This window comes from Pongo abelii, chromosome 1, assembly GCF_028885655.2.
Source record: "Pongo abelii isolate AG06213 chromosome 1, NHGRI_mPonAbe1-v2.0_pri, whole genome shotgun sequence".
Classification (NCBI taxonomy): domain Eukaryota; kingdom Metazoa; phylum Chordata; class Mammalia; order Primates; family Hominidae; genus Pongo; species Pongo abelii.
This window is the reverse complement of record NC_071985.2, coordinates 198425772-198497709: the sequence shown is the minus strand read 5'-3', so window position 1 is coordinate 198497709 and position 71938 is coordinate 198425772. Positions and strand designations below refer to the sequence as shown.

Here is a 71938-nt window from a genome sequence, read left to right as displayed (position 1 = left end):
GCTCAGAGGAGGCCAAGGTGCAACTTGCTTTTTTTTTTTTTTTTTGAGACGGAGTCTCACTCTATTGCCCGGGCTGGAGTGCAGTGGCACAATCTTGGCTCACTGCAACCTCCGCTTCCTGAGTTCAAGCGATTCTCCTCCCTCTACCTCCTGAGTAGCTGGGCTTACAGGCATGTGCCACCACGCCTGGCTAATTTTTTGTTTTAGTAGAGACAGGGTTTCACCATGTTAGTCAGGCTGGTCTTGAACTCCTGACCTTCTGATCCACCCGCCTCAGCCTCCCAAAGTGCTGAGATTACAGGCATGAGCCACCATGCCTGGCCTAAGTTGCAACTTTCTTCCGTCATCTCACATCTGGGTACATCTGACACCAGCCACCTCCACCGTACTGCCTAAGTTCAACCCCAACAAGATTAATGTCGCAAACCTGAGGTGCACCGATGGGGAAGTCAGTGCCATTTCTGCCCCGGCTCCTAAGATCAAGCCCCTGGGTCCATCTCCAAAAGTGGTTGGCAATGACATCACCAAGTTAATGGGTGACTAGAAGGGTTTCAGGATTACAGTGACATTGACCCTTCGGAATAGACAGACTCAGGTTGAACTGGGACCTTTTGCCTCTGTCCTGATGTTACAGTAGGTAGCTAGTCTGGTATGAGCAGAGCAAGAAAGGGCTCACACACACACCAGGAGTGCTGGGCAACTATCAGGTGATGGTCAGGCAGTTGTTAACTGTTTCTCTAAATAATTGGTCACAGCCAGCGCCAGGGAAAGGCAGTCTCCTAATAGATAGAAAACGCCTGAAAATTGATCATCAGCTTCCCAATAAGATCTCAGGGGTGGGGAGAAGTAAGGCACGATCCCAGAAGCATGCCAATGTATAAAACCCCAAGTCAAGAAGTCAATCTGCACACTTGATTTCTCAAGTCACCTGTTTGCCCTATTCCAAGTTGTACTTTCCTTCTTTCCTTTCCTTTTGTTAGATATGAGTTCTAAATTTCTTTTCAAAGAATTAATATGTCAGTATGTTCAATTCTTTGCCTTCTACTTTTATTTTTTTCTTTTTATTTATTTATTTACTTATTTTACTTTAAGTTCTAGGGTACATGTGCACAACGTGCAGGTTTGTTACATATGTATACATGTGCCATGTTGGTGTGCTGCACCCGTTAACTCGTCATTTACTTTAGGTATATCTCCTAATGCTATCCCTCTCCCCTCCCCCCACCCCCCAGCAGGCTCCAGTGTGTGATGTTCCCCACCCTGTGTCCATGTGTTCTCATTGTTCAATTCCCACCTATGAGTGAGAACATGCGGTGTTTGGTTTTCTGTCCTTGAGATAGTTTGCTCAGAATGATGGTTTCCAGCTTCATCCATGTCCCTATAAAGGACATGAACTCATCATTTTTTTATGGCTGCATAGTATTCCATGGTGTATATGTGACACATTTTCTTAATCCAGTCTATTATTGATGGACATTTAGGTTGGTTCCAAGTCTGCTATTGTGAATAGTGCCACAATAAATATATGTGTGCATGTGTCTTTATAGCAGCATGATTTATAGTCCTTTGGGTATATGCCCAGTAATGGGATGGCTGGGTCAAACGGTATTTCTAGTTCTAGATCCTTGAGGAATCGCCACACTGTCTTCCACAATGGTTGAACTAGTTTACAGTCCCACCAACAGTGTAAAAGCATTCCTATTTCTCCACATCCTCTCCAGCACCTGTTGTTTCCTGACTTTTTAATGATCGCCATTCTAACTGGTGTGAGATGGTATCTCGTTGAGGTTTTGATTTGCATTTCTCTGATGGCCGGTGATGATGAGCATTTTTTCATGTGTCTGTTGGCTGCATAAATGTCTTCTTTTGAGAAGTGTCTGTTCATATCCTTCACCCACTTTTTGATGGGGTTGATTTTTTCTTGTAAATTTGTTTGTTCTTTGTAGATTCTGGAGATTAGCCCTTTGTCAGATGGGTAGATTGTAAAAATTTTCTCCCATTCTGTAGGTTGCCTGTTCACTCTGATGGTAGTTTCTTTTGCTGTGCAGAAGCTCTTTAGTTTAATTAGATCCCATTTGTCAATTTTGGTTTTTGTTGCTATTGCTTTTGGTGTTTTAGTCATGAAGTCCTTGCCCATGCCTGTGGCCTGAGTGATATTGCCTAGGTTTTCTTCTAGGGTTTTTATGGTTTTAGGTCTAACGTTTAAGTCTTTAATCCATCTTGAATTAATTTTTGTATAAGGTATAAGGAAGGGATCCAGTTTCAGCTTTCTACATTTGGCTGGCCAGTTTTCCCAGCACCATTTATTAAATAGGGAATCCTTTCCCCATTTTTTGTTTTTGTCAGGTTTGTCAAAGATCAGGTGGTTGTAGATATGTGGTATTATTTCCAAGGGCTCTATTCTGTTCCATTGGTCTATATCTCTGTTTTGGTACCAGTACCATGCTGTTTTGGTTACTGTAGCCTTGTAGTATAGTTTGAAGTCAAGTAGCACGATGCCTCCAGCTTTGTTCTTTTGGCTTAGGATTGACTTGGCCATGCGGGCTCTTTTTTGGTTCCATATGAACTTTAAAGTAGTTTTTTCCTATTCTGTGAAGAAAGTCATTGGTAGCTTGATGGGGATGGCATTGAATCTATAAATTACCTTGAGCAGTATGGCCATTTTCACAATATTGATTCTTCCTATCCATGAGCATGGAATGTTCTTCCATTTGTTTGTGTCCTCTTTTATTTTGCTGAACAGTGGTTTGTAGTTCTCCTTAAAGAGGTCCTTCACGTCCCTTGTAAGTTGGATTCCTAGGTATTTTATCCTCTTTGAAGCAATTGTGAATGGGAGTTCACTCATGATTTGGCTCTCTGTTTGTCTGTTATTGGTGTATAGGAATGCTTCTGATTTTTGCATATTGATTTTGTATCCTGAGACTTTGCTGAAGTTGCTTATCAGTTTAAGGAGATTTTTGGGCTGAGACGATGGGGTTTTCTAAATATACAATCATGTCATCTGCAAACAGGGACAATTTGACTTCCTCTTTTCCTAATTGAATACCCTTTATTTCTTTCTCCTGCCTGATTGCCCTGGCCAGAACTTCCAACACTATGTTGAATAGGAGTGGTGAGAGAGGGCATCCCTGTCTTGTGCCAGTTTTCAAAGGGAATGCTTCCAGTTTTTGCCCATTCAGTATGATATTGGCTGTGGGTTTGTCATAAATAGCTCTTATTATTTTGAGATACGTCCCATCAATACCTAGTGTATTGAGAGTTTTTAGCATGAAGGGCTGTTGAATTTTGTCAAAGGTCTTTTCTGCACCTATTGAGATAATCATGTGGTTTTTGTCTTTGGTTCTGTTTATATGATGGATTATGTTTATTGATTTATGTATGTTGAACCAGCCTTGCATCCCAGGGATGAAGCCAACTTGATTGTGGTGGATAAGCTTTTTGATGTGCTGCTGGATTCGGTTTGCCAGTATATTATTGAGGATTTTTGCATCAATGTTCATCAGGGATATTGGTCTAAAATTATCTTTTTTTGGTTGTGTCTCTGCCAGGCTTTGGTATCAGGATGATGTTGGCCTCATAAAATGAATTAGGGAGGATTCCCTCTTTTTCTATTGATTGGAATAGTTTCAGAAGGAATGGAACCAGCTCCTCTTTGTACCTCTGGTAGAATTCGGCTATGAATCCGTCTGGTCCTAGACTTTTTTTGGTTGGTAGGCTATTAATTATTGCCTCAATTTCAGAACCTGTTATTGGTCTATTCAGGGATTCAACTTCTTCCTTGTTTAGTCTTGGGAGGGTGTATGTGTCCGGGAATTTATCCATTTCTTCTAGATTTTCTAGTTTATTTGCATAGAGGTGTTTATAGTATTCTCTGATGGTAGTTTGTATTTCTGTGGGATTGGTGGTGACATCCCCTTTATCATTTTTTATTGCATCTATTTGATTCTTCTCTCTTTTCTTCTTTATTAGTCTTGCTAGCGGTCTATCAATTTGTTGATCTTTTCAAAAAACCAGCTCCCGGATTCATTGATTTTTTGAAGGGTTTTTTATGTCTCTATCTCCTTCATTTCTGCTCTGATCTTAGTTATTTCTTGCCTTCTGCTAGCTTTTGAATGTGTTTGCTCTTGCGTCTCTAGTTCTTTTAACTGTGATGTTAGGGTGTCAATTTTAGATCTCTCCTGCTTTCTCTTGTGGGCATTTAGTGCTATAAATTTCCCTCTACACACTGCTTTAAACGTGACCCTCTGAGCCAGGCGCAGGATATAATCTCCTGGTGTGCCATTTGCTAAGGCCATTGGAAAAGCGCAGTATTAGGGTGGCAGTGTCCCGATTTTCCAGGTGACGTCTGTCACGGCTTCCCTTTGCTAGGAAAGGGAATTCCCCAACCCCTTGCGCTTCCCGGGTGAGTCGATGCCCTGCCCTGCTCCGTGGGCTGCACCCACTTGTCTGGCAAGCCGCACTGAGATGAACCCGGTACCTCAGTTAGAAATGCAGAAATCACCCGTCTTCTGCGTCGTTCACGCTGGGAGCCACAGACTGGAGCTGTTCCTATTCGGCCATCTTGGCGCCACCCCCCTGCCTTCTACTTTTAAACTTAACTTCCTTGTAAAGCAACCTTTTTTGATTACCTACTCCACCCTGACTCATTCCGATCACCTGCTCCTCCGTGCATTCCAATCACCTGCTCCACCCGCACTCATTACCTGCTACCTGCTCTGCCCTGACTCCTGCCAAAGCACTCACAGCGTCATTCTCTTTAAATTAGCCAATCAGAATTAGGTTAGCCTGTGCAGTCTAACCCTAGCCAATAGGGGAATGATACAGCAGCAGGGGCCACATGTGTCAGGGATGAGAACCCCTTCCGCTCCGTTGTCCAGGTGTGCACTCACCATTGTTCCATCTGTAAGGGCGCACCCTTCTATATAGAAGTAACTTGACTTGCTGAGAATTAAAAAGAAATTTTTATATTCGAGTGCTATTTCTTTTGCAGCACCAAAACTTTATAACACTTTTCTTCCTTTCATTGCTGTTCCAAAGCTTTCTAAGAAAGTTTCACTCCTGCTCTGAAACCTTGTCTCAGTCTCTCCTTCTGCCTTATGCCCCTCAGTTGAATTCTTTCTTCTGAGGAGGCAAGGACTGAAATTGCTGCAGACCTGTATGGATTTGCTGCCGGCATAACTCGGATACCTGCCACCAGTAACACTGATCCTCTAAGCTCTCAAGGAACCTCCAAGAGATAGAAACAAAAATACTAAACACAGTGGAAATGTCACTTTTGATGAGATAATCAACATTGCCCAACAGGTGTGGCACCAGTCTTTGGCCAGAACCATTAAAGAGATCTTGGGGATTGCCCAGTCTGTGGGCTGCAATGTTGATTGTCACCCGCCCTCACGACATCATAGATGACATCAACAATGGTGCAGCAGAATGTTCCACTAGTTAAAATGTACAAAAAAGATGTTCAGTATAAGATAATTTGACAGCCCAAAAAATTTACTGCAACATGTATGTACAGGCAGGTGATTATGTAAGTTTTACATGACTTTTTTTTTTTTTTTTAGAGACTTAAAGACTTTAGAGACTTTAGAGTCCTACTATGTTGCCCAGGCTGGTCTTGAACTCCTGGCCTCAAGCAATCCTCACACCTTGGCCTCCCAAAGTACTGGAATTACAAGCATGAGCCACTATACCCAGCCAGTTTTTTGTTATTTAAATTGTTGTGAATATGTATTTGCATGCAAGGGATAGAAGGAGTAGAGGCTGATTAGCCTGTGACATTATCCTGAGTGTCCTCCCGACAACCTTAACCTTGACAAGACAGATATGTAATCTTCTGAGTCTTTGCATCTCTGGGACTAGTCTTGTATTCTTCCAAACTCTTAGATTTCAGAGTTGCAATGCACCTTGGTGGTTACATGATCTCAGGTTTGTGTCGTACTTGAATCCCCACGGCAGCATTCTTATAGGAGTCTCCAGCCTCTCTTTGCAGTTTTCAAGACAGGAAGTTGACTTCTTCCTTGCAGCTCCTTCCACAGTGAACAACTTGGCTGTCAGAGAGGTTCTGATTACAAAACCTGGTCCAGCCACAAAAAGGTATTTCCTTTCTCTCTCTTGCCCTCACCCTTACTTATATAATTCAGTTGTAGGGTGCCACCTTTCCTTTTCTAGATCACTGAGTCTCAAGTCATTGAGTATCATTGAGCCAGAGCCAGTGCTGAGCACTAGATACATATAGATGGATGAAATAAATGTTAGCCTTTAAAGGTTACACCCTAGTAGAGAGACAAACATGGGGGAAATACTATTTGTTATTATTATTATTATTTTTCTTTTTTGAGACGGAGTTTTGCTCTTGTTGCCCAGGCTGGAATGCAATAGCGCAATCTCGGCTCACTGCAACTTCTATCTCCCCAGTTCTCCTGCCTCAGTCTCCCGAGCAGCTGGGATTACATGCATGCACCACCATGCCCGGCTAATTTTCTATTTTTAGTAGAGATGGGGTTTCTCCATGTTGGTCAGGCTGGTCTTGAACTCCTGACCTCCAGTGATCCACCCACCTCAGCCTCCCAAAGTGCTGGGATTACAGGCATGAGCCACCGTGCCCAGCTGGAAAAAATACTATTAACAAGAATAGAGGAGGGATTGATTAACTTGGCCTAGGGGAAAGAGAGGTGGCTTTCAGGAGAAATTCCTGGAGGAAGGAAGACCTCTGAACTAAGTCGGAGGGCAAAGGCAGGCAGAGGTAGCTCTCAGTCTGTGCTGCCTCCTTCGCCCCTCCTCTCCTGCTGTGTCCTCAGCTCCCACATCTCTTTTCTCCTGCTAAGTCCAGAAATCTACAAAGGAGGGCAGGGGCTTGGACATCCCTGAGGCTGGAGCAAGATCAGGCAGAGTTTCAGGCAGAGCTGAGGTGGCACCACGTGAACCCAGCAGTCAGCCAACCAGCCAGCCTTTGTGGGACCTCATAGGGCCCAGCCCTATGCCTGACTGTCCTATGAGAGAGGCCCAGAAGAAGACTGGCCCTGGTGCTTGAAACTCCTGTCCTAGCTCACACAGAGAGCTTACGGGACAGTGTGCTAACCCAGGAGGCAGTCCCAAGCTCTGGGCCCACCTGGAACAGAGGGTAGGAAAGGCCATGGGCCTGGCTAGGCTTAACAGCTCCTGCCCAATGGACACCTGCCACGGCCTTGAGCCCCTAACTACTGTTCTCTGGCAGTCCTGCCAGGCCTAAGTCTGTCAGCACCCCCAAAAGCCAGGGCACACCTTGGATTCTATGGTCACATCAGCCTAGTCTAACACCAGTCATGGATTCTTAGACTACAGAAGGCTCTGGGACACTAGAAAGGAAGAAAGGAAGCAAGTGAGTTCCTCCTGTACCAGGCACCACGCTGGGTGCTTCACACAGATTAATCTTTTAATCCTCACCATAACTCAACTTCAGCATGTTCATAAAGAAGGACACATACTACTAAACTGTTAATAACATTTAAATGTGATGGGGAGAATATTAGGGGATTTTGTTTTAATGTTTCACCCAATCATGTATCATCAGAAATAAAATAAAGTATTTCTAGCAGCCAAATATCTGTCAATCAAGATAGATAGATATAGATAGATAGATACATAGAGAGATAGAAATATAGATATCTTAGCCGGGCGCAGTGGCTCACATCTGTAATCCCAGAACTTTGGAAGGCCGAGGCGGGCAGATCACGAGGTCAGGAGATCGAGACCATCCTGGCTAACACGGTGAAACCCCGTCTCCAGTAAAAATACAAAATATTAGCCGGGCGTGGTGGCGGGTGCCTGTAGTCCCAGCTACTTGGGAGGCTGAGGCAGGAGAATGGCGTGAACCCAGGAGGCAGAGCTTGCAGTGAGCCGAGATTGCACCACTGCACTCCAGCCTGGGTGACAGAGCAAGACTCCATGTCAAAATAAAAAAAAACCAAAAAAAGAAAAGAAAAGAAATATAGACATCTTATTTCCCTTTTATATTTATTTATTTATTTATTTATTTATTTATTTATTTATTTATTTTGAGATGGAGTCTCACTCTGTCACCCAGGCTGGAGTGCAGTGGCACGATCTCAGCTCACTGCAACCTCCACCTCCCAGGTTCAAGTGATCCTCCTGCCTTAGCCTCCCGAGTAGCTGGGACTACAAGCACGCGTCACCATGCCTGGCTAATTTTTTTGTATTTTTAATAGAGATAGGGTTTCACCATGTTGGCCAGGCTGGCCTCGAAGTCTTGACCTCGTGATCTGCCCGTCTCGGCCTCCCAAAGTGCTGGGATTACAGGAATGAGCCACTGCGCCCAGACTTATTTCTCATTTTTTTTTATGTAAAGCGTCAATTATTCGCATTCTAGTCTTGACTCCTGTCCACCCTCTCATTTTTACCCAGTTGAGGTAGTGACTTCTCTAAATGGAAACTTTGGAAGGAGAAACTCATTGTGTGCAGTCCAGCCTCTTCCTCTTTTCTTTCTACTTAGAAGCAAGTTGTCAACAGAGGACATTAGTTATTCTTTGCTCTTTTCTGCCTTAAATCTCACAGGAGCAGACCTGTCATGTAAGGAGGTTCTACCCTCCAACCTAGCTTTTTCCAGTAATGAAGGTGATACTATCTTTTATTTGCCATTTCTATTGACTCTTATTTCTCAATTGGTTTAGAAGTGAGTAGGGAAGAGGAGTGTTAATTATTGGGCTCCCTTTGAACTCCCAGTAGTACAGTAGAAAGTACACTGAAGCAGGAGCTACCAGGCACAGGTTTGTAATCCTAAATCTGCCACTTAACCAGTTGTGCCCTTGAGCAAATCACTTGCCATTTAAGGCCTTAAATTCTTATCTAATAAATACATCTAAATTATTGGTTATAGCAACAGAAACTGGGTCTGGTTACTTTAAGCCAAAAAGGGGAAATGTATAATAAGGATACTAATGGCTTGCAAAACGATGAGAAGCTAAGATAAAAGGTTTAGACAATAGACAGAACCAGGGACCTCCCAAGATCTGTCAGTAAGAACAGCTTGATCCACATCACTGCTAATGCTAAAATAAACCTTATGCCAAACATCCTGTCTTTTAATCTGGGTAAGAACAAATGCTAAAATAACCTTCCAAATCACAGAGGTTTTACACAATGGAAGTTTATTTCTGCCTCACACAATAGTCCAGCATGGGTGCTTCTGGTCTAGCGGCTTTCTTGGCAGCTCTCCTCCAGGCAGTGACTCAGGGACCCAGACTCCTTCCATCTTCTCTTGGAGAGGAAAAGAGAGGGCAAAGATCAAATGTGGGAGGTTTTAATAGGTCAGGCCTTTTTTTTTTTTTTTTTTTTTTTAAGAGACAGGGCCTCACTTTATCACCCAGGTTGGAGTGCAGTGGTGCCATCATAGCTCACTGCAGCCTCAGATTCCTGGGCTCCAGTGGTTCTTCAGCCTCAGCCTCTAGAGTAGCTGGGACTACAGGAATGTGCCACCACATTCAGCTAAGTTTTGTTGTGTTTTCTTTTGTTTTGTTTTAAGAGACAGGGTCTTGCTCTGTCACCCAGGCTAGAGTGCGGTGGCGTGATCCTGGCTCACCACAGCCTCAGACTCCTGAGTTCAAGCAATCCTCCCACTTTAGCCTCCTGAGTATCTGGAACCATGAGCACAAATCAATGGCTAATTTTTAAATATTTTTTTAGAGATGGGGTCTCACCATGTTGCCCAGGCTGGTTCTAGAACTCCTGGCCTCAAGCAATCCTTCCATCACAGCCTCCTGAGTAACTGGGATTACAGGCACAAGCCACTGAACCTAGCTTCTATCTAAACTCTATTGTCCGGAACTCAAGACAGAAGGCCACAGCTAACAACAACAACAAAAAAAATGTAGTCCATTGGTATGCCCAAGAAGATAAGGAAATAGGGTTTGCTGAACATTTGACGGTCTCTGTCACAATATTACGTGAACAAGGTTCAAAGTACAGTATTACGTGAACAAGAGAAGGATCACCTGATTGGACAAGTTTAGGTCACATGCTAACCTACTAGTTGTATCAGGAAAGAAATATAGGAAGGATCTGTCCCTCTTTACTTCCACTGTGAGAGGTGGCACTAAGAGGGAAGGCAGAATTGCCCTCACTCATAATGGAGAATTTCCCTAAAAGGGAGATCAAGGTGTTTACAGATAGGTGGAGAGATGGATGCTAGATAGCCCGAAATGACAGATATCCAGTACATCTGTAATCTGCATGGATTTAAAAAAAGAAAGTTTCAGCCGGGCGCGGTGGCTCACGCCTGTTACCCCAGCACTTTGGGAGGCCAAGGCGGGTGGATCACGAGGTCAGGAGTTCGAGACCAGCCTGACCAACATGGTGAAACCCCGTCTCTCCTAAAAATATAAAAATCAGCCAGGTGTGGTTGTGCACATCTGTAATCCCGGCTACTCAGGAGGCTGAGGCGGGAGAATTGCTTGACCCAAGGAGTTCAAGGCCAGCCTGGGAAACATGGTGAGATCCTGTCTCAAAAAAAAAAAAAAAAAAAAAAAAGAACTGAAAGGAGAAATAGACAAATCCACAATTATAGTTGGAAACTTCAACACTCCTCTCAAAGTAGTTGATAGAAACAGTAGAAAATGAGCAAGGAAATAGAAAAATTGAATAACATCAAACAATTGGATCTAATTTACATTTATAGGACACTCCACCCAACAACAGTAGAACATACATTCTTTCAAGTACATGAGGAACATTTACCAAAATAGACAATATCCTGGGTTATAAAACAAACCATAACAAATTTAAAATAATTAAGATAATAAACATTTTCCCTGGTCATAAAGAAATTAAATTAGAAATCAATAACAGAAAGATAACAGGAAATCTCCAAACACATGGAAATTAAACAATATATTTCTTTTTTTTTTTTTGAGACAGAGTCTCTGTCGCCCAGGCTAGAGTACAGTGGCGTGATCTCGGCTCACTGCAAGCTCCGCCTCCCGGGTTCAGGCCATTCTCCTGCCTCAGCCTCTCCGAGTAGCTGGGACTACAGGCGCCCACCACCACGCCTGGCTAATTTTTTGTATTTTTAGTAGAGACAGGGTTTCACCGTGGTCTCGATCTCCTGACCTCGTGATCCGCCCGCCTCGGCCTCCCAAAGTGCTGGGATTACAAGCGTGAGCCACCGCGCCCGGCCTAAACAACATATTTCTAAAACTTCTAAACACACTGACCATGGATTAAAGAAGACTCAAATAAAATTAGAATATTTTAATTGAACAAAAAAATACAATTTATCGAAATTTGTGGGATACAACTAAAGCAGTACAGTTGACCCTTCAACAATATGAGTTTGAACTGCAAACTGCATGGGTCCACTTTTATACGTAGGTTTTCTCCCCACTGCCACCCCTGAGATAGCTAGACCATTGTCTTACCTTCCTCTTCCTCCACAACCTACTCTGCCTGAAGATGAGGAGGATGAAGACATTTATGACTGGTTCATTCTCAGCTTTCGGCACCAAAAAAAAAAAAAAAAAAATGACTTTTATGACCCATTTACACATAATGAATAATAAATATATATTCCCTTTTGATTTTTTTAATACCATCTTCTTTTCTCTAGCTTACTTTATTGTAAGAATATAGTATATAATACATATAGAAAATATAGTTAATTTACGTTTATGTTATTGGTAAGGCTTCTGGTCAACAGTAGGCTATTAGTAATTAGGTTTTGGGGGATTCAAAAGTTACACGTGGATTTTCGACTGTGCAAGGTGGTTGGCCAAGAGTCAACTGTATTTAAAGGGAAATTTATGGCATTAATTCGTTAGAAAAGAAGAATGATCTCAAATAAATAATCTAAGCTTCCATCTTAAGAAGTTAGAAAAAGAAAAGGAAAATAATTCCAAAGCAAGCAGAAGGAAGGAAATAAAGAGCAGAAATCAATGAAATTAAAATAGGGAAAACTGATAAAACCAAAACTTGGCTCTTTGGAAAGATCAGTAAGATGGATAAACCTCTAGCAAGACTGATTAAAAAAAATTAGAGTAACCACAACTTATTAATATCAGGAATGAAAGAGGGGATATTGCTACAGGGCACACAAACATTAAAAGGACAAAAATACCACGAACAACTCTACCCATAAAAATTCAACAATTTAGGTGAAATGGACCAAGAGTTCAGAAAACAAAAACTAGCAAAATCCATCCAAGATAAACCAGATAAGCTGTTCTACACAAATTAAATAAATTGAATTTGTAGTTTAAAATTTGCTAAAATAGAAATTTCCAGGCCCAGATGATTTCACTGGTAAATCTTACCAAATATTTAATGAAAAAAATGACATTAAATCTTCAGAGTAGCCTCCAGAAGACGGAAGAAAAGGATACAGTTCTCATCTCATTTTATATAGCAGAATTATCCTGATTCTGAAGCAAGACAAAGACAGATAAGAAACTACAAGCCAGCCAGGTGCAGTAGCTCACACCTGTAATCCTAGCACTTTGGGAGGCCAAGGTGGTCGGATTGCCTGAGCTCAGGAGTTCAAGACCAGCCTGGGCAACATAATGAAAACCCGTCTCTACTAAAAATACCAAAAAAAATTAGCCTGGCATGGTGGTGGGTGCTTGTAATCCCAGCTACTCGGGAGGCTGAGGCAGAGAATTGCTTGAACCCGGGAGGCGGAGGTTGCAGTGAGCCGAGATCATGCCACTGCACTCCAGCCTGAGCGACAGAGCGAGACTCCGTCTCAAAGAAAAGAAAAAAAAAAAAAGAAACTACAAGCCAATATCTGTCATCAATATAGACACAAAAATCCTCAACAAAAATATGAGATTTACCAATAATCTAATAGTAGTAAGTCTTTAAAATATTATTAAATATAATATATAAAAAGAATAACACACCATGACTAAGTCACCATGACTAAGTGGGGTTTACTCCAGGAAGTCTGGTTTTATATAATTTTATGTAATTTATATAATTATATATTAATGTATGTCTGTGTGTATTTTTTTTAAATTTTTTTTTAAAGAGAGAGGATCTCACTCTGTCATCTGGACTGGAGTAAAGTGGTGCAACCATAGCTAGCTCACTGCAGCTTTGAACTCCTGCGCTCAAGCCATCCTCCATGTCAGCCTCGGGATTATAGGTGTGAGCCATCGCACCTAATGTGGTTCAGTATTTGAAAATCAATCAGCATAATCACATATTAATAATCTAAAGGCAAACCACATGATCATATCCATTTCCACAGTTGATATTCTGCATCAGATACCTTTCTAGGTATCTGACAAAACTCAGCATCCATAATTTTAAAAAAGAAAAATAATTCTGAGAATATCAGGATAAAGAGGCACTTCCTCAGCCTCTTTCATAATAGAGATCTGCAAAAACCTATAGCTAACATGATGCCTAGTGGCAAAAGGCTGAATGCTTTTCCCCCTAACGTCAATAAGCCAAGATTGTCTACTCTCACCACTCCAATTCAACATTGTACTGCAAGTCCTAGCCAATATAAAAGGCATACAGATTGGAAAGAAATAAATACAACTTTTCTTTCCTTTTTTTTTTTTTTTTTTTGAGATGGAGTCTTGCTGTTGCCCAGGCTGGAGTGCAGTGGCGCGATCTCGGCTAACTGCAACATCTGCCTCCCACGTTCAAGCAATTCTCCTGCCTCAGCCTCCTGAGTAGCTGGGATTACAGGCACCTGCCACCGCACCCAGCTAATTTTTGTATTTTTAGTAGAGACGGGGTTTCACCATGTTGGCCAGATTGGTCTCGAACTCCTGACCTTGTGATCTGCCTGCCTCAACCTCCCAAAGCGCTGAGATTACAGGTGTGAGCCACCACACCCCGCCACTTTTCTTTTCTTTTCTTTTTTTCAAATCAAGCAGCCTCCTGAGCCATAATAGGCACAGAGAGACTCCCACGTGACATGATTTTATATGCACATAATCCCAAGGAATCTATAAAAAAAACCTACAACTAATAAATATGTTTAGTAAGGTTGCAAGGTTAACACACAAAAACCAATTATATTTTTATATACTGGCAATGAACAATTAGAAAATAATTTTTTGTTTTTTTGAGACGAAGTCTCTCTCTTGTTGCCCAGGCTGGAGTGCAGTGGCCTGATCTGGACTCACTGCAACCTCCACCTCCTGGGTTCAAGCAATTCTTCTGCCTCAGCCTCCCAAGTAGCTGGGATTACAAGCACACGCCACCACGCCCAGCTAATTTTTGCATTTTTAGTAGAGATGGGGTTTCACCATGTTAGCCAGGCTGGTCTTGAACTCCTGATCTCAGGTGATCCACCTGCTTAGGCATCCCAAAGTGCTGGGATTACAGGCATGAGCCACTGCGCCTGGCCAAAAATAAAAAGTTTTAAATGGCATTTACAATAGCTCAAAATATGAAATAATTAGATATAAATCTAATAAAACGTGTTCTGTGTTGTAGGCTGAAAAGAATAATGAAAGAAATTAAAAGAAGATTTAAATAAATGGTGAGCTATAGGTGTTCGTGATTGAAAGACTTAATGTAGTAAAGACACTGATTCTTCCCAAATTGATCTATAAATTTCACACAATCAAAATCTCAGCAAAGGTGGTAATTGCACCTGTTGCACCTGTAGTTCCAACGACTGAGGAAGCTAAGGTAGGAGGATCACTGGAGCCCAGGAGTTCAAGGCCAGCCTGGGCAACATAGCAAGACCCCATCTCAAAAAAAAAATCTCAGCAGAATTTTTTTGTAAATATAGACAAGGTGATTCTAAAATGTTATGTAAAATCAAGGGAACTAAAATAGTCAAAACAATTTTGAAAAAGATCAAAGTATTTAAATATTTTTATTTACTTATTTAATTATTTTGAGACAGGGGCTCACTCTGTCACCCATGCTGGAGTGCGGTGGTGCAATCTCCACTCACTGCAACCTCTGCCTCCCGGGTTCAGGTGATTCTCTTGCCTCAGCCTCCTGAGTAGCTGGGATTACAGGCACGCGCCACTACGCCTGGCTAATTTTTGTATTTTTAGTAGAGATGAGAGTTCACCATGTTGACCAGGCTGGTCTTGAACTCCTGACCTCAAGTGATCTGTCCACCTTGGCCTCTCAAAGTGCTGGGATTACAGGCATGAGCCACTGCGCTCAGCCTAAATTCCCCATTTAATAAATGGTGCTGGGAAAACTGGCTAGCCATATGTAGAAAGCTGAAACTGGATCCCTTCCTTACACCTTATACAAAAATTAATTAAAGATGGATTAAAGACTTAAACGTTAGACCGAAAACCATAAAAACCCTAGAAGAAAACCTAGGCATTACCATTCAGGACATGGGCATGGGCAAGGACTTCATGACTAAAACACCAAAAGCAATGGCAACAAAAGCCAAAATTGACAAATGGGATCTAATTAAACTAAAGAGCTTCTGCACAGCAAAAGAAACTACCATCAGAGTGAACAGGCAACCTACAAAATGGGAGAAAATTTTCGCAACCTACTCATCTGAAAAAGGGCTAATATCCAGAATCTACAATGAACTCAAACAAATTTACAAGAAAAAAACAAACAACCCCATCAAAAAGTGGGCAAAGGATATGAACAGACACTTCTCAAAAGAAGACATTTATGCAGCCAAAAGATACATGAAAAAATGCTCATCATCACTGCATCAGAGAAATGCAAATCAAAACCACAATGAGATACCATCTCACACCAGTTAGAATGGCAATCATTAAAAAGTCAGGAAACAACGGGTGCTGGAGAGGATTTGGAGAAACAGGAACACTTTTACACTGTTGGTGGGACTGTAAACTAGTTCAACCATTGTGGAAGTCAGTGTGGCGATTCCTCAGGGATCTAGAACTAGAAATACCATTTGACCCAGCCATCCCGTTACTGGGTATATACCCAAAGGACTATAAATCATGCTGCTATAAAGACACATGCACACGTATGTTTATTGTGGCACTATTCACAATAGCAAAGACTTGGAACCAACCCAAATGTCCAACAATGATAGACTGGATTAAGAAAATGTGGCACATATACACCATGGAATACTATGCAGCCATAAAAAATGATGAGTTCATGTCCTTTGTAGGGACATGGATGAAATTGGAAATCATCATTCTCAGTAAACTATCGCAAGGACAAAAAACCAAACACCGCATGTTCTCACTCATAGATGGGAATTGAACAATGAGAACACATGGACACAGGAAGGGGAACATCACACTCTGGGGACTGTTGTGGGGTGGGGGGAGGGGGGAGGGATAGCATTAGGAGATATACCTAATGTTAAATGATGAGTTAATGGGTGCAGCACACCAGCATGGCACATGTATACATATGTAACTAATCTGCACATTGTGCACATGTACCGTAAAACTTAAAGTATAATAATAATAAAAAATAAATAAATAAAAATAAAACTCAAGTTCTCCTTCTGTTGCCCAGGCTGGAATGCAGTGGTGTGATCACAGCTCACTGCAACCTCTAACTCCTGTGCTCAAGCAATCCTTCCACTGCAGCCTCCCAAGTAGCTGGGACTACAGGCATGCACCACCATGCCTGGCTAATTTTGTTTTTAATTTTGTAGAGGGGAAGGTTGGCAGTGGGGGTGAGGGATAAAGGACTACAAATAGGGTTGCAGTGTATACTGCTCAGGTGATGGGTTCACCAAAATCTCACAAATCACCACTAAAGAACTTACTCATGGCCGGGTACAGTGGCTTACCCCTGTGGTCCTGGCACTTTGGGAGGCCGAGGTGGGTGGATCACCTGAAGTCAGGAATTTGAGAGCAGCCTGGCCAATATGGTGAAATCCCATTTCTGCTAGGGATGCAGAAATTAGCCAGGCATGGTGGTGTGCGCCTGTGGTCCCGGCTGCTTGGGAGGCTAGGGCGGGAGAGTAACTTGGATCCAGAAGGCGGAGGTTGCGGTGAGCTGAGGTTGCACCATTGCACCCCAGCCTAGGCAACAAGAGCAAAGTTCTGTCCAAAAAAAAACAAAAAAACAAAAAACCTTATTCCTGTAACCAAACACCACCTGTACCCCTGATAACCTATGGAAAAATTTAAAAATTTTTTAAATTGTAGAGACAGGGTCTCACTATTTTGCTAGGCTGGTCTTGAACTCATGGTCTCAAGTGATCCTCCCTGCTTGGCCTCCCAAAGTGCTGGGATTACAGGCGTGAGCCACAGCACTTAGCCTAAAATTTTTAAGACTTACTGTATAACTACTGTAATCAAGAAATTGTGTTGGCCAGGTGCAGTGGCTCATGCCTGTAATCCAAGCACTTTGAGAGGCCAAGATGGGAGGATCATTTGAGGCCAGGAGTTCAAGAGCAGCCTGGCAAACATGGCAAAACTCCGTCTCTACTAAAAATACAAAAATTATCCGGGTGTGGTGTCAGGCGCCTGTAGTCCCAGCTACTCAGGAGGCTGAGACACAAGAATTGCTTGAACCCAGGAGGCAGAGGTTGCAGTGAGCCGAGATCACACCGTTGCACTCCAGCCTGGGCAACAGAGTGAAACTCTGCCTCAAAAAAAAAAAAAAAAAAAAAGAAGAAGAAGAAGAAAAGAAACTGTGGTATTTGCAAAGGGATAGACACACAGATTCATGTAACAGAGGGTAGACAGTCAAGGAGAAATGCAGACGAATATGGCCAATTGATTTTTGACAAAGGTAAAAGGGAAACTCCATGAAGAGACAGCAGACTTTTCAACATATGGTGTTGGAACAACTGGAAATCCATATGCAAAAAATAAAATATATATATATATATATATATAAAAAACTACACCTCTCATCTCACACAAAAATTAGCTCAAAATGGATCCTAGATCTAAATGTAAAATATAAAACTATAAAATTTTTGGAATAAAGAGTATGAGAAAAATCTTCATAGCATGGAATTAAGCAAAGAATTCTTAGACATGACATCAAATGGAAGTCCTTTTTTCTTTTCTTTTTTTTTTTGAGATGGAGTCTTGCTCTGTCGCCCATGCTAGAGGGCAATGGCGTGATCTTGGCTCACTGCAATCTCCGCCTCCTAGGTTCCAGCGATTCTCTTGCCTCAGCCTCCCAAGTAGCTTGGACTACAGGTGCACCTGGCTAATTTTAGAGACGGGGTTTTTTAGTAGAGATGGGGTTTCACCATGTAGGCCAGGCTGATCTCAAACTCCTGACCTCAGGTGATCTGCCTGCCTCAGCCTCCCAAAGTGCTGGGATTACAGGCATGAGCCACCGCACCTGGCCTGGAAGTTTTATTTTTAATATTTTGAGGAACTTCTATCCATTTTTCTATAGTGGCTGTACTAGTTTATAATTTCACCACAGTGTGTAAATGTTCCCTTTTCTCCATATCCTCATTGACACTTGTCTTTTTGTCTTTTTGATTATAGTCATTCTAACTGAAGTGGGGTGTTATCTCATTGTGATTTTGATTTGCATTTCCCTGACATGTGATGTTGAGTATTTTTTCATGTACCTGTTGGCCATTTGAATTAATTCTTTTGAGAAATGTCTCTTAAGTTATCTCGTCCATTTTAAAATCAGATTATCTGGTTTTTTGTTGTTGAGTTAACTTCCTTATATATTCTGGATATTAACCTTTTGTCAGATGTATAGTTTGCAAATATTTTCTCCCATTCTATAGATTGTCTTTCTTCACTCTATTGTTTCCTTTGCTGCACAAAAAATTTTTAGTTTGATGTAGTTCCATTTGTCTATTTTTGTTTTTGTTGCCTGTGCTTTTGAGGACTTATTTTTTTTTTTTAAATTGCCCAGTCCAATGTTATTAAGCATTTTCCCTGTGTTTTCTTCTAGTAATTTAATGGTTTCAGGTTTTACATTTAAGTCTTTAATTCATTTTGAATTGAATTTTGTATATGGTGAGAGGTAGGAGTCTAGCTTCATTCTTGTGCATATGCATATCCAATTTTCCCAGCATTGTTTATTGAAGAAACTGTCTTTTACCCAATGTGTGCTCTTGGCACCTTTGTTGAAAATCAGTTAGCTGTAGGTGCATGACTTTATTTCTGGGCTTTCTATTCTGTTCTATTGGTCTATGTGTGTGTGTTTGTGCCAGTACCATGCTGTTTTGGTTACTATAGCTTGATAGTATATTTTGAAGTCTGATAGAATAATGCTTCCAGCTTTGTTCTTTTTGCTTAGGATTGCTTTGGCAATTTGGAGTTGTTTGTGGTTCCATTTGAATTTTTAGATTGTTTTTTATATTTCTGTGAATAATGTCATTGGTATTTTTGTAGAGATCGCATTAAATCTATAGATTGCTTTGGGTAGTATGGGGATTTCAACAATATCAGTTCTTCCAATTTGTGAATATGGGATATCTTTCCATTTATTTGGGTATTTTTCAATTTCTTTCACTAATGTTTTATGGTTTTCCATGTGGAGATCTTTCACTACCTTAATTAAGTTGGTTCCTAGGTATCTTTTTTGTAGCGATTATAAATAGAGTTGCTTTCTTGATTTACTTTTCTAATAGTTCACTATTAATATATAGAAACACTACTGATTTTTCTATGTTGATTTTGTATCCTGTAACTTTACTGAATTTGTTTATTGGTTCTAACAGATTTTTGGTGGAGTCTTTAGAATTTTCTATATGTAAGATTATGTTGTCTAAAATAAAAACATTATGCTGTCGTCAAACAGAGACAGTTTGACTTCCTCCTTTCCAATTTAGATGTTTCTTATTCCTTTCATTTGCTTAATTTTTCTGGCTAGGACTTCCAGTACTATGATGAATAGGAGTGGTGAAAGTGGGCATCCTTGTCTTCTTCCTGTTCTTACAAGAAAAGTTAATATTAGCTGTGGGTTTGTGATATATGATGATGTTAGCGATGGGTTTGTCATATATGGCCTTTATTGTGTTGAGTTATATACCTTCTATGCCTAACTTCTTGAGGGTTTTTTTTTTTTTTATCATGAAGGGATGTTGAATTTTGTCAAATCCTTTTTCTGCATATATTGAAATAATGGGTTTTTGTTTTTTGGGTTTTTTTGAGATGGAGTCTCGCTCTGTTGCCCAGGTTGGAGTGCAGTGGCATGATCTCGGCTCACTGCAACCTCCACCTCTCAGGTTGAAGCGATTCTCGTCCTTCAGCCTCCCAAGTAGCTGAGATTACAGGTGTGCACCACCACACCCAGCAATTTTTTTATATATTTTCAATAGAGATGGGGTTTTGCCATGTTGGCCAGGCTGGTCTCAAACTCCTGACCTCAGATGATCCGCCCACCTCAGCCTCCCAAAGTGCTGGGAATACAGGCATGAGCCACTGTGCCCAGCCTTCTATTTGTTAATGTGATATATCATATTGATGTGAATATGTTGAACCATACTTGCATCCCTAGGATGAATCCCACTTGTTCGTGGTGAATGATATTTTTGATGTGCTTTTGAATTTAGTTTGCTACTTTTTTTTTTTTTTTTTTGGAGTCAGGGTCGGGTCTCACTCTATCACCAAGGCTGGAATGGAATGGTGCAATCATGGCCCACTACAGCTTTGACTTCCCAGGCTCAAGTGATCCTTCCACCTCAGCCTCCTGAGTTATTGGGACTGCAGGTGCATGCCACCATGCCTGGCTAACTTTTCTAATTTTTTGTAGAGACAAAGTCTCAGTATGTTACCCAGGCTGATCTCTAACTCCTGGGCCCCAGCAATCCACCCACCTCAGCCTCCCAAAGTGCTGGAATTATAGTCATGAGCCACTCACTGCACCCAGCCTTCCAGTTTGCTAGTATCTTCTTGAGAATTTTGCATCTATGTTCATCAGGGACATTGAACTATAGTTTTGTTGTTGTTTTGTCTTTGTATGGTTTGGAATCAAGGTAATGCTGGCATCTTAAAATGAGTTTGGAAGTATTCCTTTCTTTTCAATTTTCAGGAATGTTTTGAGAATAATTGACATTAGTTCTTCTTTAAATGTTTGGTAGAATTCAGCAGTGAAAGCTGGGCGCAGTGGCTCATGCCGGTAATCCCAGCACTTTGGGAGGCTAAGGCAGCAGATCATCTGAGGTCAGGAGTTCGAACCAGCCTGACCAAAATGGTGAAACCCTGTCTCTACTAAAACTATCAAATAAGCCAGTGGTGGTGCATGCCTGTAATCCCAGCTACTTGGGAGGCTGAGGCAGGAGAATTCCTTGAACCCAGGAGGTAGAGGTTGCAGTGAGCCGAGACCACGCCATTGCATTCCAGCCTGGGCAACAAGAGAGAAACTCCATCTCAAAAAATAAAATAAAATAAAATAAAATTCAGCAGTGAAGCCATTGGGTCCTGGATGTGTTTATGTTTTGGAGTTTTTTGATGGCAGACTTTTTATTACAGTTTCAATTTCCTCACTCATTTTTGCTCTGTTCAGATTTTCTATTTCTTCATCATATAATCTTGGCAGATTGTATTTGTCCAGGAATTTAATCTTCTACAGTTTGTTGGCATATAGTTGTTCATGATAGTCTCTTATGGTCCTTTGAATTCCTGTGATATCAGTTGCAGTGTCTTCTTTTTCATCTGTCATTTTATTTGTTTGGGTCTTTTCTCTTTTTTGCTTGGTTAGTCTAGCTAAAAGTTTGTTAATTTTTTTTCAGAAAACCAACTCTTCATTTTATTGATCTTTTGAATTTTTTTTAGCCTCTATGTTTTTATTTCTGCTCTGAGCTTTATTATTTTCTCCCTCCTATCAATTTTAGGTTTAGTTTTTTCTTGTTTTTCTAGTTTCTTGAGGTGCATGGTTAGGTAGTTAATTAGAAATATTTCTTCTTGGCCAGGCATGGTGGCTCACACCTGTAATCCCAGCTTTTTGGGAGGCCAAGGAGGGTAGATCTCTTGAGGCCAGGAGTTCAAGACCAGCCTGGTCAACATAGTGAAACCCCATCTCTACTAAAAATACAAAAAAGTCTGGGAGCAGTGGCTCACGCCTGTAATCCCAGCACTTTGGGAGGCCAAGGCGGGTGGATCCCCTGAGGTCAGGATTTCCAGACCAGCCTGGCCAATATGGTGAAACCCTGTCTCTACTAAAAATACAAAAATTAGCCGGGCATTGTGGTGGAAGCCTATAGTCCCAGCTACTTGGGATGCTGAGGCAGGAGAATCACTTGAACCCAGGAGGCAGAGGTTGCAATGAGCTGAGATTGCAGCACTGTACTCCAGCCTGGGTGACAGAGTGAGATTCCATCTCAAAAAAAAAAAAAAAAATACAAAACATATGAAAAATTAGCCAGGCATGGTGGCACATGCCTGTAGTCCCAGCTACTCAGGGAGCTAAGGCATGAGAATTGCTGGAGCCTAGGAGGTGGAGGTTGCTGAGATCACATCACTGCACTCCAGCCTGGGTGACAGAGCAACACTCCGTCAAAAAAAAAAAAAAAAAAGGAAAGAAAGAAAGAAAGAAGGAAGAAAGAGAAAGAAAGAAAGAAAGAAAAAGAAGGAAGGAAGGAAGGAAAGAAAGAAAGAGAAAGAAAAGAAAGGAAGAGAAATATTTCTTCTTTTTTAGCCAGGTATGGTGACACATGCCTGTAGTCCCAGCTACTCAGGAGGCTGAGGCAAGCAGATTGCTCGAGCGAAGGAGTTCCAGGCTGCAGTGAGCTATGATCACACCACTTCACTCCAGCCTAGGTGATAGAGTGAAACAAGAAAGAAAGGAAAAAAAAAAAGAAAAGAAGGAAAGGAAACAAAAAAGGAAATAAAAAAAGAAAAGAAAAGAAAAAAAGGAAAGGGAAGGAAGAAGGAAGAAAGGAAGGAAGGAAAGGAGGGAGGAAGGAAGGAAGGAAGGAAAATCATTCTTTTTTGATCCATTTTTTGGTAGGAACTTCCCTCTTAAAACTGCTTTTCCTGTGTCCCTATGATTTTGTGATGATGTGTTTCCATGTTGTTTGCCGCTCTGTCCCCCAGCCTGGAGTGCAGTGGTGCAATCTTGGCTCACTGCAACTTCCGCCTCCCAGGTTCAAGCGATTCTCCTGCCTCGGCTGGGATTACAAGTGTGCGCTACCATGCCCGGCTCATCTTTTTCTGTATTTTTAGTAGAGATGAGCTTTCACCATATTGGCCAGCCTGGTCTCAAACTCCTGACCTCAAGCGATCTACCCACCTTAGCCTCGCAAAGTGCTGGAATTACAGGTATGAACCACCATGGCTCCCCTCAAGGAATTTTTTAATTTCCACTTTAATTTCTTCATTGACCAATTGGTCATTCAGGATCATCTTGTTTACTTTCCACATATGTGTAAGATTTCTGAAGGTTTTCTTATTGTTGATTTTATACCATGTGGTCCAAAAAGATACTTGCTATGATCTCTATCTTCTTAAATTTGCTGAGATTTGTTTTGTGGCCTAATATATGGTCTATCCTGGATAATGTTCAGTTGAGAAGAATGTGTATTCTGCAGCTGTTGGATGGAATGTTCTGTAATGTCTGTTAAGTCATTTGGTCCATGGTGTAGCTAAAGTCTGATGTTTCTTTGTTGATTTTCTTTTCTTTTTTTTTTTTTCTTTTTTTTTTGAGACGGAGTCTCACTCTGTCACCAGGCTGGAGTGCAGTGGCGCGGTCTTGGCTCACTGCAACCTCCACCTCCTGGGTTCAAGCGATTCTCCTGCCTCAGCCTCCCAAGTAGCTGGGATTACAGGCATGCGCCACCATGTCTGGCTAATTTTTGTATTTTTAGTAGACATGGGGTTTCACCATATTGGCCAGGCTGGTCTTGAACTCCTGACCTCATGATCCGCCCGCCTCGGCCTCCCAAAGTGCTGGGATTACAGGCATGAGCCACCGCGCCCAGCCGTCTTTGTTGATTTTCTAGCTAAATGATCTATCCATTTTTGAGGGTGGGGTGTTAAAGTCCCGTACTATTATTGTATACAGTCTATCTCTTTAGCTCTAGTAATAATTGTTTTATATATTTGGGTGCTCTGGTGTTGGGCACATATATATAATTTTTTTTTTTAAATTTTTTTGAGACAGTGTCTCCCTCCGTCGCCCAGGCTGGAGTGCAGTGGCGCGATCTCGGCTCACTGCAAGCTCCGCCTCCTGGGTTCGCACCATTCTCCTGCCTCAGCCTCCTGAGTAGCTGGGACTACAGGAGCCCGCCACTGCGCCCAGCTAATGTTTTGTATTTTTAGTAGAGATGGGGTTTCACTGTGTTAGCCAGGATGGTAGCACATATATATTTATAATTGTTATATCCTCTTGTTAAATTGACCCCCTTGTCATACATAATGACCTTGTCTCTTTTTACAGTTTTTGACTTAAGTTCTATTTTATCTGATATAAGTGTGGCTACTCCTGCTTACTTTTGGTTTCTGTTTGCATAGAAAATCTTTTTCCATCCTTTCATTTTGCTTGTGTTTGTCTTTAATGGTGAGGTGAGTCTCTTGTGGGCAGCAATATGTTGGGTCTTGCTTTTTTGTTGTTTCTTGTTTTTTTTGAGTCAGAGTTTCACTCTTATTGCCCAAGCTGGAGTGCAATGGCACAATCTCAGCTCATTGCAACCTCTGCCTCCTGGGTTCAAGTGATTCTCCTGCCTTACTTCCACTCACATAAAGAAAGCTCTGGATTGGTTTATAGATGGCAGCACATCAAAAAACCCTCCCCTCCAAGAGGATATGCCATTACTGAGGGATATCATGATAATACCCACTCTCTCCCACCTAGAACAATTGTAGAGGCTGCCCCCTTGCCTTTGGGCACATCCTACTAAAAAGCAGAAATTAGTTGCCCTAATAAGAGCATTAACCCTAGCAAAAACCACACAAGTTAATATATACACCAATTCTAAATATGCCTATAACATCATCCATTCCAATGCCCAAATGTGGAGCAAGCAGGGCTATCTCACGGCTAAGGGAACAACTATCATTAATGGAAAACCAATCCATCATCTACTAAAGGCAGCTTTACTTCCAGGAAAGGTTGCAGTTATCCATTTTAAAGACATCAATCAGATAAAAGCTACATTTCTTTAGGGAACTGTGAGGCTGACTATTGTGCTCAACCAATCACCCAATTCCCCAATACCTATTTCCCCTCATACAACATATCCCCTCCTTTTATCCAGAACACCAAATACAACAACTAATCATGGCAGGGGCACAATTCAAACCCCCATACTGGTTCATACAAAACAAATTAGTCCTACCTGACCCTGAAAAAGCAACTCTTTCACAGGACATTCACAACCTCTTCCACACTAGCCATTGCCCTCTACATTTCTTAAGTTCCCATATACACATAACCCCAGATATAAAGGAACAGTTAAAAGCCATTCCCCATCAACGCTCTATTTGCCAGAAAGCTTCACCCCACTGCAACACTAGACCCCCTTCTTTCCCAACCCGTCAAGTCAGGGGACACATTCCAGGACAGGACTGGCAAACTGATTTTACCCATATGTCCCCAGTAAAAAAAGTTCCAATTTCTGGCCGGATGTGGTGGCTCACACCTGTAATCCCAGCACTTTGGGAGGCTGAGGTGAGCAGATCACCTGAGGTCAGGAGTTCGAGGCCAGCCTGATCAATATGGAGAAACCCCATCTCTACTAAAAATACAAAATTAGCTGGGCATGGTGGCGCATGCCTGTAATCCCAACTACTCAGGAGGCTGAGGCAGGAGAATCGCTTGAACCAAGGAGGTGAAGGTTGCAGTGAGCCAAGATTGTGCCATTGCACTCCAGCCTGGCAACAAGAGTGAAACTCTATCTCAAAAAAAAAAAAGGAAAACAAATGAATCAGCCAGGCACATTGACTCACGCCTCTAATCACAGCACACGGGAAGGCTGAGGCGGGCAGATCACCTGAGGTCAGGAGTTCAAGACCGGACTGGCCAACATGGCAAAACCCCATCTCTACTAAAAATACAAAATTAGCTAGGCATGGTGGGGCACGCCGGTACTTGAGAGGCTGCAGCAGGAGAATCGCTTGAACCCAGGAGGCAGAGGTTGCAGTGAGCCACCGAGCTCACGCCATTGCACTCCAGCCAGGGTGACAAGAGCAAAACTCTGTCTCAAAAAAAAAAAAAAAAAAAAGAAAGAAAGAAAAAGAAAAGAAAAGAAAAAGAATGAATCAAGCTTCCTATCTCCCAGAGCTCTCCTCCTATTCCTTAGGACTTAATCTTTCAGCCAGTATAAACTATTGAGACTTCAGGGCAAGAAAGACGCATGCAACTTGTGAGCTACATCTACTGCTTGAAATATTGGGCCAAATTTTCAGATCTATCACTGGGGGTGGTTGGAATATCACATCTCAAAATTATCACACATCCTTACAATTTTTTTATGATATCATGAATCCTACCATTTTTTCAACTCAACTCCCAAGGAAGTTAGTAATGATGATGAAACCACCTTTGCAAGATTATGACTGAGACCATGAAAGAGATCTAACCTAATGGACTCCATCTTGGTTCTAACCTTTAAACTGTCCATGTTCCTTCCTGGGCATAGGCTGAACTAACTGTGGGAGGAATTTAGTTTATAGTTTAAAACAAAGACAATAACAGCCCTTTCCCAAAACAAACCTCCTCCTTGCCTGAGGACTAGACTGCCTTTATAAGATTAACAAATTAGCCATAAGATTAGAAATTATGGTTTAGGAGTCATGCAGCTGGAGGCCAAGATTCTGACCCTCCCTAAACTGCTCCTAAGATCAGTGCTTGAGATATTTTGCAGACCCTGCACTTGATGGATCAGCTGGTACTACCCAAATCGATAAACAGGCTCATCTGATCTTGTGGCCCCCACCAGAGAACTAACTCAGCGCAAGAGGACAGACAGCTTCAACTTCCCATTATTTCATCTCCTACCTAACCAATCAGCACTCCTGGCTCACTGGCTTCCCCCCACCCACCAGTTGTCCTTAAAAACTCTGATTCCCAAATGCTCGAGGAGACTGATTTAAATAATAATAAAATTTCAGTCTCCCGCACAGCTGGCTCTGCGTGAATTACTCTTTCTCTATTGCAATTCCCCATCTTGATAAATGGACTCTGTTTAGGTAGCGGGCAAGGTGAACCCACGGGGCAGTTACCATGACATCACTTGCCTTTGGATGCCCACTGAACCAGGACTCATTTCTGGGTTCCAATCTAATCCCAGTCACTGAGTTGCTGTGTGACTTGGGGCAAATTACCTTTATCCTCTTGCTCTCAGCTTTTCCTTTGGTAGGAAGGGAGCATTAGAGGAGAGATCATTTCAGTAAGGTCCTTTCTAATCCTAACAGTCTAAATAGATTATTATGAATATTAGAAGGTAATAATAAATGTTGGAGAAATTAACTTCAGTTACTCGTATAATATTTCAAATTACCAAAGGGTTTATATTAGATTTGAGGCTAATTCCAAAGGATATTTAAGGACCATAGCAGCAAGGATTAGGAGGCCCTTTTGGTCTGGACCTCACCTTCACAAGGGCCTCAAATTTAGATTTTTGAGAATATCTCCTTTAAAAGTAATTGTCAAATATGATTATAATAAGTTCATCATTCAACCTTATATATATATTTTAGAATCCTCATATGCCTTTAGGAAAAGCACAGTTAGTTCGTCCTATACTTTTTTAGGTGTTGAAAGTATTGTCAAAAAACATTTAAAATATACCATTATTTTTGACATGCAGTTTGGGGTTATTTTAATTTTTTTTTTTTTTTTTTTTTTTTTTTGAGACGCAGTCTCTCTCTGTCGCTCAGGCTGAAGTGCAGTGGTACAATCTCAGCTCACTGCAACCTCTGCCTCCTGGCTTCAAGCGATTCTCCTGCCTCAGACTCCCAAGTAGCTGGGATTACAGGCGCCCGCCTCCATGCCCGGCTAATTTCTGTATTTTTAATAGAGACGGGGTTTCACCATGTTGGTCAGGATGGTCTTGAATTCCTGAACTCAAGCAGTCCACCCGCCTCGGCCTCCCAAAGTGCTGGAATTATAGGTGTGACCCACCACGCCCAGCCTGGGGTCTGCAGAAGCCTGCCTAATCTTTACAAACCTATGATGCAGCCACTACAATTATCCCCATTTCAAGGACGAAGAAATTGAGATTTATAGAAGTTGTCAAATCGCTTACTAGCACACAGCTAATAAGTAGTAAAGCCATCTCTCAAATCCAGGAAATCTAACTGCCCTGCCTGAGCTCTGAGTCAAGGGTCCTACTTTGGCTGCCAGCCAGCGACGACTTCAAGGGTAAGATCCTATGCGGGCCGTAAGGGCTCTTCCCCTCCCCCTCTCCCACTTTTTCTATCCCAAAGTCGCCCTTCCCAACTCAGGGAGCTGGGACCACCCTGGGCCAGCGGCCCTGCGCATGCTCAGCCGCAGAGCACGACGGGAGAGGGGCGGGGTCTGCGGGGCCGTTTCGCTTCGAAGATTGTTTCAGAAGCTTTGGGCGGCGGGCGTCTCTGAGAGAAATTAGTAAGCCTCCTCATGCGGCTCTGGTTTCGGTCTTTACTCCTGCGCCTTACTTGAAAGGGGCAGGGTTTCTGCTGTCGGTCGGAGGGAGGATGACGCGCCGGGTCGGGGTTTTAGAGACGGAGCTTTGAGTGCGGATTCCGCCAGATGGGGGTCGGGAACTCCGGGCCAGGCCCTGACCTGGATTGTGTTTGTCGCCTCCTTTAACCTTGCCCTTATAGACTGGGGGGGCGGTTAGTGCTCCCCGCTTCCAGCGATTCTCGCCGCCTCCTGCTCCTGTGTAGTAACTGGGCCTTCAGACTTTGGTCTCCCTCCGCAGCCTCCGTTTCAGAAGTCCCATCACACCTGTAGCTCTTCTTCACTGAGCAGTGATTTTTCAAAAGTTTGACTCCTGGCGGGGCGCGGTGCCTCACGCCTGTAATCCCGACACTTTGGGAGGCCCAGGCGGGCGGATCACTTGAGGTCAGAAGTTCGAGACCAGCCTGGCCAACATGGCAAAACCCCGTCTCTACTAAAAGTACAAAAATTAGCTGGGCTTGGTGGCAGGCGCCTGTAATCTCAGCTACTCAGGAGGCTGAGGCAGGAGAATCGCTTGAACCGGGAGGCAGAGGTTGCATTTAGTCGAGATCGTGCTACTGCACTCCAGAGCGAGACCCCATCTCAAAAAAAAAAAAAGAATGAAATGTTTGCTGAACCCCAAAAGCACAGTTTGAACGCTGCTGATGTACAAGATTAATTTTAAGGTATTTGGTATCAGGGACTTTCCTGACATGGCCCATGTCTACTTTTACAGCTTTCCAGTTCCTTCTACTAGCACTCTTGCACTTTTACTTTATCTGCAACAATAGTCCCACTCCTAGTTCCCATATATTTGTGCCGCTTTTTTTTTTTGGAGACAGGGTCTCGCTCTTTGGCCCAGGCTGAGTGCAGTGACACGATCACGGCTCACAAGCAGCCTCAGCCTTCCGAGCTTAAGCGATCCTCCCACCTCAGGCTCCAGAGTAGCTGGAACAACAGGTGCTCCCCACTAGGCCCAGCTAATTTTTATATTTTTTGTAGAGACAGGTTATCTCCACGTTGCCTAGGGTAGTCTCGAACTCCTGAATTGAAGCAATCCACCCGCTTGGGCCTCTCAAAGTGCTGGGATTACAGGCTTGAGCCACTGTGCCCAGCTATTTGTGGTTTTGTACATGCTCTCTCTATACCAGGAATATCCGCTATCCTTGGTTGGTAGACACTTTAAAACCCAGCTCAAATTTCACCTCCCAGAAGACTGACCGTCTTTTTTCATTTCTTCTCAGTACCTTGTATATACTTACTGGCTGGGACATCCTACTCATCAATGTAACCCCGTACCAAGGCACTTCGGAAATGATGGCTCTTCATTGCCTGCAGAATTAACCATGGACATTTTAGTTTGGTTTGAAAAACATATAGCCTTCTGCCTCCAGCCTTCCCATCAGGCTAGTAAAAGACCTTGCAGAACTCAGTTGAATAAAATTTTTTTTTTTTTTTTTTTTTGTTGAGACAGCATTTCACTCTTGTCGCCCAGACTGGAGTGCAGTAGCGCGATCTCAGCTCACTGCAACCTCCACCTCCAGTTCAAGTGATTCTCCTGCCTCAGCCTCCCAAGTAGCTGGGATTACACCACACCTGGCTAATTTTTGTTTAGTAGAGACAGGGTTTCACCATGTTGGCCAGGCTGGTCTAGAACTCCGACCTCAGGTGATCCACCCTCTCAAAGTGCTGGGATTGCAGACAGGAGCCACCATGCCCGGCCGAATAAAATAAATCTTAGCAAAGTGTAATGTATAAAGAAGTGGTATAATGCAAAGAAATAAGGGATAGGAGTATATCTGCTTCCAGACTCTGTTTTGTTTTTGCTTGTGTCCATACCACACTATCTTAATTTACTGTAGCTTTATAAGCCCTTCCAACTTTTTTTTTTTTTTTTGAGATTGTCTTGGTTATTCTAAGCTCTGTATGCACATTGTATATACATTAGAATTACCCTGCAAATTCCACAAAAACCCCTGCTGGGATTTTCATCTACAGCTTAATTAGGAGAAAAATTAACTTAATATTGACTCTTTCCATCAATGAGCATTTATTTAGATCTTCCTTAATTTCTCTCAGCAATGTTTTGTTTTCACTATAGAGTTCTTTAATAGCTTTCATTAGATTTATTCCTATATTTGATATTTATGATGCTGCAGAAAATGGTTATTTTTATATTTTTCTGTTCTAGTATAAAGAAATAAAATTGATTTTTGTTGTTGTTGTTTTTTGAGATGGAGTCACACTGTGTCACCCAGGCTGGAATGCAGTGAAACAATCTCGGCTCACTGCAGCCTCCGACACCCAGGTTCAAGTGATTCTCCTGTTTCAGCCTCCTGAATAGCTGGGATTACAGGCGCCCACCACCACGCCCAGCTAATTCTCTTGTATTTTTAGTAGATATGGGTTTCACCATGTTAGGCTGGTCTTGAACTCCTGACCTCAGGTAATCCACCCGCCTCTGCCTCCCAAATTGCTAGGATGACAGGCGTGAGCCACTGCACCTGGCCAAAATTTATTTTCGAATGTCTTGCTAAGCTTAATAATTTGGAGATTCTTTTGAATTTTCTTTGTATAGAATCATGTCATCCATGAATAATAACAATTTTACTGCCTTTTCAAAGTTTGTCTTTTATTTTTTCTTGCTTTATTGATCTGACTAGAACTTCTACTACAATGTTGAAGATAAGCGATAAGAAAAATTCTAAAATGCGGATCTTGTATTATCCTGTGATTCTGCTGAATTCACTTATTCTAATAGTTTCTTTTGCGGGGGATGAGTTGGGGGAGGTTCCTTAGAGTTTTCTATATGTAGTCATGTCTACAAATAAAACAGTTTTCTTCCTTTCCAACTTTTTTTTTTTTTTTTTAAATAGAGTCTTGCGCTGTCACCCAGGCTGGAGTGCAGTGGCATGATCTGGGCTCACTACAACCTCCACCTCCTGGGTTCATGCAGTTCTCCTGCCTCAGCTTCCCGAGTAGCTGGGATTACAGGCGTGCACCACCATACCCAGCTAATTTTTGTATTTTTAGTAGAGATGGGGTTTCACCACGTTGGCCAGGCTGGTCACGAACTCCTGACCTCAAGTGATCCGCCTGCCTCAGCCTCCCAAAGTGTTGGGATTACAGGCGTGAGCCACCACACCTGGCCTCCTTTCCAACTTTTATGCTAAATTCCCATCTACTATTTTACTTTAGCTTAAAGAATTTCCTTTAGTGGCTGGGCATGGTGGCTCGCCCCTGTAATCCCAGCACTTTGGAAGGCCGAGGCAGGTGGATCACCTGGGGTCAGGAGTTCCAGACCAGCCTGGCCAACATGGTGAAACCCCGTCTCTACTAATAATACAAAAAATTAGCCGGGAGTGGTAGCGCATGCCTGTAATCCTAGCTACTCAGGAGGCTGAGGCAGGAGAATCGCTTGAACCCGGGAGGTGGAAGTTGCAGTGACCTGAGATTGTGCCATTGCACTCCAGCCTGGACAACAAGAGTAAAACTCTGTCTCCAAAAAAAAAAAAAAAAAAGAATTTCCTGTAGCATTTCTACAGTGTTTTCATTTATCTGAAAATGTCTTTATTTTGCTCTTAATCTTGAAGGATATTTTTACTGAATATAGAATTTTAGGTAGATTTTTCCCCAGCACTTTAAAGATATTACATTGGCTTCTGGGGTTTCATTGTTTCTTTTCTTTTCTTTTTTTTTTTTTTTTTTTTTGAGACAAGGTCTCACTCTGTCCCCCAGGCTGGTGCGCAGTGGCTTGATCACAGCTCACTGTAGCCTCACCCTCCCGGCTTAAGCAATCTTACCACCTCGGCCTCCCGAGTAGCTGGGACTCCAGATGCACACCATCATACCCAGCTAATCTTTTAATTGTTTTTAGAGATGGGGGTCTTACTATGCTGCCAGGGGGTGACCTTGAACTCCTGGGCTAAGCAGTCCTTTGTCCTCTACCTCCCTACATGTTCAAATTGCAAGTGTGAATCACCACACCCAACCTTACTGCTTTTGAGATTTTCTTTTTTGGTTTTCACCAGTGTAACTATGACATGCCTACTCGTGTTTTTCTTTATATCTTATTTGTGATTCACAGAGCTTGAATTCATGTGGTTTGATGTTTTTCTTCAGTTTTGGGAAATTGTCCCAAAAAATTGTAGGTATTTTTTGTTATTTTTTTTTTTCGAGACAGTGTCTCAGTCTGTCACCCAGGTTGGTGTGCAGTGGTGTGATCATAGCTCACTGTAACCTGGAACTCTTTCCTGGGCTCAGGTGATCCTCCAGCCTCAGCCTCCCACGTAGCCTGTACTACAGGCATCCACCACCATGCCCAGCTAATTTTTCTAATTTCTTTGTAGAGATGAGGGTCTCACTGTGTCACCCAGGCTGGTCTCGAACTCTTGGGCTCAGACTCCTGCCTTGGCTTCCCAGAGTTCTGGGATTACAGGCATGAGCCACCTTGCCTGGTAGTTTCTTTCAAATACTGCTTCTTTTGCGTTGTCTATTTTCTCTTATTCTAGAACTGAATAAGAGATCCCACATGGCACATTATTCTAGATTCTTATTCTAGAACTGAATAGGAATCCCACATGGCACATTATTTCAATTTTCCATCCTTTTATCTCTGTGCATCAGTCTACCTTGTAGCTTGTCTTCTTCACTAATTTGATATTCATCTATTGAATTTTTAATTTCCTCACTGTGTTTTCCAATTCTAGATTTTCCATGTAACTCTTTTTTTTTTTTTTTTTTTTTTTTTTTTTTGATGGATTCCAGGTCACTACAGAACTTCTCCATCTTTCCTCTGTTTTCTCAAACATATCCAAGTCCTTGCCTGACAAGAACAATATCTGAGTCACCTGTGGGTTTGTTTCTATTGCCATTTTTTTCCAGTCAGTTTTGGGATTTTAAAAATTCCTCTTCATCCATAAATTATTACTGGATTCTGGAAATTTTGGATGAACATTATTAGCATCCGGATGTACTCCCTTCAAAGCAGACTAAGGTTGCCATTAGGCACGTGGGTATTAGTAGCAGATGACATTGATCCTGTTGAGGGTTGATTATAGGCCTTGTTAAGGCTGGTCTATTTCAGTTTGTTCTTTCTTCTTGGAAGTGGTCTCTTTTCCTCCTGGGGCATAGCCATTACTCCTAGGGCAAGGCCCTCCTTGAGTCTCAACCGGAAATCCAGGTCTTTACCAAAACCCCTCTATCTTGCTGGTCTTAAATTTCAACTCTCAACTCAGCATAGCTGCTATAATCTTATTAGCTCTTTGACGTTTAACTGCTGTGTTCTGTTAAGTTTTTGAAGTCTCACTCTGTAAATGTGCAGTTTAGGAGTCCGCCAATGACTTGGAGGAGGGGAGATTTGTATGCATATTATTTTTCTGTAGTTCCCTCCTCTCCCAGATTGTGCCTCTTAAGTTCCAGCTCCAGTACTTCTAACTGTCTCCTGCTGTTTTCTGCTTGGGTTTCCACTATTTTGTCATGGAAAGTTCCCTTACCAGTAAAGTCTGTTAAATTTTGTAATTAATTCCAGTGAAAGGATTTAGTATGCTAAAGGCTACTCTGTTATGCCTGGATTTATCCGTTTTTTGTTTTGTCTTGTTTTGGTTTTTTTTGGAGACAGAGTCTCGCTCTGTCGCCCAGGCTGGAGTGCAGTGATGTGATCTCGGCTCACTGCAACCTCCGCCTCCTGGATTCAAGCAGTTCTCCTGCCTCAGCCTCCCTAGTAGCTGAGAATACAGGTGCATGCTACCATGCCCTGCTAATTTTTGTATTTTTAGTAAATATGGGGTTTCACCATGTTGGACAGGCTGGTCTTGAACTCCTGACCTCAAGTGATCCTCCCACCTTGGCCTCCCAAAGTGCTGGGATTACAGGTGTGAGCCACTGTGCCCGACCCTGGCTAATTTTTTTTGTATTTTTAGTAGAGACACGGTTTCACCATATTGGCCAGGCTGGTCTCAAACTCCTGACCTCAGGTGATTTACCCGCCTTGGCCTCCAAAAGTTCTGGGATTACATTACAGGTGTGTGCCACCATGCCCGGCCCCATTTTTATTTATTTTTTTTTTTTTTGAGACAGAGTCTCGCTCTGTCGCCCAGGCTGGAGTGCAGTGGCACCGTCTCAGCTCACTGCAAGCTCCACCTCCTGGGTTCACGCCCTTCTCCTGCCTCAGCCTCCCGAGTAGCTGGGACTACAGGCACCCACCACCACGCCCGGCTAATTTTTTGTATTTTTAGTAGAGACAGGGTTTCACCGTGTTAGCCAGGATGGTCTCGATCTCCTGACCTCGTAATCCACCCGCCTCGGCCTCCTAAAGTGCTGGGATTACAGGCGTGAGCCACTGCACCTGGCCCCCATATTATTTTTACTTCATGCTAGTCTGTTAAAATCTGGAGCTCAGTTGGTTTCCAAACTGCATAGGATCTGATTAGGCAGAAATGACTTTTGCAGGAAGGAAAGCAGTATGAGGACAAGTAAAGTGAGGAGGTTAAGGTGCAGCTGATTCTTTGCCTTGACATCTGTCTCCCTTTCCCTCTGGCCCAAAGAGGAGGATAGTATTTTCTCCTGTGGTTGTTGTAGATCTCCCTTTGGCTGCAGCTGTCCTTTGCTGACCCTGAAACCACCTCCTTGACTACATTCCAGCTTCAGGGACAATAGCCTCTTTCCTTGAACAGTCATTCCTAGGGCTCTCCTGGGCCTGCCCTTTCCTGCCTTTGGTGTGGCACATGCCAACCACCTAGCTCTAATAGGGAATTATTGTTGTTAAATCAGTATTCTGTATCCCTAATTCCCAGCCTAGTTTTGAAATGTACTTGTGGTTGGAGTGCTAGGTTCACACTGGCCCTTAGCATTTGTGGGGTCCTTGCTAAGAGTATGAATGGAAGCCCACATACTCTGTGTCTAAATATTTAAAAGTTATAAATTAAGCTAACACGTCATGGAATAAAATGAGTTCCATCCTCCTGCCGTGACAAATACACCTTTGTAATGACCAAATAGAAAAATACATGTAAAGCTGTGGTTTTCAGGACTGAAAGTAAGCAAATTATCAATGATGACAGAATTCAATTTTAGGTATTATGTTTAAACACTATATTTGGGTTACTCATGGTAAATTGTTATCACAGAAAATATAGAAGATTTGAATTTCATTATATAAATCACTGTCATTCATAATGTGGCTTTTTAAAATCATTTCTTCAAGTCATATTTATATTCATAAAGAATTTTAAGGCTTTTTCCCAAAATTTTCAATATATACAGAATTTTAAGGTTTTTTCCCAAAATTTTCAATACTGGGTTATTAGTTTATTTTATTTATTTATTCTGAGATGGAATCTTACTCTGTCACACAGGCTGGAGTGTGGTGGCACAATCGTATCTCACTGCAACCTCTGCCTCCCAGGTTCAGGTGATCCTCCCGCCTCAGCCTCCTGAGTAGCTGGGACTACAGTCTGGGCTATTTATAAAAAGCAGAAAATGACTGTTTGTTGCTAAATTTGTTCAACTCTGTTTCCAATCAAGATTATAACTTAATCTGTAGCAGTAAAAAAATAGTCTCTATATAAATTAGTTTTGAGATTGTATGTCTGTGAATCTTATTCATCGTCATGCAGTTTCCTTTCATTATTGTAACTGCCTTATATTTCATTGAAATCTCATGCAATTTTTTTTCAATTAAAAAATCCTTTTTTTTTCTTTTGAGATGCAGTTTCGCACTGTCGCCCAGGCTTGAGTGCAGTGGCCCGATCTCACTGCATCCTCCGCCTCCTGGGTTTAAGCAATTCTCTGCCTCAGCCTCCCAAGTAGCAGGGATTACAGGTGCCCACCACCATGCTCAGCTAATTTTTTTTGTATTTTTAGTAGAAATGGGGTTTTGCCATCTTGGCCAGGCTGATCTTGAACTCCTGACCCTGTGATCCACCCACCTCAGCCTCCCAAAGTGCTGGGATTACAGGCGCGAGCCACCGCACCTGGCCTTTTGTTGTTGTTGTTGAGATGGAGTCTTGCTCTGTCGTACCCAGGCTGGAGTGCAGTGGCACGATCTTCGCTCACAGCAGCCTCCACCTCCCAGGTCAAGAGATTCTCCTGTCTCAGCCTCCCCAGACCTGGAACTACAGGTGTGTGCCACCACACCTGACTAATTTTTTGAATTTTTAGTAGAGATGGGGTTTCACCATGTTGGCCAGGCTAGTCTCGAACTCCTGACTTCAGGTAATCTGCCCGCCTCAGGCTCCCAAAGTGCTGGGATTACAGAGGTGAGCCACTGTGCCCGCCCAAAAATTCATTTTTTAACAGTAGTTTGAACCATCAGGGTTATATAAATACTATTGTACTAATTTTCCAGGAGGAATCTGGATGATATCCCCTGGAGGTCTATATGTGTATCTGGAAATAACTCTTGAAACTTGCATTTTCTTTTTTTTTTTTTTTGAGATGGAGTTTCGCTCTTCTTGCCCAGGCTGGAGTGCAATGGCGCAATCTCCGTTCACTGCAACGGCGCAATCTCCGTTCACTGCAACCTCTGCTTCCTGGGTGCAAGTGATTCTCTTGCCTCAGCCTCCCAAATAACTGGGATTACAGGCATGCACCACCACGCTCGGCTAATTTTTTGTATTTTTGGTAGAGACGGGGTTTCTCCATGTTGGTCAGGCTGGTCTCAAACTCCCGACCTCAGGTTATCAGCCCACGTTGGCCTCCCAAAGTGCTGGGATTACAGGCGTGAGCCACCGGGCCTGGCCTCAAAACTTGCAGTTTCTTTGTGATCTCGTGTTTTACTTTAAGAATGAATATGGGCCGAGTGCAGTGGCTCATGCCTGTAATCCCAGCACTTTGGGAGGCTGAGGCCAGTGGATCATGAGGTTAGGAGTTCAAGACGAGCCTGGCCAAGATGGTGAAACCCGGTCTCTACTAAAAATACAAAACTTAGCCAGGCATGCTGGCTGGTGCCTATAATCCCAGCTACTCAGGAGGCTGAGGCAGATAATTGGTTGAACCTGGGAGGCAGAGGTTGCAGTGAGCTGAGATTGTGCCACTGCACTCCAGCCTGGGCGACAGAGAGAGATTCCGTCTCAAGAAAAAAAAAATGAATGTGAATTTTGTTGTCTGCCCTTATCATATTTCTCTCTTTGGTTTAAATTAAAATATTTTGTGGCCGGGCGCGGTGGCTCACGCCTGTAATCCCAACACTTTGGGTGGCCGAGGTGGGCGGATCACAAGGTCAGGTGATCAAGACCATCCTGGCCAACATGGTGAAAACCCATGTTGGGTTTTCTACTAAAAATACAAAAATTAGCTGAATGTGGTGGCGCGTGCCTGTAATCCCAGCTACTCAGGATGCTGAGGCAGGAGAATCGCTTGAACCCGGGAGGTGGAGGTTGCAGTGAGCCGTGATCGTACCACTGCACTCCAGCCTGGGCAACAGAGTGAGACTCCATCTCAAAATGTGTGTGTGTGTATATATATATTTTATATTACTACCAAGTAGTATTGCCCAGCAGGAAGATGTGCAACATTCGTCCTTTGACTATTAATACCTGTACTCTTTCATACTATGATTTAGCCCTAGTTTGGAAAGATGAGTAGGGCTATATTAAAAGGAAGTCTGTAGGACTTATTTTACTCTAATGTGCATCTTGTTGGAAAAGGAAGTAATGGATCTGTCACTAATACATGTTTTGCTCTTCTTATAGCCAAACAAATGTTGCATAGCATTTTCCCTTGCCTCAGAAATTTTCAGGATGCTTTCCTTTTTTTTTTTTTGAGACAGTCTCACACTCTTGCCTGAGCTGGAGTGCAATGGCATGATCTCGGCTCACTGCAACGTCTGCCTCCCAGATTCAAGCGATTCTACTGCCTCAGCCTCCCGAGTAGCTGGGATTATAGGCGCCCACCACCACGCCCGGCTAATTTTTTGTATTTTTTAGTGGAGATGGGGTTTCACTGTGTTGGCCAGGCTGGTCTTGAACTCCTGACCTCCTGATCCACCCACCTCAGCCTCCCAGAGCGCTGGGATTTTAGGCATGAGCCACTGCACCCAGCCTCCACTATTTTTATGTTTGTATGATGACACGTTTGAAGGAGTTGCAAGATGCCAAAGCTTATAGGTACTTTGTTTTGTTTTGTCTTACAAATAACGATAATTGTACCTCACGTAAACCTCATTGGCTGTGATACCACCACTGCACAAAACTCGGTGCTTTGTTTTTAATTGATGTTTAGACTTGCATGGCATATGTACTTCCAGGTGAAGGGAATCTACCTAATGACAAATAGTTAATTTTTAGCAAGTTTTGCTTTACTGCTTGTGTATAATGCTCAAATGGACTGGACAGAGGCTGTATGAGCTATTTATTGCACTTGACACTCAGGTCTTATTTAATCTGCATTGGGATAGGAACTTTCAACAAAAGCTGAGCTAAAGATGGAAATGAGGGAAGGTGGTTGAGCCCCAATCACAGAAATAAAAAATAATGGCAGAATTACTTGGGTCTTTCATGTACTAACCCAGAATAAAACCATAGTCCTGGAATTACTCCTGTAAGAGGTTTTTTGTTTTTTTTTTTTTTCTTTTTTTGAGTCCGTTATTCTAAGTGATCCTGTAACAACTTCAACTTCTCCACATTTGTGTTAGTTATCATCTGCCCTCCATAATGATTAGTTGCAAGGCTTTTTTTTTTTTTTTTTTTTTTTTGAGACGGAGTCTTGTTCTGTCACCCAGGCTGGAGTGCAGTGGCGTGATCTTGGCTCACTGCAAGCTCTGCCTCCCGGGTTCACGCCATTCTCCTGCCTCAGCCTCCCGAGTAGCTGGGACTACAGGTGCCCGATATAAGGCTCTTTTTTTTTTTTTTTTTTTTTTTTTTTTTGAGACGGAGTCTCGCTCTGTCGCCCAGGCTGGAGTGTAGTGGCACGATCTCTGCTCACTGCAAGCTCCGCCTCCCGGGCTCATGCCATTCTCCTGCCTCAGCCTCCCGGAGTAGCTGGGACTACAGACACTCGCCACCACACCTGGCTAATTTTTTTGTATTTTTAGTAGAGATGGGGTTTCACCATGTTAGCCAGGATGATCTTGATCTCCCGACCTCGTGATCCACCCGCCTCGGCCTCCCAAAGTGCTGGGATTACAGGCATGAGCCACCGAGCCTGGCCTATAAGGCTCTTTTTTAAGGATCTAGGAGACAGGAAGACTTGCACTCTGAAGCCAAGCTAGGGTGGCAGGAGTGGAAAGAGTTCCAAAGGATTTAGAATCAGAGGTAACAGCTACCAGATAAGTGGAAAGTAGGCCTCAGTCAAGGAAAAAGGAGAAAACAAGGAAACAATCTGTCTTTGAAAAAGAGACCTTGCTGGGAGGGATAGCATTAGAAGCTATACCTAATACAGGTGACAGGTTGATGGGTGCAGCAAACCACCATGGCATGTGTATACCTATATAACAAAACTGCACGTTCTGCACATACACCCCAGAACTTTAATGAAAAAAGAAAAAGAGACCTTGCTTTCGTAGTTCCTCAAAAGTTGTAAGATTGACCAAAAAGGAATCTATTGATTTGGATAGTGAGGAGAAGCAGGCAGGCATGTGTGATGGGAAAATAGACTTAAGACTTATTTGACTGGGTGTGGTGGCTCACACCTGTAATCCCAGCACTTTGGGAAGCCGAGGTGGGTGGATCACCTGAGGTTGGGAGTTCGAGACCAGCCTGACCAACATGGAGAAACCCCGTCTCTACTAAAAATACAAAATTAGCCGGGCGTGATGGCACATGCCTGTAATCCCAGCTACTCGGGAGGCTGAGGCAGGATAATCACTTGAACCTGGGAGGCTGTGGTTGCAGTGAGCTGAGATCGCACCATTGCACTCCATCCTGGGCAACGAGAGCAAAACTCTTGTCTCAAAAAAAAAAAAAGACTTAATTAAAAGGTAGATTGATCTAATTTCATAATTAGATTTAGGGAGAAGAAGAATAATTCCACGTTAATCCTAGATTTCTGGCATGGGAAATTAGGTATATGACACTGCTATTTACCAAAAAAGGGAATATCTGTAAAGCAGGTTTGTGGGGGTAATAAAAGAATATAGTTTTACTGAGGCAAGAGGATTGCTTGAGACCAGAGTTCAAATCCCTTGAGTTTGAGGGACCTGTGGAACATTCAAGTGGAGATATTTATTTATTTATTTATTTATTTATTTATTTATTTTGAGATGGAGTCTCCCAGACTGGAGTGCAGTGGCGCGATCTCGGCTCACTGCAAGCTCCGTCTCCCAGGTTCACGCCATTCTCCTGCCTCAGCCTCTCAGTAGCTGGGACTACAGATGCCTGCCACCACGCCCAGCTAATTTTTTTTGTATTTTTAGTAGAGACGGGGTTTCACCATGTTAGCCAGGATGATCTTGATCTCCTGACCTCATGATCCACCCGCCTCAGCCTCCCAAAGTGTTGGGATTACAGGCGTGAGCCACTGCCCCGGCCAAGTGGAGATATTTAATAGGCAATTAGGTATATGGGCCACAGCTCAGGAATGTTGGGGAAAAACAGCCCATAGGTGATAGTTGAATCTGAGGTTGTGATCGTAGGCCGGGCGCAGATGGACACTTGTCATTCGAGCACTTTGGGAGGCTGAGGTGAGAGGATCACTTGAGCCCAGGAGTTCAAGATCAGTCTGGGCAACATAGTGAGACACCTTCTCTACAAAAAAAAAAAAAAAATTAGCTGGGCACTGTGGCATATGCCTGTGGTCCCAGCTACGCGGGAGACTAAGGTGGGAGAATTGCTTGATCCCAGGAGGGGGAGGCTGCAGTGAACTGAGATAGTGCCACTGCCTGAGTGATAGAGCGAGACCTTGTCTCAAAAAAAAAAAAAAGAGAGAGAAAGACTTGTTTTTTGTTTGTTTTGTTTTGTTTTGTTTTGTTTTTTTGAGATGGAGTCTCGCTCTGTCTCCCAGGCTGGAGTGCAATGGCACAATCTTGGCTCACTGCAACCTCTGCCTCCCGTTTTCAAGTGATTCTCCTGCCTCAAGCCTCCAGAGTAGCTGGGATTACAGGCGCCTGCCACCATGCCCAGCTAATTTTTGTATTTTTAGTAGAGACGGGTTTTTGCCATGTTGGCCAGGCTTGTCTCGAACTCCTCACCTCAGGTGATCCACCTGCCTCAGCCTCCCAAAGTGCTGGGATTACAGGCATGAGCCACTGCGCCCAGCCAAAGACTTGGTTTTTTTGTTTGTTTGAGACAGAATCTCGCTCTGTTGCCCAGGCTGGAGTGCAGTGGTGTGATCTCAGTTCACTGCAGCCTCTGCCTCCTGGGTTGAAGTGATTCTCCTGCCTTAGCCTCCTGAGTAGCTGAGATCACAGGCACACACCACCACACCCGGTTGATTTTTTTTTGTATTTTTAGTAGAGACGGGGTTTTGCCTTTTTCGCCAGGCTAGTCTCAAACTCCTGACCCCAGGTGATCCACCCGTCTTGGCCTCTCAAAGTGCTGGGATTACAGGCGTGAACCACTGCGCCCGGCCAACAGGTCTTGTCTTGTCTTGTCTTTTTTCTTTTCTTTCGTTTCTTTCTTTCGTACCTTCCTTTCTTTCTTTCTTTCCTTTCTTTTCCTTTTCTTTTCTTTCTTTTCTTTCTTGACAGAGTCTCGCTCTGTCACCCAGGCTGGAGTGCAATGACGTGATCTTGGCCCACTGCAACCTCTGCCTGCCAGGTTCAAGCTATTCTCCTGCCTCAGCCTACCGAGTAGCTGGGATTACCAGCGCACGCCACCAAGCCTAATTTTTTGTATTTTTAGTAGAGATGGGATTTCAGCATGTTGACCAGACTGGTCTCAAACTCCTGATCTCACGTGATCCACCCACCTCAGCCTCCCAGAGTGTTGGGATTACAGGCGTGAGCCACTGTGCCCAGCCAACTTCGTTATTTTTTTAAAGCCAGGAGTTCAAGATCATAGAGCAGGCAAGTTGAGTACTGGGGAATTGTGTTTTTGAGGAACACAAACATTTTAGAAGCAGGTAAAATAAGTAATTGTGAAAAATACTGGCAAAGAGGTAAAATGAGAAATAGGAGACCTCGGAGTAAGAAAAATGAAAGGAATTTCAAGAATGGGGAAAGGGGTGGTCAGAGAGGGTGGATAGCTTTAGATTCTAGAATGTATTTAAATGCTTATATCCTGGAATCAATAGGAGGGGAAGAGGAACTGAAGCAAATGAGAAGGATAACTGGAGGGCAGAGAGGGGTAGTGAGTACAGATTGGGTTAACCTCAGATAGAAAGCTTTACATTTCTTTTTTGTTTGTTTGTTTGTTTGTTGAGACACAGTCTCATTCTGTCGCCCAGGCTGGAGTGCAGTGGCTCAATGTCCATTCACTGCGACCTCCACCTCCCAGGTTCAAGCGATTCTCGTGCCTCAGCCTCCCGAGTAGCTGGGATTACAGGTATGTGCCACCACGACCCGGCTAATTTTTGTATTTTTAGTAGAGATGGGGTTTCACCATGTTGGCCAGGCTGGTCTCAAACTCCTGACCTCAAGTGATCTGCCCGCCTCGGCCTCCCAAAGTGCTGGGTTTACAGGCATGAGCCACCAACCCAGGCCGAAAGCTTTACATTTTCTACTATTGAAAAGTTAAAAATAAACTTGTAAGTTTTGGTGGTTTTATGCTGCATTCAGTCTTGGAGGAACAGAAATGGAGACTATTTCCAGAAGAAGGCACAGAGTTGGTAGCAGCTACCAGAGAAGTATAAAGCAAAACTATATTGAAGAATAATGGATGAAAGGAAAGAAGCCAGTGTTCTTACAGTGAAGGAACCTTGATGCCAAGCTGTCTAAAGACCCTTTTGTGGTTCTAGAAAATTACCATATTTAAAAGGACTAATTTTAAAATCAAACTCTTTATCAATATTTTATTTTAGGAATCTGGAAACTGTTCTTCAGGAAGAAACCCATTAGTTTGGAACTGGAGAATTCCTTTGCATCAGATACTAAAATGAAAGAACCACTGTTAGGTGGTGAGTGTGACAAGGCAGTGGCATCACAGCTGGGGCTGCTAGATGAAATTAAGACAGAACCCGACAATGCTCAAGTAAATATTTTCCCTTATTTCCATTATTTCTAGAGCAGCATTTAACTATAAATTTTAGTTACGAAGGTGCTGAAATTATTCATTGAAAAACTCAAATCCTTATCTCCTCCAAAGCAGTTAATTAAATAATACAAGGTATATGGTGTTAAGTGCCACTACAAGTATATGTAAGAAAATGATTTGAGGAAAGATTAGACTGTTTGGAATTGGGTTTTTGCGTAGGTAAAAGGATTGTTTAGGGTGTTGTGGGCCTAGCTAAGGTTAACACTTTTTTTTTTTTTTTTTTTTTTTAACCAGATTCTACTTCCAGAGAAGGTTAACACAGTTTGTTTTTGTTTTTCTTAACTTACAAATAATACAAATTACATTTTTTAATCTAAATTAATTTTTTATGTAAATTAAAAAAAATTTTTTAGACATATCACTAAAGAACCTATAAAGGATGAACTGACTTGAGCTGTGAGTATTGTTTAAGTAGGGAAAACATTCCTTAGAATGTTTGTATATATGGCCAGGCACAGTGGCTCACACCTGTAATCCCAGAACTTTGGGAGGCCAAGGTGGGAGGATCACCTGAGCCCAAGAGTTTGAGACCAACCGGATGACAAGACCTTGTCTCTATAAAAAATACAAAAATTAGCCAGGCATAGTGGTGCACGCCTGTAGTCTCAGCTACTTGAGAGACTACAGCAGGAGGATCGCTTGAGCCCAGGAATTCAAGGAAGCGGTGAGCTATGATTGTGCCATTGCACTCCAGCCTGGGTAATGAAGCGACACCCCATCTCTTAAAAAAAAAAAAAAAAAAAAGGAATGTTTGTGTATGAACTGTGAACCAGCTGAAAGTTCTAATGAAAGAAAAAAATCACTAAAAAGAGTAATTTATTTGTAGTATTCTATTTAGAAATAGCCTAAAGTAGATTAATATTAAATAAGGGTATGCTTACCATTGAGTTGTTAACACTGGGGAATGTTACTCATCTAGGAACTATCTATTGCTTCTTCATGCCATGGATGTTCAGGCATAGGTCAAGTTTAGATATGGTGGCTATGAAATTGCCTCCTGCTCTGAAAAAATTGTCCTTTGTAAGAATCATTCTGCCCAATTAACAATTTCTGGGGTTAAGGTCTTTATGAAGACAATTAGCTGTTAATGATTAGAGCAAGGAGGGAAGGCTGGGTGTGGTGGCTCATGCCTTGTAATCCCAGCATTTTGGGAGGGTGAGACAGGCAGATCACTTGAGGCCAGGAGTTCAAGACCATGAGCAACATCTCCACTAAAAATTAAAAAATTAGTCGGGCATGGAGGCATGTGCCTGTAGTCTCAGCTACTTGGGAGGCTGAGGCACAAGAATCACTTGAACCCAGAAGTAGGTTATAGTGAGACGAGATCGCGTCACTGTACTCCAGCCTGGGTGACAGAGTGAGATCTTGTCTCAAAAGAAAAAAAAAACAAGTAGGGAAAATAGTTGTAATTCAATATGTCTGCTCCCTATTGATAGTGAATGGAGGGATTTTGTTGACAAAGATTCTGATGTCACACCTGGATACCATAGAAAATAATGTATTGGGTGATTGGTGTTGTCAGCCAAAGAGCACCAAAAGGGTAGTGCATACCTGTGTATTTTGGTTCAATTCAGTTATACAATTCATTGACCAGACCTGACCACAATTTATCATTTTCTGAATTGAATGACTGGTTGTCTTAAATTCATTGTATTCATTATTTTTAATTTTTTTTTTTTTCTTTTTAGGAGTATTGTCATAGGCAACAGTCCAGAACTCAAGAGAATGAACTGAAAATAAACGCTGTGTTTTCAGAGAGTGGTAATATAATTATTTAAGTTAATTATGTTTATTCAGACCAATATGATAGCTGATTCATTCTTTTTTAATGCCTTTGAATATTGCTTTGTTTGTGTTGGGTTTTAAGTCCAGGAGAAGTAACCTGTAAGAAAATGAAAGAGGCCATGCACAGTGGCTGACGCCTGTAATCCCAGCACTTTGGGAGGCCGAGGCAGGCGGATCATGAGGTCAGGAGTTTGAGACCAGTTTGGACAACATAGTGAAACCCTGTCTCTACTACAAATACAAAATTAGCCAGGCGTGGTGGCGCATGCCTGTAATCCCAGCTACTCAGGAGGCTGAGGTAGGAGATTTGCTTGAACCTGGGAGGCAGAGGTTGTGGTGAGCCAAGATTGCACCACTGCACTCTAGCCTGGGCAACGGAGCGAGACTCCGTCTAAAAAAAAAAAAAAAGAGAAGAAAATGAAAGAGGCTGGGCATGGTGTCTCATGCCTGTAATCCCAACATTTTGGGAGGCCAAGGTGGAAGGATCAGCTTGAGGGCAGGAGTTTGAGACCAGCCTGGGCAACATAGTGAGATCCCGTCTCTATAGAAAATTTAAAAACCAGGTGTGTTGGTGCATGCCTATAGTCCCAGCTACTTGGGAGGCTGAGGCAGGAGGTTTTTTTTTTTTTTTGAGATGGAGTTTCCGCTCTTGTTGCCCAGGCTGGAGTGCAATGGCACAATCTTGGCTCGCTGCAACCTCTGCCACCCAGGTTCAAGCAGTGCTCCTGCCTCAGCCTCCCAAGTAACTAGGATCACAGGCACATGCCACCACACCCAAATAATTTTGTTTGTTTTGAGATGGAGTCTCGCTCTGTTGCCAGGCTGGAGGGCAGTGCATTATCTCGCTTCACTGCAGCCTCCACCTCTCAGGTTCAAGCGATTCTCCTGCCTCAGCCTCCTGAGTAGCTGGGCCTACAGGCATGTGTCACCATGCCCAGCTAATTTTTATATTTTTAGTAGAGACAGGGTTTCACCATGTTCCCATGATGGTCTCAATCTCTTGAACTCGTGATCCACCCACCGTGGCCTCCCAAAATGCTGGAATTACAGGCATTAGCCGCCACACCTGGCTAATTTTGTATTTTTAATTGAGATGGAGTTTCACCATGTTGGCCAAGCTGGTCTTGAACCCTGACCTCAGGTGATGCACCTGCCTCGGCCTCCCAAAGTGCTGGGATTACAGGCATGAGCCACCGTACCAGCTGGTGAGAGGGTCACTTGAGTACAGAGTGTCAAGGCTGCAGTGAGCCATGATCATATCACTACACTGCCTAGAGTGCAAAAGAGGGCAACAGGGCAAGACCCTGTCTCTAAAAAAAGAAAGAAAATAAAAGAATGCCTACTTAATTTTGTGTAAATACCAATTTTTTTTTCTCCCTCTTGTGTTTTTATAGCTTCACAGTTGACTGCAGGCATTCAGCTTTCTCTGGCATCATCTGGCATGAATAAAATGCTTCCTTCAGTTTCAACCACAGCTATTCAGGTTTCCTGTGCTGGTTGTAAAAAAATTCTCCAGAAGGGGCAAACTGCTTATCAGAGGAAAGGATCTGCTCAACTTTTCTGCTCCATACCATGCATCACTGAATACATTTCATCTGCCAGTTCACCAGTTCCTTCTAAGAGAACTTGTTCAAACTGCTCAAAGTATATAATTCTAAATTATGTCCCCTTTTATTTCCCTTCCTTGTTCTTGATCATAGTCTTAGTTGTAATTTCTACATTTTCTTTTTTTATTTTTTGAGACTGAGTTTCACTCTAGTTGCCCAGGCTGGAGTGCAGTGGCGCGATCTCGGCTCACTGCAGCTTCCGCCTCCTGGGTTCAACCGATTCTCCTGCCTCAGCCTCCCAAGTAGCTGGGATTACAGCCATGCACCACCATGCCCGGCTAATTTTGTATTTTTTAGTAGAGGTGGGGTTTCGCCATATTGGCCAGGCTGGTCTTGAACTCCTGACCTCAGGTGATCCGCACACCTTGGCCTCCCAAAGTGCTGGGATTACAGGTGTGAGTCACTGCGCCCGGCCATTTTCATTTCTTTTGAAGACATGTCGTCTTGGTTTAGTAAAAAGAAGTTTTTTCTACTTTTAGTTCCTCTGATGGATTCTCTAGAAATATTTTTTTGCAGAAATTAACATGTGAAAAGTACTGTTTCTCTTCACCTTTAAGAGACTTCCAAAACTTATTTTGCTACTCTTTTCATTTGAAATTCTCTGTAAGTGGGATTATTGTTTATCCATTCTGTTCTATTTAACTGTATAGGGAGCAACCTACTAAAAAATTAATCCTATGACAATTAGTTTGGATTTTCCAAGATGTGAAATAATATTATATTTCTTTTATAATGGTAAATGAAGTGATTCTTTTGAAAAATTGATGGCCATAGACAAACCTACATGTCTCTATGTAATCTTTTAAAAATTTATGTGAGAATGTGTGAAGAATCAGTGTCATTTTGGCTTTGAGAGTCCTAAGGCAGTATAATTATGGTTGTTAGCACTTAGGATATGCTAATTTTTAAATGTTCTTGTTCAGAACAAGAGAATTCATAGGCAACCACAGTGCTTCTAAATATAACAAATTTCTTTCAAATAATACTTGTTTTGGACTCAGGTTGCCATAATTTGAATTTTGCCTCTTCTGTTTAGTTATATTTTACTACTCAGAGTTTCATCCCTGAGTTGCTAGATCAGCATCACCCAAGAGTTTGTTAGAAATGCACTTTCTCAGGCTGGGCGCAGTGGCTCACGCCTGTTATCCTAGCACTTAGGGAGGCCGAGGTGGGCAGAATGCCTGAGCTCAGGAGTTCAAGACCAGCCTGGGCAACACAGTGAAACCCTGTCTCTACTAAAATACAAAAAAATTAGCCGAGCACTGTGGCATGCACCTGTAATCCCAGCTACTTGGGAGGCTGAAGCAGTAGAATTGCTTGAACCCGGGAGGCCAAAGTTGCAGTGAGCTGAGATCGGGCCACTGCACTCTAGTCCGGGCGACAGAGTGAGACTCCGTCTCAAAAAGAAAAAAAAAGAAATGCACTTTCTCCGGTCTTACCCTGACTTGCTGATTCAGAACTGCATTTATCCCCATGTGATTCCTATACATGCTAAAGTTGGAGCAGTATTGAGAACTTCTTTGTTACTTAGTATTCTTATCTGTTTTTGATAAATGTACAAAAGAATTATGAGCATTAAATAGTATATTTAAGTGGTCAGAACAATACTAGCATGTAATAAGAACTCAATAAATGTTAACTATTATTATTCTCTTAACAAACTCACAAACTCTTTTGATGGGTTTGCTTCAGCTCCTCTGGCTGCTGCTTCAGTTATTATCTGTTGCTTCAGGTCTTATTCCATGGAGCGTTACTTACCATTCTCTTTTGCTTTTCAACCCTTCAATACTATACTAGTCTTTCGTCTTTTTACTTTTTTGCTATGGGCCATATAGTACTCTCTTCAGCCTGCTTTCTCTCCCTGCAGAATCATAAAACTGGAAGGGACCTTAGAGACTCACTACACATCTTCAGCAGATGTCCCAGACAGATTGAAAAAGGCTGAAGCAGGAAAGATTTAGTGTGTAAGTTCTCCTAGGCATGGAAATCCAATATGAGTAAAAGTCTGAGATAAGTTTTACTTCCTCTAGAATAAAATTTTTTTATAAAAAATATTATATTGTAGTGGGTAGAAAGATGGTAGTAAATTTTAGGCTGGGGAAGGCCATCCATGATTCAGAGTAGATTGCTTTTTTCAAAACTTAAAAATTCCACATTAATTAGCCTTTTATATAAATTTTAGCTATTCTTCTGGGGTTTTTTATCTTCCAGTGAAACTATCCTGAACTGAAAATAATTTTCAGTTACTTATTTATTTATTTTTGCAGAGACAGAGTCTCACTATGTTTCCCAGGCTGATATTAAACTCCTGAGTTCAAGTGATCCTCCTGCCTTGGTCTCCCAGGATTATAGGTGTGAGCCACCGTGCTGATTTTCAGTTTTGTTTGTTTGTTTTGTTTTGTTTTGTTTGAGACGGAGTCTGGTCTCGCTCTGTCACCCAGGCCAGAGTGCAATGGTGCAATCTTGGCTTACTGCAACCTCCACCTCCTGGGTTCAAGCAATTCTCCTGCCTCAGCCTCCCAAGTAGCTGGGATTACAGGTGTGTGCCACTGCGCCCAGCTAGTTTTTTTATTTTCAGTAGAGATGCAGTTTTGCCATGTTGGCCAGGCTGGTCTTGAACTCCTGACCTCAGGTGATCTGCTTTTCCCCGGGCTGGGATTATAGGTATGAGCCACCACGCCCTGCCTGATTTTTAGTTACTTTTTAAGATTCCTTTATAGGAATGATTTAATATCTGTTTTGAGTCAATGCACTTTTTATTCTATTTCATGGACCAAATGGAAGATCACTTTGAAGATGATATTTTAAATCTTATTAGAAAGATGCGATTTGTGGGCCAAGCGAGGTGGTTCACACCTGTAATCCCAGCACTTTGGGAGGCCAAGGCAGGAGAATCACTGGAGGTCAGGAGTTCGAGACCAGTCTAGCCAACACTGCAAATCCCTGTCTCTACTAAAAATATAAAAATTAGCCAGGCGTGGTGGTGTGTGCCTGTAAACCCAGCTACACCAGTGACTGAGGCAGGAGAATTGCTTGAACCCAGGAGACGGAGGTTGCAGTGAGCTGAGATTGTGCGACTGCACTCCAGCCTGGGCAACGGAATGAGACCCTGTCTCAAAAAAAAAGATGTGACTTGTTCTTGGGAACTTTGTATTTAAGAAGTGTCATTTCTTCACTTTGGTATCTCAGTTGGAACCAACCACAAATCCTGAATGCAATCAATAAAGTCCAAAATAGGCCCCTGCACTAAGGTTTGATTTATTTATCGGAAAGTTGTTCCTAATTTGTTGGCGTTTCTCTTTTTTTGAGACAAGGTCCCTGTCTGTCACCCAGGTTGGAGTGCAGTGGCACCATCTTGGCTCACTGCAGCCTCGACCACCTGGGCTTAAGCAATACTCCCACCTTTACCCTCCCGAGTAGCTGGGATTGCAGGCACATGCCACCCTGCCTGTCCAGTTTTTGTATTTTTTTGTAGAGATGGTTTCACCATGTTGTCCAAGCTGGTCTTGAACTCCTGGGCTGAAGTGATCCTCCTGGCTTGCCCCTCCCAAAGTGCTGGCATTATAGGCGTGAGCCACCGTACCCAGCCAACATTCTTTTTTTTTTTTTTTTTTTTTTTTTTTGAGGCAGAGTCTCGCTCTTTTGCCCAGGCTGGAGTTCAATAGCGGGATCTCAGCTCACGGCAACCTCCACCTCCCAGGTTCAAGCGATTCTTCTGCCTCAGCCTCCCTAGTAACTGGGATTACAGGTGCCCATCACTGTGCCCGGTTAATTTTTGTATTTTTAGTAGAGATGGGGTTTCACCATGTTGGCCAGGCTGGTCTCCAACTCCTGACCTCAGGTATCTGCCTGCCTCGGCCTCCCAAAGTGCTAGGATTACACATGTGAGCTACCGTGCCCAGCCAACATTCATTTTTCAATATTTTATAAAGCTTTAGTAGATTCTTAGAAGCCAGCAATCTAGTATGCTGATAGCAATAAAAACTAGTAAGCATTTTCAGACTTCCATGCATCGCTGATGTAGTTTCTTCTTCCTTCCTTCCCATCTGGCTGGTGTCTTTATTCTGTCTGAAAGGTATGCCTCAAATATCTTTACCTTTTGTCTATTCCCACACCATTCCTCACTCTCCTCTTACAACCGCCCGCCCCCCAAATTAATTCTTCTGTGGTCTGTGATTTTACAGTGTTGTGTTCGTAACTCCCAAAACATTGATCACAAAATACTAATGTTTTTAAATATTTTTAGTAGAGACGGGGTTGGCCAGGCTGGTCTTGAACTCCTGACCTCAAGTGATCTGCCCACCTTGGCCTCCCAAGATTAAAAGTGTGAGCCATCGCGCCCGCTATTAGGTATATTGATATTTTCTATAGTGGCTGTGTTCAAACTTTCTGGTCTCAGGACTTCTTGTACCCTTAAAAATTATTGAACACCCAAAGAGCTTTAGTTATGTAGATTATGAATATTAACTGTATCAAAAATTAAATGACATTTTAAATGAAAAATACCCATATTTTTAAAAATTGATAAGTATCATTGTTTTATCAGTTTTGCAAATCACTTTACATCTAGCTGGATTTTTGTATCTGTTTCTGCCTTCACTTTGTTGCAAAATGTTGTTTTGGTTGAAGTCTGAAGAAAATCTGGCCTCATAAATAGGTGATTGGAAAAGGGGGGAGTGTTTTAGTAGCCTTTTAGATCGTTGTGGGTGTTCTTTGATACTACAACCAAAAATCAAGTGGTAGTTTCTTAAAGCCTAGTTGCAATGTGGGATCAAACTTTTTGTACCATGTGGATCAGTGAACTTTTTGCACTTTGTTATGTTAAAATTCATTAATCTATCTTGTACTTTGAATGGATCTTTTACCCGTGAATGATTTTTGTAATATGCTATTGTAATTTGGAAAATACTGGTTCACCGAGTTCTGCAGATCTTCTAAATGTTCTCATATTTTATTATGCAGTATTTTAAAAATCACCACTAATCTCAGAAAAGTTTTTAAGTTTTGGGTATCGATCAAGTTGAAGTTGGAAGATACAAGTTTTCCAAAATTCTAATTATTACTTGAAAGCCAAAATTTTATTGTTGGCGATAAATACTGTCAGATGTTTTACTTGAAGTGACAGTCTCATTCTTTTCATTTTCAAGAAAATATCTGCAGATACCCAGTTCTGGATAATAGTTTGTCTTTATTTACAGTAAACTGTTTACAGTACTTTCAAGTAAAAATGTTTTCCATGAAAAAAGTGGCTAATTCATTTATAACTCAACATTTCCATATGGGCTTTTCCTTGAGACAACCATCATCCTTTGGTGTACAGAAGTACTTTATGCTTATGTCCTATGTTGTCACACGGAATTTTTTTTTCTCACCCTACCACTTGGCCAAGACAGAATATTTTTTAAATGTATTTAAGGATGAAGTTTAAATAATTTAAAATATTTTGCTGTTTCACTGAGTACTTCCTTAAGTGAAACTGATACTTTAAAAAGAATTTTTTTTGGCAGTGAATGTATAGCAGGGAATAACATGAATATTAGCACATTTTGGTGCCACTGCCTTGATTTCTGCTAAGGCTCTGACAGTTTTACCCACCATTGCTTTTTTTCTTTTCCAAATTCATTGAAGTGAAATTTGTATACCAAGAAATTAACCATTTCATTGGCATTTAGTATATTCATAATGTTGTATGACCATCACCTCTATCTTGTTCCAAAACATTTCCATCACTTCAAAGTAAAACACCTTAAACACTAAGCAGTTTCTCCCAGTTTCCCTCTCCCCCAGTGCCTGTCAACCACCAGTATGCATTATATCTATAGATTTTATCTATCCTGAATATCTCATGTAAATGGAATCATATATGACTTTTTTGTGACAGGGTATTATTACTCTGTTGCTCAGGCTAGAGTGCAGTGACTTTTTGTGTCTAGTTCTTTCCCTTAGAATAATATTTTCAAGGTTTGTCCATGTTGTAACATGTATCAGTGCTTTATTCTTTTTGTTAATAGGCGAATAATATTCCATTGTATGTATGTAACAATGTGCTTATTCATTCATTCACTTACTGATGAACATTTGGGCTGTTTTCATCTTTTGACCATTGTGAATAGTGCTGTTATGAATATGCATGTACATGTGCTTGTTTGAGTACCTGTTTTCAGTTTTTTTGGGTGTTTACCAAGGAATGGGATTGCAGGGTCCTACCATTAGCTTTGCAACATCAGTTGCAAAGTGATGTTGCAAATATCAACACGGTGAAAAAGCAAATAACATCTTACTATGAAAATAGTTTTGATCTTGGGGACTCCCCCAGGGATTTGAAGACCATATTTTAAGATTCTCTGTCCTATAGATTCTAGAGTTGCTCATGTGAATATGTGATCTCTCATCATCCCTCGGTTTTCACTAGCACCACCTAATAATACAGGCTGGCTAGTCTCCAAAACTACACCTTCAAAGTCAGGCATGGTGGGATTATGTGCCTGTAATCCTAGCTACGTGGGAGATTGAGGTGGGAGAATCTCTTGAGCCCAGGAATTTGAGGCCAGCTTGGGCAACACAGCAAGACCCTATCTCTTAAAAAACAAAACTGCACTATTAGATGTGTTTTATAATCTGTAATGTATAGATGAGAAAATTAAAATTTAGGGAGTATAAATGTGACAGAACTGGGTACCAAATTCAGGTTTTCTCATTTCAAGGCTAATGTTCTTACTCTAATTTGAGAGGTCATTTCATTTGTAAAGAGAAAGAAGTTATAATTGTGTTTAAACTGTTTAATGGTGTCCTTGTTATTTGTTCTTAGAGACATTTTAAATCCAAAGGATGTGATCAGTGTCCAGCTGGAAGACACTACCTCTTGCAAAACTTTTTGCAGCCTATCTTGTCTTTCATCATATGAAGAAAAAAGAAAACCATTTGTTACCATATGTACTAATAGCATTTTGACCAAGTGCAGCATGTGCCAGAAGACTGCTATTGTAAGTTCCAATTATAACCTTTACAGGGATTCTGATGATTCTGCTTAAATATCAGAGTTTTTACTGAATCTTTTTATTAAATCCTAGATTCAGTATGAAGTAAAATACCAAAATGTGAAACATAATCTTTGCAGTAATGCCTGCCTTTCAAAGTTTCACTCTGCTAACAACTTCATCATGAACTGCTGTGAGAACTGTGGCACTTACTGTTACACCAGCTCTAGTCTGTCCCACATACTTCAGACGGAAGGACAGTCTCATTACTTTAATAGTTCAAAGAGTATTACAGCATATAAGCAGGTATGAATAAAGACCTATTGTTTCTTCTATTAACTGGCCTATGAATGGTTTCACTCTAGGAAAATGGGGGAATTAGTTTTTGGTACCCTTTGGAATAATGTCGGTAAGTTGATGAAGATGAAATAGAAGGCTTTTAACAGTTTCTTCTTGCATAATAATTCATGATAAATGCTATATGGAGATTTTCCTAAATAATCTCAGATTGATTATCTCACCTTAAAGAAAAGGCATGCAGGCTGGAGCCAGTTTATAAACTAGAAATAAGTATAGCAAAAATAACAATACTCTGCTGGTCAATAAAACCCAAACACAAAAGTATTTTTGTTTTTATTTTTATTTATTTTATTTATTTATTTATTTATTTATTTATTTTTGGTGAGACAGAGTTTTCCTCTGTCACCCCGGCTGGAGTGCAGTGGCGCGCTCTCGGCTCACTGCAAGTTCTGCCTCCCGGGTTCACGCCATTCTCCTGCCTCGGCCTCCTGAGTAGCTGGGACTACAGGCACCCGCCACCACCACGCCTGGCTAATTTTTTGTATTTTAAGTAGAGATGGGGTTTCACTGTGTTAGCCAGGATGGCCTCGATCTCCTGACCTTGTGATCTGCCCGCCTTGGCCTCCCAAAGTGCTGGGATTACAGGCATGAACCACCACCACACCCGGCCTTATTTTTTTTTTTTGAGACAGAGTCTCTCTGTCTTGTCCAGGCTGGAGTGCAGTGGCACAATCTTGGCTCACTGCAACCTCCGCCTCCCGGGTTCAAGCAATTCTCCTGCCTCAGCCTCCCAAGGAACTGGGATTACAGGTGTAAGCCACCGTGCCCAGCTATTTATTTTTTGGTCTTTGTCAGCCAGCTTGGAGTGCAGTGGCAATCATGGCTTACTATAGCCTTGACCTCCTTAGCTCAAGTGATCCTCCCACCTCAGCATCCTGAGTAGCTGGAACTACAGGCACACGCCACCACACCTGGCTAATTTTTAATTTTTTTGTAGAGACAAGCTCTTACTATGTTGCCCAAGCTTGTCTTAAAACTCCTGAACTCAGCTGATCCTCCTGCCTTGGTTTCCTAAGGTGCTGGGATTACAGATGTGAGCCTAGCCATGTTTTTGTTTTTAATTCCACGTGTTTAACTCTTACACCAAACAATGCAAAGATGAATCAAGAATGTCACATGTGGATAGGCATGGTGGCTTACACCTGTTATCTCAGCACTTTGGGAGACCAAGGCGGGAGGTTCAGTTGAGCCAGGAGTTCAGGACCAGCCTGAGCAACATAGCAAGAACCTGTCTTTTAAAAAACAAACAAAAAATATCACATGCTTTATCTGAATCAGTCATAGGAGGAAATAATCCAGTGAGATTAGTATTATTTGTCCCTGTTTCTGATAGACAAGCTCTGGGTGGGTGCTTCTGAGAGCAGAGAAAGAGCAAATGAGATGAGGTCGGACTTCTTAGATATGTTGTTTGTTCCTATCATATTTTGAGACCCAACTCTATCCCTATACAGACTTCCTTAAAAACAAGCAGTTGGCCGGGTATGGTGGCTGATACCTATAATCCCAGCACTTTGGGAGGCTGAGGCTGGCGGATCACCTGAGGTCAGGAGTTGGAGACCAGCCTGGCCAACATGGCGAAAACTCGCCTCTACTAAGAATACCAAAATTAGCTGGGCATGGTGGCGGGCGCCTGTAATCCCAACTACTTGGGAGGCTGAGGCAGGAAAATCTCTTGAACCCGGGAGGCGGAGGTTGCAGTGAGCCGAGATGGCACCACTGCACTCCAGCCTAGGCGACAGAGTGAGACTCCGTCTCAAAAAAAAGCAGTTGAAGATGGGAGTCAAAACAAGCCATTATTCAAATAGATCATTTGTGACTCACATCTTTTCTATGGCCCCCATCTTGAGCGTATCCTGCCTTGGGACCAGAACAGAAAGCACAGAAGACTTCTCCCAAAGGCAGGAAATAATATTCCTTTTTTTTTCTTTCTTTCTTTTTGACACTCAATAAATAGGCCTTGTTCTGGGTTGTTTTTTTTGTTGTTGTTGTTGTTTGTTTTTTGAGACAGAGTCTCGCTCTGTCGCCCAGGCCGAAGGGCAGTGGCGCAATCTCGGCTCACTGCAAGCTCCGCCTCGCGGGTTCACGCCATTCTCCTGTCTCAGCCTCGCGAGTAGCTGGGACTACAGGTGCCCGCCACCACGTCTGGCTAATTTTTTGTATTTTTAGTAGAGACAGGGTTTCACCGTGTAAGCCAGGATAGTCTCAATCTCCTGACCTCGTGATCCGCCCGCCTTGGCCTCTCAAAGTGCTGGGATTACACGCGTGAGCCACCGCGCCCGGGCGGCCTTGTTCTGTTTTTAAAAGCCTGTAAACCGGACGCCGTGGCTCACGCCTGTAATCCCAGCACTTTGGGAGGCAGAGGCGGGTGGATCACGAGGTCAGGAGATCGAGACCATCCTGGCTAACACGGTGAAACCCCGTTTCTACTAAAAATAAAAAATAAAAAAAAATTAGCGGGGTGTGGTGGCGGGCGCCTGTAGTCCCAGCTACTCACCAGACTGAGACAGGAGAATGGCATGAACCCGCGAGGCGGAGCTTGCAGTGAGCCGAGATTGCGCCACTGCACTCCAGCCTGGGCGACAGAGGAAGACTCTGTCTCAACAAAACAAAAAAACAAAAAAACAAAACAAAAAAAAACATGTATTGAGTACCCAGTTGTTCAGCTTATGTGATGGGGCAAGAGTGATTTGGGTAAACGAGTTAGTTAACAAGCACAGCCTAACACTTTCCCTTTGCATCTGAATGTAAGACATCATGTGACAGTGATAATGGAGTAAATCTACAATGTTAGTGAACTATAATCCAGAATTAGAAAAATGTCCAAATATGTGAATCTAAAAATGGGGTAGCTTTTTATTTTTAAAAAGGGGATTATTAGATGTAATTGTAATTATTTTGGCCATATGTTAATAGAATATATTAAGTTAGCCTTCCCTTATGAATATTAAACTAACTTAATTATAAATTATACCACTATTGGGCCAGGCGCAGTGGCTCACGCCTGTAATCCCAGCACTTTGGGAGGCCAAACGGGAGGATCACTTGTGGTCCGGAGTTCAAGACCAGCCTGGCCAACATGGTGAAACTCCATCTCTACTAAAAATACAAAAATTAGCCAGGCATAGTGGCACACACCTATAATCCCAGCTACCCGGGAGGCTGAGGCAGAAGAATTGCTTGAACCTGGGAAAGGTAAAGGTTGTAGTGAACCGAGATCATACCACTGCACTCCAGCCTGGACAACAGAGCAAGACTCTGTCTCAAAAATAAATAACGAAATAAAAATAAATTATGCCACTATTGTTGCTTAATGTTAAAGATTAGTGAATTGTTAAGATTTCTCAAAATATAAAAGTTTTTCATACTAATAAAGGATAAAAATAGAAATTTTCAAAATTATCCTTTTCGTTTTGTTGTGCCTTTGCCAATATCCTCTTCTCTCACAGAAAAAGAAAACGTATATGTATTTTTTTGTCTTTGTACTTTGGTGGGTTTTGTTTTGTTTTGTTTTTGTTTTTTTGAGACAGAGTCTTGCTCTGTTGCCCAGGCTGGTATGCAATGGCACGATCTCTGCTCACTGCAACCTCCGCCTCCCAGGTTCAAGCAATTCTTCCATCTCAGCCTCGCAAGTAGCTAGGGTTACAGGCGCACACCACCACACCTAGCTATTTTTGTAGAACGGGGTTCCACCATGTTGGCCAGGCTGGTCGTGAACTCCTGACCTCAGATGATCTGCCCGCCTCGGCCTCCCAAAGTGCTGGGATTACAGGTATGAGCCACCGTGCCCAGCCTGTCTGTGTACTTTGCATCTCCAAAAGCAGTTTTATTCCATCGGTTTTTTTTTTTTTTTTTTTTTTTTTAGACTGAGTCTTGCGTTTCCACCCAGGATGGAGGCTGGAGTGCAGTGGTATGAGCAAAGCTCACTGGAGGCCCAACCTCAGGTGTTCAAGCAATCCTCCTGCCTCAGCCTCCCATGTAGCTGGGACCACAGGTGTGCACCACCACACCTGGTTAATGTTTGTGTTTTTTGTAGAGATGGGTCTCACTTTGCTGCCTAGGCTGGTCTCGAACTCCTGGGCTCAACTGATCTTCCTGCCTTAGCCTCCCAAAGTGCTGGGATTACAGGCAAGAGTCACCACACCCAGCCTGATGTATTTTTTTTTCTTTCTTTTTTTGAGACAGTCTTACTCTGTCACCCAGGCTGGAGTGCAATGGCGTGATCTCGGCTCACTGCAACCTCTGTCTTCCTGGGCTCAAGTGATCCTTCCCCCTCAGCCTCACAAGTAAATGGGACTACAAGTGCACGCCACCACACTAGGCTAATTTTTTATTTTTATTTATTTATTAGAGATGAGGTATCACTGTTTTACCAGTCTGGTCTCAAACTCCTGGGTTCAAGTGATCCTCCCGCCTCAACCTCTGAAAGTTGAGATCACAGGCATGAACCACTGTGCCTAGGCTCTGACATATTCTAAAATCCAGGAATATTGGTTCCTGTTTGACTAGAAAGAATAGGTGGTGAGCATAATCTTTACAGTAATGCCTGCCTTTCAAAGTTTATATCCTTTCTTTTGCACAGTTACTGCTTACTGAACTCACAATACTCTATACTTTCTATTGCTTGTATGCTGCTTTCTTACAATATGCTTGTAATTTTTACCATGAAGTTAGCCTAGAAAAACAGTGATTCCCACAGTATCTTGTAAGGTATGTTAAGCACTCCTTCCTGGCTCCTCCTCTGCATCGGTAGACATCTTCCCAAGTTAATTCCCAAGCTACCATTGAGGACAGATCTATAACTATATAAGGCCTTTGTTTATCCAGTAGGCTTTGACTGCCTGAAATGAACTTCTGTGACCACTTTCTTCATTGCGTGCTTTCTTTTTTTCCCTTGAAAAGGAGTTTCGCTCTTGTTGCCCAGGCTGGAGTGCAGTGGCACAATCTCAGCTCACTGCAACCTCTGCCACCCAGGTTCAAGTGATTCTCCTGCCTCAGCCTCCTGAGTAACTGTGATTACAGGCGCTCGCCACTATACCTAGCTAATTTTTTGTATTTTTAGTAGAGACAGGATTTCACTATGTTGGCCAGGCTGGTCTCGAACTCCTGACCTCAGGTAATCTGCCTGCTTTGGCCTCCCAAAGTGCTAGGATTACAGGCATGAGCCACTGCACCCGGCCTTATTGCTTTCATAGGTATTATTATTATTGCTGTTAAATATATCTGATAAATAATAAAAATCATTTTCAAATTTGCCAATATTCTTTTAGTTATTGCAATCTGTAGTGTCTTTTTAAGAAAATGTAAAAACTGTCTTGTTATTCTTTTTAATATTCCAACTAAAAGCAGTGGTAATAGATAGGTTCTTCTTCATTAACAATATATCATATACCAGGAATATGAATATTATTTTAATCTCTAAACAGAAACCTGCCAAACCACTTATATCTGTTCCTTGCAAACCATTGAAGCCCTCAGATGAAATGATTGAGACTACCAGTGATTTGGGGAAGACAGAGCTTTTCTGCTCTATTAATTGTTTCTCTGCATACAGTAAAGCTAAGATGGAATCTTCTTCAGGTAATGTTTGTTTAGCAATTGTAGGGGTTTAGTAATTATTAATAAATAATATTATTTGACTTTAATTTATAACCTTGATTCATTTTCAAATTAAACTGACTTTTAAAAGTCAAAACAATCTAAACTTGTTGCAAAGAACTATTTTTCAGTATTTTTGTATAAAAGGAAGGCTACTTTACCACCAGAGATTTAATATTTGTAGGCGAAGCACGGTGGCTCATGTCTGTATTCCCAGCACTTTGGGAGGTCAAAGTGGGCAGATTGCCTGAGGTTACGAGTTTGAGACCAGCCTGGCCAACATGGCGAAACCCCGTCTCTACTAAAAATACAAAAAAATTAGCTGGGCATGTTGGTGGGTCCCTGTAGTCCCAGCTACTCAGGAGGCTGAGACAGGAGAATCATTTGAACCTGGGTGGTGGAGGTTGCAGTGAGCCGAGATCGCACCATTGCACTCCAGTCTGGGCGACAGAGTGAGACTCCATCTCAAAAATAATAATAAGAAAAATTAAAAGATATATGTCTTTTTTTAGATTATTTAGTAAATGAACATATGTATGTTTACATCAATATATATTGAGCACCTACTGCAAAACATGGTACATAGGAGGCACTTGATCAATATAGAGTTTAATACATTTATAAGACTGCTTTTATTAGAATATAGAATGTTTTATTTAGCCCTGCTTTGTAAAAGCAAGTTTTCATTACATTTTTCATATGAAATAGAGTTGATTGTAAATACTTTAAGACTCAATAATAAAAAAGCACAAATAATCTGAGCCAACTAAGTATTCCATCAAAAAGCCTCATGTAGGACCAGTGGTGCTATTTACATAGACCATAGAGTGACTAATGCCTCTGGGATTTGTAAGTCATACAAACTGTCTTGTTACAGAAATTTCTGCAATAGTAGCTTGGACACCAACCTAGCAGTTCATTGATGTTAAGGTTTATGAGTCCTGGAAGAGTTTGAAATAGATGCCCATTAGGAGATTCTATCAGAATCTCTTTTCTTCATGAGTAATTTCACAGAAAAATTTGCTCATAATTTTAAACAAATTCTTTAAAAGGACTGGGAAATTGTGTACAAAGGTAAAAGACATAAAATGTTGAGAAGTGTAAATTTTCAGTGTAGTGTTGTAATTATAAATACGATACTAAAGAACCTGGCTATTCCTAAGCCCTAATAAAAATTACTTCAGTACCTACCAATTCCTTAAGCTATTAGATGCTTGCATTATTTCTTGAAACAGTATTACTAAACAGTACTTTCTGATGATTGATTTTGCCTTGTTTATAAGAAATCTTTTTATTTTTGTCAGTAAATGTTGTTTCTGTGGTGCATGATACTTCAACAGAGCTTCTTTCTCCAAAGAAAGATACGACTCCAGTTATAAGCAATATAGTGTCATTGGCAGACACCGATGTTGCCTTGCCCATCATGAACACTGATGTCTTACAAGGTAAAAGTTGATGTTAAGATATTTGACATAAATATTATTTTGTCACACTTGATAAATCTGTCTATATGCTAAATTTTTTTTGTTTCTTATATGAAATAAGCAAATATAGTTTATGATGCTATTTTATAGGTTATAGTATATAAGATCTTGAATTTATGCTCTATTTTAACAGATACAGTTTCTTCAGTAACAGCAACAGCAGATGTCATTGTGGATGTAAGTTTTATTTTAACTTTTTTTACCACTGTCTTTTTTTAATAAGCAGATTATTTTTTATTTTATTTTTTTTTTTTTGAGACAGAGTGTCTCTCTGCCACCCAAGCTGGAGTGTAGTGGCGTGATCTCAGCTCACTGCAACCTTTGCCTCCTGGGTTCACGCGATTCTCCTGCCTCAGCCTCCTGAGTAGCTGGGATTACCAGCGCCTGCTACCATGCCCAGTTAATTTTTGTATTTTTGGTAGAGAAGGGGTTTCACCATGTTGGCCAAGCTGGTCTTGAACTGCTGGCCTCAGGTGATCCGCCCACCTCAGCCTCCCAAAGTACTGGGATTATAGGCATGAGCCACTGCACCTGGCCCAGATTTTTTTTATATATATATAATATATAATGTAATATAAATATATTATATTGTATATTATTTATTATATATATTTATATATTTTATATATTATATATTCATATATGTTGTGTGTGTGTGTGTGTTTGTAGATTGTTTAAACAGAAGTATTTTTTTCCTCTGGGTTCTTCTTTTAAAAAAATACTACACAATTTGAGTCATCTGAGCAATAAAAATTACTTTTATGACAATTACATACCAAAAGGTCCTTCAAACATTTAATGCTGAATCTAGATTGCAAATAAATAAGTTATACGTAATTGTTAATGTTTTCCCCTAGTGGAGCTCATACTGTAACTCAGCCATTTATTTTACTATGTTATTAGAGTAGATATATTTGATATTTTAATTAATTTTTGAAAACTGTTAAATGTTCTTTTCTCATTTTCTCCCAAAGCTTTCTAAGAGTTCACCTAGTGAACCCAGTAGTGCTGTTGCTAGTAGTAGTATGGAACAGCCAAGCATTTCACCATCTTCATCAGTATTCAGTCAGCATGCAATTGGTTCCAGTATAGAAGTACAAAAAGACAATATGAAATCTATGAAAATAAGTGATGAACTATGTCACCCAAAATGTACATCCAAAGTACAAAAAGTTAAAGGTAAATCACGAAGTATTAAAAAATCTTGTTGTGCAGATTTTGAGTGTTTGGAAAACAGTAAAAAAGATGTGGCATTCTGTTATTCATGCCAGTTGTTCTGCCAAAAATATTTTAGCTGTGGAAGAGAGTCATTTGCAACCCACGGAACTTCTAATTGGAAAAAAACCCTGGAAAAATTCAGAAAGCATGAAAAAAGTGAAATGCATTTGAAGTCATTGGAATTTTGGAGAGAATACCAATTTTGTGATGGAGCTGTCAGTGACGATTTATCTATTCATTCGAAACAGATTGAGGGAAATAAAAAGTACCTAAAGCTTATAATTGAAAATATTTTATTTCTTGGAAAGCAGTGTTTACCCTTAAGAGGAAACGACCAGTCAGTTTCATCTGTGAATAAAGGCAATTTTTTAGAATTGTTAGAAATGAGAGCAAAAGATAAAGGAGAAGAAACATTTCGACTTATGAATTCACAAGTTGACTTCTATAACAGTACACAAATTCAAAGTGATATTATCGAAATAATAAAGACTGAAATGTTGCAGGATATTGTGAATGAGATCAATGACTCCTCAGCGTTTTCAATCATATGTGATGAGACAACCAATAGTGCCATGAAAGAACAGCTTTCAATTTGTGTAAGATACCCACAAAAATCATCAAAGGCTATCTTAATTAAGGAAAGATTCTTGGGTTTTGTTGATACTGAGGAGATGACTGGGACCCACTTACATAGGACTATCAAAACTTACCTGCAGCAAATTGGAGTTGATATGGATAAAATACATGGCCAGGCCTATGATAGCACCACTAATTTGAGGATAAAATTTAATAAAATAGCAGCAGAATTCAAGAAAGAAGAACCAAGAGCTTTATACACACATTGTTATGCACACTTTTTGGATTTATCAATAATTAGGTTTTGTAAAGAAGTAAAAGAACTCCGAAGTGCTCTAAAAACTCTCAGTTCTTTGTTCAACACTATTTGTATGTCTGGGGAAATGTTGGCAAATTTTCGAAATATTTGTAGGCTAAGTCAAAACAAAACATGCAAGAAACATATATCACAATCATGTTGGACAGTCCATGATCGTACATTACTATCTGTGATTGACAGTCTTCCAGAGATTATTGAAACATTGGAAGTTATAGCAAGCCATTCTTCAAATACAAGTTTCGCTGATGAATTGAGTCATTTGCTGACATTGGTTTCCAAATTTGAATTTGTCTTTTGTTTGAAATTCCTGTATCGAGTGCTGAGTGTTACAGGAATTCTTTCCAAAGAGCTTCAAAATAAAACCATAGACATTTTTTCTTTGTCTTCAAAAATAGAAGCAATTTTGGAATGTTTATCATCTGAAAGAAATGACGTATACTTTAAAACAATCTGGGATGGAACAGAGGAAATATGTCAAAAAATAACCTGTAAAGGTTTTAAAGTTGAAAAACCTTCTCTTCAGAAAAGAAGAAAAATTCAGAAATCAGTAGATCTTGGCAATTCAGATAATATGTTTTTTCCTACTTCAACAGAAGAACAATATAAAATTAATATCTATTACCAAGGATTAGATACTATATTACAAAATTTAAAGTTATGTTTTTCAGAGTTTGATTATTGCAAAATAAAGCAAATTTCAGAACTGTTATTTAAATGGAATGAACCATTAAATGAAACAACAGCAAAACATGTTCAGGAATTTTATAAACTCGATGAGGACATTATCCCAGAACTTAGATTTTATCGACATTATGCAAAGCTTAACTTTGTCATAGATGATAATTGCATAAACTTCGTCAGTCTCGGCTGTTTGTTTATTCAGCATGGTCTTCACAGTAATATTCCTTGTCTCTCAAAGCTATTAGATATTGCTTTGTCTTGGCCAATTACTTCAGCAAGTACTGAGAACTCATTTTCTACCCTGCCTCGTCTTAAGACATATTTATGTAATACCATGGGACAAGAGAAGCTTACTGGCCCAGCCCTAATGGCTGTTGAGCAGGAGTTGGTAAATAAACTAATGGAGCCTGAACGACTCAATGAAATTGTGGAAAAGTTTATCAGTCAGATGAAAGAAATATAATACTTGCTCATTTGAACTTACCTAAAAGACTTGTATTTCCATTGGGATGTTTTCATTTCAAAATTGTTCAAAATTCAAAAGACACAGAATGATATACAGTGAAGTCTCCTTCCCTACTTTAGAACTCATTTTCTCTTCCCAAACAGTGTTATCTTTTCCTTAAATATCCCTCTAGAGATATTTTTCCTAAGTGGTATTGTACGGTGTATACTGTTCTTCAGCTTGTCTTCTCTGTGTAACATATTTTTGAGATTGTCCCATGTCGTTACATGAAGAGTTTCTTGATTCTTGGTCTATAACTGCAGATGTTATTGTATGAATGTACTGTAATATATTTGAGCAGTCCCTGCTGACATTTTTTTCCTAACCTTTTGCTATTATAAATAATGATTCATTTTATAACCTTTTATATAAGTCACATTGCACATGAGTAAGTTACTGTAAGCTGGAAATCTAAAGTTAGAATTACTAGGTTAAGATACGTGCATTTTTACTTTTGATAGATATTGGCAAGTTGCCATCTATAAGGATTGTGCCAATTTACAGTCCCACCCACAATGCATGAGAGTGCCTATTAAATCTTTGTAAGTGTTATCAAATGTTTTGATCTTTCCCAATCTCTTACTTTAAAAATGGCATTTTAATCTCAGTAGAATTTTGTATATTCACTTAAGAATAAGGTTGAGGACTGGGCGTGGTGGTTCACACCTATAATCTCAGCCCTTTGAGGGCCTATGCAGGAAGGAAGATCACTTGACGCCACGAGTTCAAGATGAGGTTGGCAACATAGTAAGACCTCATCACTACAATTTTTTTTTTTTTTTAATTAGCGAAGTGTGGTGCTGCATACCTGAAGTCCCAGCTACTTGGGAGGCTGAGGCAGGAGGATTGCTTAAGCCCAGAAATTTGAGGCTGCAGTGAGCCATGATTGCACCACTATGCTCCAGAGTCTAGGCAACAGAGTGAGACCTTATCTCTTTAAAACAAACAAGAATAAAGTTAGGTATCTGTTTATTTGTTTCAGCCATTTGTATCTCCTTTTTTGTAAACTGTCCTGTTTAAACGTTAAAATCACTGCTGTGTTTTTGATTTATACATCTCAGCTGGATGGCACAATAAATTATTAAGCCACATTATGAAAATATAACTATATTTAAGTAACCTGCAAAGAAAAGACTATTTCTTTATACTTCAAAAAAGTTTTTTTTTTGTTTTTGTTTTTGTTTTGAGATGGAGTTTTGCTCTTGTTGCCCAGGCTGGAGTGCAATGGTATGATCTCGGCTCACTGCAACCTCCGCCTCCCAGGTTCAAGTGATTGTCTTGCCTCAGCCTCCCAAGTAGCTGGGATGACAGGCGCACGCCACCACGCCCGGCTAATTTTTGTATTTTTAGTAGAGACGGGATTTCACCATGTTGGCCAGGCTGGTCTCGAGCTCCTGACCTCAGGTGATCCACCCACCTTGGCCTCCCAAAGTGCTCGGATTATAGGCATAAGCCACCATGCCCAGCCCTAATTAATTGATTTCCACCTTAAAAAAGAGAAAACAGGCCTGGCGCAGTGGCTCACACCTGTAATCACAGCACTTTGGGAGGCCGAGGCGGGCAGACCACTTGAGGTCGGGAGTTCAAGACCAGCCTGACTAACATGGAGAAACCCCGTCTCTACTAAAAATATAAAATTAGCCGGGCGTGGTGGCGCATGCCTATAATACCAGCTACTCGGGAGGCTGAGACAGGAGAATAGCTTGAACCCCAAAGGCTGTGGTTGCGGTGAGCTGAGATTGCGCCATTGCACTCTAGTCTGGGCAACAAGAGCGAAACTCCGCTTCAAAAAACAGAGAAAATAGGCTGGGGACGGTGGCTCACGCCTATAATCCCAACACTTTGGGAAGCCAAGGCAGGCGGATCACAAGGTCAAGAGTTGAAGACCAGCCTGGCCAACATGGTGAAACCCCATCTCTACTAAAAATACAAAAAAATGAGCCAGGCGTGGTGGTGGGTGCCTGTAATTCCAGCTACTCAGGAGGCTAAGGCAGGAGAATCACTTGAACCCAGGAGGCAGAGGTTGCAGTGAGCCAAGATCCTGCCATTGCACTGCAGCCTGGGCGACAAGAGTGAAACTCGGTCTCAAAAAAAAAAAAAAAAGAAAATAGAAGATGGTTAACTCTAGTATTGAATGTGTGTTGCATATATTTTCATTCTTTTAATGGAAGTGCTTAAGGCTATGAACTTTCCTCTAAAGTCAGCTTGGTCAACCACGTGTTTTTTCATTTTCATCATTTTCTAGCTGTTTTTAGTTGTAGTTTCTATCTTGTCATAAAATCAAGAAGTTGGGCCAGGTGCGGTGGCTCACGCCTGTAATCCCAGCACTTTGGGAGGCCGAGGTGGGCGGATCATGAGGTCAGGAGATTGAGACCATGGTGAAACCCCGTCTCTACTAAAAATACAAAAAATTAGCCGGGTGCAGTGGCGGGCGCCTGTAGTCCCAGCTATTCGGGAGGCTGAGGCAGGAGAATGGCGTGAACCCAGAAGGCAGAGCTTGCAGTGAGCCGAGATCGCACCACTGCACTCCAGCCTGGGCCACAGAGCAAGACTCCGTCTCAAAAAAAAAAAAAAAATCAAGAGGTTGGTGTTCTTGTTTTCATTTTCAAGTGTTTTCTATTCTTTGTAGTCTATTATACAGCCAATAATGTAAAAAATAAACTTACATTAAGTATAACAGCTATCTTTGTTGAATGCTTATTAGCCTATTAAGTAACCTAGTACTTCCCTCAGTGTTTTACATATATTATTTCATTTAGTTCTCACAACAACCTATTATTTTACAGAAGAAACTAAAAAAACAGACATTATGGATTACACAACTAATACGGGTGAAACTGGATTTGTACCCAGGTAGTCTGACTCCAAAGCCCATGCTATCAATCACCATGCTCTACTACCTCTTAGATAACCATTATCACTTATAAATATTCCTAAATAAAAGATTACCAGAAGTCCATTAAAAAATAGATGGCCGGGCGTGGTGGCTCACACCTGTAATCCCAATACTTTGGGAGGCCGAGGCAGGTGGATCACCTGAGGCCACAAGTTCAAGACCAGTCTGACTAATATGGTGAGACCCCCATCTCTACTAAAAATACAAAAAAATGAGCCAGGCATGGTGGTGCACACCTGTATTCCCAGCTACTTAGGAGGCTGTGCAGGGAATCGCTTGAACCTGAGAGGCAGAGGTTGCAGTGAGCCAAGATTGCGCTACTGCACTCCAGCCTAGGTGACAGAATGAGACTCTGTCACAGAAAAAAAAAAAAAATGTCAGAAATAGTTGTGTCGTTTTTGTTAATCTCCCCAAATCCCTTCATAAAAACAGCAACTAGGAGAGTTAAAGCAGAAATCCATGCACAGCATCTACTGCTAATCTTTGTGACAAGCTATCTCCACATCCCAAAATATGATCAGATAGTGACAAACTCAAAAGCAGCTATAAGATCTGCTTGGGACTGTGTGGAAAGCCGTGGAGGAAAGGCAATGGGACATCTGATGGCATTAAGAATAGGAGAGCCCTCAAGTCAACATGTTTTCACTGGAAAGCATGGTAGGCCAAAAATAAAATCTAAAAAATTGGAACCAGGTGTGGTAGCTCACGCCTGTAATCCCAGCTTTTTGGGAGGCAGAGATAGGTGGATCACCTGAGGTCAGGAGTTCGAAACCAGCCAGGCCAACTGGTGAAACCCCATCTCTACTAATAATACAAAAATGAGCCAGGTGTGGTGGTGGCAGGCACCTGTAATCCGAGTTACTCGGGAGGCTGAGGCAGGAGAATCGCTTGAACCCAGGAGGTGAAGGTTGCAGTGAGCCGAGATCCTGCCACTGCACTCCAGCCTGGGCAACAGAACCAATGAGACTCCCATCTCAAAAAAAAAAAAAAAAATCTAGCAACAGTCAAAACACAGAAGGTTTCTATAGACTTCAATTTGCCCGTGAGTTTGTGGGGATGGTGCTAAGTTCTGAAGATGTTGTAGTGGTCTAGGTTCTCATGAACTCTTGAAACAAACAAATTTGAGCTTCATTCCAAAACAAAACCCCTCTGAGGTTGTAGACTCCAAATTGAGCAGGACAGTGACAATAAGAGGTAAAAGAAAGAAAAGGTATAGACAGAAGTGAGAGAGAAGCAGAGGAAACATCTCAAAGTATTAGGCTATTTTAGTCACTTTATGAAAATAATAGAACTTCATGAGCCTTGAGGCTAGAAAAGCTATTCTGTCCTGTCTCTCCCAATAAGTACAGGAAAATGCATTTCACATGAAAGTAAGAACAGAAAAGGATTATGAAATATAATACAAAATTGCATAGAAAACAGCAAAGTAAATCCCTACCAAACAGGTGAAAATTAACATGATGTTTCGAAACAAGATAAATGCCTGGGCAACATAGTGAGACCCCGTCTCTGCAAAAAATAAAAAAAGTAGCTGTACGTGGTGGCTCACACCTGTAGTCCCAGCTACTTAGAAGGCAAAAGTGGGAGGATTGCTTGAGCCCAGGAGGTCGAGGCTGTAATGAGCTGTGACTGTACCACTGCACTCCAGCCTGGATGATAGAGTAAGACACTGTCTCAATAAATAAATTTTTAAAAATATGGGGCCGGAGCGATGGCCCGGGTCTGGAGCCCGCGGCCGCCACCGCCTACAACAACAACGTGTAGGGAGCAGCCGCGGCCAGAGCCGGGAGCAGGGGCCGGAGTTGAGGCTAGAGTAGGGCCTGCGCGTTTGAGTGGCCGAGAGTTGCCCCTGCCGGAGACCTCAAACTCCAGGCGGAAGCGCTATCGGTTGGCTGAGCAGCCGTCGCCCACGGCACGGCGTCCCACAGGCCCAGACCACGGGGCGAAGGTCTCGCAGGCGCGGGACTGGCTTCTCTCAGGATGAGCCCTTAGAGCCGGGCTCCGGATCTTCCTCGGCCTCGGGCCCCTTTCACTTTCAGGACAGAGGCCACAGAACGGTGATCATCACACACCCCAGCCGGCTTCCTGGCCTGGGCATTTTCTCCGCGGCCAAGCAGTGTTGGGGTTGTAGCTGCTGGGAGCTCCCTCCTGCCGCCACCTCTCCGGCTAGGAAGGGACTGACGCGTTCCCACGTTCTTGCTCTGTACCTCCCCACTCTTCCCACTCAAGAATAAGTTTCTCGGCCGGGCGCGGTGGCTCACACCTGTAATCCCAGCACTTTGGGAGGCCGAGGCAGGCGGATCACGAGGTCAGGAGATGGAGACCATCCTGGCTAACACAGTGAAAAGCCGTCTCTACTAAAAATACAAAAACATTAGCCGGGCGTGGTGGCGGGCGCCTGTAGTCCCAGCTACTCAGGAAGCTGAGGCAGGAGAATGGTGTGAACCAGGGAGGCGGAGCTTGCAGTAAGCAGAGATCGTGCCACTGCACTCCAGCCTGGGCGACAGAGAGAGACTCCGACTCAAAGAATAAATAAATAAATAAATAAGTTTCTCTTCCCTCTCCATTGAAAATTCTGCCCCGGAGGTCCAAAACATCTATTTTGTGTGCCCTTCCCCAGCTCCTGGAGCAGCACCCTTAGAAGTATTGACTACTCATCAGGGCGGAGAATCCTTCATTTTTGACTTGGCTTTTTTTGCCCTTTGGGAGATAAAGGTCCCTTTCCACCCTCTTTACTAACACTCTGCGCCCAAGGCCTTATCCTTGGGTTCATCAGCTCCTTGGCCATTTCTATGTGACTTCCCCCACCCATCTGAGTTCCAGCTTCCTCTGGGCTCTGATCTCCAGTCCCTGGCGGAGTGACCAGGGGGCTCTGGCCCAGGATCCCCAACCCTGGAAGGCAGCTCCAACGCAGGAAGATAATTGGGCGTCGGGTGCGCACCTGGCAGCTCAGGAGTCGGGGCTCTACCCACCCCACACAAGAAGATGAAAATGCCCAAAGAGCTCAATGTATTGATTGGTTTGGCTGGGGACAGCCGGAGAAAGAAGCCCAAGCAGTCACCACCTGCTTCGCCCTGAGCCTCCTGACTCAGACTCTGAGTCCAGCTCCAAGGAGGAAGAGGAATTCGGTGTGGTTGGAAATCGCTCTCGCTTTGCCAAGGGAGGCTACTGACCATGCTGCAAGATCTGCTATCCGCTCTGTGGTTTTGTCATCCTCGCTGCCTGTGTTGTGGCCTGTGTTGGCTTGGTGTGGATGCAAGTTGCTCTCAAGGAGGATCTGGATGCCCTCAAGGAAAAATTTTGAACAATGGAATCTAATCAGAAAAGCTCATTCCAGGAAATCCCCAAACTTAATGAAGAACTATTCAGCAAGCAAAAAAAACTTGAGAAGATTGAATCTGGAGAGATGAGTTTGAACAAAGTCTGGATAAACATCACAGAAATGAATAAGCAGTGCAGGGTCGGGTCATGAGTGGCCAGAGCCTATCCTGGCAGGGTAGAGTGCAAAGCGGGAACCAATCCTGGACACGAAGCCATCCCATCGCAGGGCTTACTCATACACACGCTCACACTCTGACTGGGACCATTTACACATGCCAACTAACCAAACATGCACAGTTTTGTGATGTGGGAGTACCTGGAGAAAACCCACGCCAACATGGGGAGAACATGCAAACAGACAGTGGCCCGGCCAGGAGTCAGATTTTTTTCTCATCAATGTTATAACCAAATGACATTGAACAAAACATTATTCAAGGACCTGCTGTAAACAGGAAAGTTTACTTCTGTCCTAGGGCTTCATCTATGAAACTGGAAGAGATTGCACTGAAACCCTTTCCATTTCAGCATCAATATGCCTTCAAAGATGCTGGGACTGACTTATGAAGCCAGCCTGATAACAGAGGACTTCTCTGCGAGCACAGGCCCAGAAGCATGGGTGGTGGGAAAGCAGAAACTTGTGTTGTTTCCTAAGGGAGCTCTCTGAGTGGTTTTCTAAAATTAATGTTACACATCTCTGATGGTCTCTTCAAGTCAGAGGCATCTGTCCTAAACCAAAATAGGTAGAAAAATAAAAGTATCTGGGCATGGTGGCTCATGCCTGTAATCCCAGCACTTTGGGAGGCCAAGGCGGGCAGATCACCCAAGGTCAGGAGTTTGAGACCAGCCTGGCCAACAGGGCGAAACCCTCGTCTACTAAAAATAAAAAAAATTAGCCAGGCCTGGTGGCATGCACCTGTAATCCCAGATACTCCGGAGGCTGAGGCACGAGAATCGCTTGAACCCAATGGCAGAGTTTGGCAGTGAGCCGAGATCATGCCACTGCACTCCAGCCTGGGTAACAGAGCAAGACTCCACCTTAA

General features: G+C 42.1%; 1 protein-coding gene across 14 annotated transcripts; it reads left to right on the top strand.

The window, feature by feature from the left end:
• Positions 1-28295: 28295 nt before the first annotated feature.
• On the top strand, positions 28296-67261 carry ZMYM1 (zinc finger MYM-type containing 1). 14 transcript variants are annotated; one of them, XM_054537918.2, is made up of 12 exons: positions 28313-28392; positions 38216-38552; positions 42769-42866; positions 43342-43511; positions 45263-45335; positions 46754-47003; positions 53775-53949; positions 54037-54249; positions 59727-59880; positions 61203-61343; positions 61516-61559; positions 62357-67261. In XM_054537918.2, exons 2-12 carry the CDS (start codon positions 38509-38511, stop codon positions 64637-64639), a joined length of 3645 nt encoding a protein of 1214 aa, XP_054393893.1. In that variant the 5' UTR covers positions 28313-28392; positions 38216-38508; the 3' UTR covers positions 64640-67261. The 14 variants fall into 14 exon arrangements, with proteins under 14 accessions (XP_063569518.1, XP_002811120.1, XP_009250991.1 ...); XM_054537928.2 differs by having other exon boundaries at positions 28330-28392; positions 42745-42866; positions 61239-61343; XM_054537911.2 differs by having other exon boundaries at positions 28331-28392; positions 42745-42866.
• The last annotated feature ends 4677 nt before the right edge of the window (positions 67262-71938 follow it).

Coding starts and splice junctions, on each gene's coding strand:
- ZMYM1 (XM_054537911.2), top strand. CDS start 38,509: ATGATGACACGTTTGAAGGAGTTGCAAGATGCCAAAGCTTATAG. Junction 47,004..53,774: donor ACTTGTTCAAACTGCTCAAA/GTATATAATTCT, acceptor ATTTGTTCTTAG/AGACATTTTAAATCCAAAGG. Junction 61,560..62,356: donor CAGCAGATGTCATTGTGGAT/GTAAGTTTTATT, acceptor TTTCTCCCAAAG/CTTTCTAAGAGTTCACCTAG.